We start from the raw sequence: 60948 nt of genomic DNA, 5'->3' as shown, positions 1-60948 counted from the left end.
ATCAGGACAAGATTAGAAGAGACTGAAAGGCAACATGCCACCAATCATATGCTACAAACATCTGATTAATCAATTGTTTTGGCCATTTGAGTATGGATTATAGCCTATATTTTTTCACTTTTGACCATGCATTTAGCTGTATTATATGTATCAGAATCAAACTGCAGGTCAAAGACTCCTGCCCACCTTTTGGATTTGATCCATAGCCATAGAACAGTGGCCACATTATATCCCCCAATTAACCATACAAATGGCACTGGAAAAAATAAGAAAAGGTAATGCCATCCAAATTTTAGATTGAATAAATATTGATGTCCTCAAAGAGAGGCATGCTGCATCTGGAACCAATCCATGAAAATGCACTCATTGAGTCACAAAACCAAAATGTACTGTAGTTGGTGATATTTGAAAAAAATAATAATTAGTTAGGTTGGAAAATAACATGATAGATGATGAACAAGAACTTATTTTCCAACAAAATATACAGCCATCGTGGTTCATATAATAAGAAATCACCTACAGAAATACAAACTAGTTACTACTTTGCCCATGATGATGGTAAAATGGAAATTACTGAATGAGACTGGCATTCTCCACTGAAATTGTTGTAAGATAGATCCCTGAAAAGATATTTAATCAATGAATTTGGGTCAAATTCAATGGGTAAGTTCTGATTCTAAGAAAAATGAGTACTAAACATCAAAACAAAACAACAAGAACAACAAAAGAAAAGAAAAGAAAAGCAGCATCTGGAAAAACATTTCTGTAATCGTATGAGTTGCGAAATGTTTACATAAAAAGTTAAATCTCAACAAGTAGAAAGTAGTTTGAATTCAAGGGTTCTAGGTTGAACTCTAGTTTGAATCTCGGCCCATTTAGTAAATGGGCTGGGCATAGGTTTCACTTCTTTGCTTGCTTAGTGAACTGGTCAAACCCAAGCTGATCCAACTCAACCAAAACCCAACCCATTGCCAACCCAAGATTAAATGAAAATCTTACCAGAAAAAAAGTGGACTGCAAGATATGTGATGGAAATTACAAGTAGATTTGACGAAGAAATTAGTTTGGTAAGAAACATATGTTGATCGAGAGTTGGTATCAAGTCAAGAAAAGGGGTATTGTACCTTATGGAGAGGGTGGATTTCATGCACGTAAAGATGGTCTTTTAGCTTTTACAGCTACCACTTTGTTGCATGGTTCATATACATGAGTAACTAGACTAGATCACAACATTTTTGGAAACAATATGAAAAAAGTATCCCTTCCAAAATTATTACATCTGAAAGATTGACCTGCCAAACAATTTATAAGGATCCTCCCACTGATTAATACACAACATAATTAGCAAACAGGTGCCAGAATTTTGACTCAAAATACCACTACAACATGACATGCATATTTTAGATATTCTACATGAATATTTGTTTCTCCAACTTTAGGAAAAGGTAGACATTACCAGGATAGTCAAAATTATATTCATGAACTCACATCAGTTCCTCCTTGGAAAAATTGTGATATAAGGAATCCTGTAATATCATAGGCACAATAGACTTAAATGCAAGCACTTTTTCACAAAATAGAAGCCATTTGTTACAAGATTAACATGAATCAAGGCAACCACAAATACTTTATGGTCAGTAAGATCAAGTTAAAGAAACGTAAACAATGTTTAAATATCTAGGTCTAGAGCTCAGACCATGGTAGATCTACAGTAGTGTTTAAATATCAAATAGCATGTAGCGTAGTGTTCACCTATCTAAAGAAGAATAGCTTCTTTATTAGTCCGTAATTAAAGAATTAGATGTGTGCTGGTAGATTTGCTGAAAATAAAAATTAAAAAAAAAAAAACTAAACATGTTAAAGCAAAAGATTTGCTAAAAAGGAACCCATTCGTAGGTAAGCATACATTGTGGACTGATAGTCTAAACATGTATTGTGATCATCGACAGACTGTCAGAGGTTTCAATATACAATATATAAATTAATATATATGCATTTGTGTGCATGTCTGTGGAAGGGGAAAAAAAAGGATACTCACCACAGTAAACATGGCAGGGTGATTGGATGATTTCAAACTACACTTAGATTGGATACCCATCTGCTCCGTGGCCTTCAGAGCAAGGTTATAAAGCAAATAAGCAGTCAACATTCGGTGTAGGAAAGTGAAGAAAAATGATGGCTAGGAATGTCTAATGTGTGTGATTTTTGAAACACAGAACATTCGTGACATGACCCACAAGAGAGACGGATCTTATTGATACGTTACCCTGCAATGTGCACTATGGAGAGATGGCTCCACCATATTCTAGTTCTACCAGCTCTACCTTACCATCTGGCTTGAAGAAGCACTACAACACCGATAAAATCAGGATGTGATTTCAGAGCTTATTTCACATTTCTAACAAATTGCCATAGAACATAAAGTTTTCAGACAGAATTTTTACTCTATGCTAAAAACCCATTATTTTTACAATCTAATACCGAATCCAACCACCTTCAATACTCACATAAAATACTTCTGGTGCTTGTGCATAACCTATATAAACAGTAGAGAATGGTCACCAGATTGATAGAATCCTATACACCAGAAAAGTACATCCAAAAGGTAATTTGAATTGGTAGCAGAATCACAAGATTGAAAAAGAAAACCAAAAAACACAAGATCTAAAACATGAACACGATCACTATTCTATAATGGACAAACTGGTCCAATAGAAAATAGATGCATTATCATTTATTTTGTTTTATTGATGTATCAAATATTTCATAAATGTGAAGCCGGGTAAAGTATCAAATAAATGAAACCAAATATCTTGGTCACCACACAATTTTGTGTTCATGCACAAAAAACTATGCAAACCTGGAACAAGTGCAATTCCTGAGAAACAAATCCTAATATATTCAAAGAGAAATAGATCCTAATATCCCAGAAGATATCCCACCATATCTTGTTTCCTAACACCATGGTTGTAGTCATCATCATCATGTAATGCGTGCATGATATTAAACCGTAGAGGAAGAACAATTTTGATAACATTCAACATCGTAGGGTGAAGGTCCCACTACCTGTTTTGGTCCTACTTGAGCCAACATGTACTCGTCACCCAAAAAAGGTTTTACACTAACTTGATGTGTGCATGCCTTTCGGTTCTCCAAATTAGCCTAAAGAATCAACTTCTTAAAGAAGTGAAAATGCTAATAGAAGTAACCTGCCCTGACATAAGATGCAAAATATTTCCACAGCATTATCAATGAAAGAGCTTTTAAGCTTTCCAAAAGTATGTAGCTGAGTAGAAATTTTCAAATTTTAGCATTATGTACAAAATTCAAAATCAAATTACAATAGTGCGATAGAAGTAGTGAAGGATTATCAAGCTGAAAGGATAAACAGTCTTCATTTTGTCTTTTGTTTGCCAATGGGTTGGATTTTAAATTCTAAGCTATGTTTGTGATATTTTATTTCGCAAATATTAGCTTTTTCATAAACTATTTTCACTTTTGTTCCAAGCATTTTGTCAAACCCATTGTATTCAGGGATCAGACCAGCCACGTGATAGTTTCACAGCTAGTCCAGTTTTTTAAACATGGCTAACACCAACCTTAACTAACAATAAGTGACAGAAATTATAGTTCTTGTATTCCTAATCATCATCATCATAGCCTTGTCCCAGCGAGTTGGAGTAAGGGTGTGAGAATGAAGCCTAAGAGTCACATGTCAACTTGGTGACAATAACCACAAACATAAATAATCAGTCAATTAAAACAGACAATTTGTAAGTTGTAACTAGTAACGGATGTAAAAGATTTTAAAGAAAAGCCTTTCCTCAACAAGGTAGTGGCAACAGGAAACAACAAGAAGTCGATAAGGTAGTGGCAACAAGAAACAACAACAAGTAGCAAAATACAGCCTAGGAATCTAAGGTCTGTTGCAATCTATAATTTTCACATATTTTGGTTCCTATTAGACCTTTACTGGCCCAAGTTTGGGAATATTGGTTAGTGCTAAAGTATTAGTGCTTTGGGTCAATCCTAAACTTACATGCTGGCTACTCTCTAAAGCATCTTTCATTGCTCTCATACCTCAAATACTTTATCAAGGATTCAGTCAAATATTAATGCCGATAAGTAATCAACCCACTTCAGTTCCAGTCTGATTGCAAGAAACAATCCTGTAATGTCAAAATAAAGGGTATCTAGAAAATCAATCCTTAGGCTTTATGAAGCAAGAACTAGTGTGTTCCTTTTATCAATGCAAAATCTCATTGAGGAGAAAGCTGACAAAATTTTGCAGTAGAAACTATCACAATATGATGGAACCAAAAACAGAAACACAAAATATGAGGAATATATCAAATTCCTTTTCGCATAAATCAAATTATAGACAAATTGGGGAATATCCTTTGAATTCATAGGAGCACACTTGATTGAATGTTTCACCAGGCCTACAATCGGCAGCCATGTCCATACGAGCAACAAAGAAGTGTTGATGGACTGGTGCGTATAACACAGGAGCAATAATTGTACCATATTTTCTGGATTCCCTAGGTTGCAATGCTCCTAAGCTGAGAATCTAGTGAGTTTAACTTCAGCTTCAATTTTGCCATCTGTGAGCAAAAAGTATCTAAGCATCCTCCTAAAAAATCTCTCGTGGCCAAAGAGGAGTAAATGTAGTTGCTTGTAATTAGGCTTTGGTAGGAAGGAACGTGCAAAAGAGATGAAATCCGTACTGCAGTAAACAAACAGGTTGAAATCCAGCGAGACTCTCCCCTGCTTAGCTATATCAAATGAATTAAATAGATTCCTGCAAAACATCATGCATACAATATTTCTTCAATATATCTACAAGCTGGATTAGCATTCTGATTCTCTAAACATCTCAACTCTGACAAACAAGAAGCCCACGAATTTTTGTACATGACATGTCCACATAAACAAACTAATGTATATATAGTAGCTTAAAGATTATTTATTTTCATACTCTCCAGCTTGTATAGTGGGAATCCATGGGTAGCTACAAGTGATTACTGACACAAGCTAAGAATTTCATACTCTCCAAGTTAAGACCATCCTAAACTGCCTGCACTTTCAGCCACTGTGTTACAGATCCTGCCATAGATATAGAGGGAATCCATGGGTAGCTACAAGTGATTACTGACACAATCTCTTCCTTCTTGTGATCCTAACAGAAGAATTCGGATGAACTAGACCTTGTTGTATCACAAAACTCAACACGCTTGAGAGCGACACTGCCATTGATAGTAATTCTTAACCTAAGTTTCATAATTCAATAGAAAGAGAGAAATTACAAGCCCCAAAAGTACAGTTCCTTACCACATCATCTTAAACTAAAAATAAACAGAAAAAAAAAATCCACACAGAGGTGCAAAGCATGCAATTCACATCAAATTCACAGAAGATAGATCTAGTCTAGCTATAATAGAAATAAAAAATAAAAAATAAAAAGTCTGCCTCCAAAATCCCCGGCATCCTAATAGGTTGGCAAGTGAGGGCTTCAGAGGCAATGGATCATTCATATTACTTACAAGGTGAATGTTGGGGCATTGAACATTAGGAAGGGGCCCCATCAGACCGAATGGCCACACCCATTAGCTCCACTTTCAAAATCCAAGGAAGAAGGGAAAAAATAAAAATAAAAAATCCAATGATGAAATGCATGGATATGATCAAGCGGCTGAGATTTGGCCATCACCACCAGAAATCGCAGCCATCCTCACAGCCACTCCACAATTTGATGACGGAGTGGGGTATGGAGCGTTCCGGTAGGTTTTATGACGATCGATGGCCTCTATGGGGAACTTGTTGTTGCAATTGGGGCATTCAACCTTCCTTTGTATGATCTCGATCTAACACCATTTCGGATAGAAATTGAAATTTTGGGCTTTCTTTTATATGAATCACAGGGTCTGCGATCTCTATTACTCATGTATGGATTTGAGCATGTTTCCCAGCAAATTGAACTGCCTCTGTATTCCTACAAATCATAATAAAAGTCAGGTGCCAGATTGCCGACTAATGGAAGTTGACTCACATTCACAGAAAATCTCCTTCTAGAAGATGAAGGCCTGGTGCAGGTAGAGAGAATCCAAGGCGAGAAAGGAAATGACGACCAGTTGAGGTCCTTGAAGGCTTTGGGGATGGTGAGGTTTTGAGAAGAGAATGGCTTTGGATGAAGAAAAGGAAGAGACACCGCGGGGAAGAGTGAGATGGTATGGTTTCATTTCGGAGGTCTATGCTCGGGAGAAAAGGACAGATGGAATTGGATTTCGTTTTGGGGGAGGGGCGCGTGACAGACGGCCCTTTAAGACTTGGGTTTTAGGACCATGGGGCCCACCGTGATATATGTTATTTATCCACTCCGTCCATTAATTTTTAAGTATTATTTTAAGGGTTGATGCAAAAAATGAGTCAGATCAAAGATGTAAGAAGACCACACAAAAATTAACAATAGAAATTTAATTTTTATTATTTCTTATGGTGTGGTCTACTTGGACCTTTAATTTATATAATTTTTGAGTTCATCCACTAAAATTATAAATAAGAATTGATGGGCGGCTTAGATCAAACACATATACTCCAATGGGCCCCATGGAGCCCCTTAAGCACCATCAATCTCTAACGAGGTTCCGATGAGGATGTAGGTTTTTGTTACAGATCATTAGGTTTTAGCTACGGATTAAATCCGTAGTATAATTGCTACAAATTTAATCCGTAGCTAAAAACTTTCAAAGTCGTAGCCTTTGCTTGATTTTTTAGTAGTGGAGGTCCATTAGTGGTGGGACCTTCCACCAATGGCCAATTGCTTCTTCCTTCTCCCTTTCTCTCTATTTTTCTCTTGTGTATTCTAATGAGGTGTAGCCCACCAAGGAGAGGTCAGCAACATCTCAGACCCTTAGCTAGATGGGAAGTCCAAGCCCACCATACATGCATGGTTTGGGTGGCCTCCAAAATGTCTTTTTCATGGAGGTCTGAGTGATCTCATGGGTCTGGAATTTTGTTAACCCATCAAGGTGGATCCAATATGTTGAATCAAGGCCATAAACCCTTTGATTAATTTATATGGGCTGAAATATGAACAACATATGTTGCTATCCAGATTTCAGGCCCAGTTTGAGCATGACTTTTGAGCTAATGTTTGGATCTGTTTGCATGCCCTTTTCTCCCAAATTTCTTTGGGGATTTTTTGAGGTGTAGACCCGACCTTGATGTAGGATGGGCCCTACAACATTTAACCCTTAATTGAGGCCTATGGGATGGGCCAAAGCAGGCTGGACATCCAGAAATTTCTGGACAGTCCAGCAATGTTGCATGTTGGAGAGGAGCCTATTATACCTTGAATTTGGGGGGAAGTGGGCCACTCCAGTGGACCCCACTTGTTGTCCATATATGAGAGTACCAAACCCACCTATTTTCCCAGTGAATTGAGAGGCCTATGCCCACCCCATGAGGTGCCAATCATGGGGATAGCAACATTGTGCAGTAACAGATTTGTTTTTGAAAAACATTGCTCTCCAGAATTTATATCAATTAAATAAAATACTTCTACCTTTTAAAAAATTCTAAAATTTTTCAGGGGGATGGCCCATCTATATTAGGACATATCTAAAAAATTTCAGGTCTAATGGATACCTGTACTCACCATGGCCATAGCTAAACCGGCCGACTATACTGTGGTGTCCAGATCAGGCAGAATCTCAGGATAGATTATATTCTTAAAATAAATTAAAATATTTCTAGTTGTCCAAAAATTTTAAAATTGTAAAAATATGTGGCCCACTTATGTTAAGAACCACCTACAAATTTTTAGGGCCAATGGACCCTTGTGCACATCGTGCCAAGGGCTGGACCGGCCCACCACATTGGGACGTCCAGGTTAGTCCAATTTTTAGGATAGACTGATTTCTATAAATTAATTAAAATACTTCTAGTTATCTAAAAATTATGCAATTTTGTGGAGGTGTGTCTCACCCATAAAAGTATTGCCTTGTAAAATCCCAAACCGAACAGGCATTTGAGCTGACTGTGGTGTGGTTGGGAGTGGCACACCAGGTAAGGACGCCTAGGCTGGGGCGTCCAGCCTGCTTCGTGGGCCTACCTTGATGTGTTGTATATCCCACCATCCATATATGTGGGGTCCTTAGGGGATTGATCATCCTCCAATTTTTTTGAGTATTCAAATGGGGCCTATTGGGTAGATTTTTGGGCCAGATACCCTGGGTCCATAGAGCTGTCTACACATGTGACATACCTTCTTTAGGCTACTACTGGGCTGCATTCCAATGGCCTGGCCCACTCGATATATGTGTTGCATATCTCCTCTCATATGGTGGTACCCACAGTGATGAGTGTGGACCATCAAGGATTAAATACACTAAGAAATACTTTTATTGTTAGACTCCAACCAACCCAAAAATTTGCGTGGGCTGGAATTTGGAAATGAGCTCAATAATTGTTGCCTATAAATGTTTGTTTTAGGGCAATATGGCCCACTAGATTTGAGGAGGATTTAAGTTAGTTATCTTACCATTTTACTTTTATTTTGGGCTTAATTAGTGCATGATTAAAGGCCCATTCCAATTGGAGTCTTATTGGGCTAGTCTTCTAGTTATTTGATGGGCCTTATAGCCTTGGTTGGGCTAGAACTTTTGATAGGCCCGCTGGGCCCTTGAGTCCTATATTTATCATGCCATTGTGACGGGTCTTATGGGCCAAATACTCAAGTAGTTGGGCTCTTGCTTGCTCCCTATAATAAATCTATACTTGGGCCGAGATGTGAGGCCCAACTTACTTGTGTTAAATATAAGGATTTCCCATATGTTGGGATAATGGGCTGCCCATTAGGCCCACCACAATAAGTAAACCCATGACCTTTATGGTTGGGCCCTAACCTTGCTTAAGGGCCCACTAGGTTGCCTAGGTATTGGGCTTAGTGTATTGTACACTAGGCCATAAATTGATTGGGCCTTGGACTTTTCTTTAGATACGTAGCAAGCTACCTTTTTAGGACCCAGTTGTGATTAGATGTCATCCTTAGTGGCCCTAAGGTAGGCCCATATGGCCCTTATTGGTGGTTGAAGGCCCACCTTGGACCTTGTTAGGACCGTTTTCTCCTTGAGGCTTTATGACTCTCTTAGCTTGTGTGCCATCCCAGAGTACTGGGGCCCACTAGAGGACTTCACTTCTCCTTAGAGTACCGTCTATGGATCTAAACCTTGTCCTAAATTGAGAAGGAGGAATATATTTTATAAGTAGCACACTTACGTCATTGTGACCCATATGCATCATCTGTGTGTATTGATTGCATTGTATCGTGGTCATAGAGGGATGGAGTTTCTCCCCTCATGCACATTATGCGATTGTGGCTAGTACATGATCTGTATGTATGACTCATGCATTGACATCACATTTCATGATGATATCGCCCTTGCTTCATCGGGGCCTTGCCTCCATAGGGACATTCGTGGATGGTTGTATGTGTAGACACCGAAAATGTTACTTGAGCATACCGGGTACATAGGATACCCATGGGTGAAAATTTTAAAACTTCCATGGTACCAAGGATCTGCTTTAACGCCGTGACCGAGTGAAAATTATGAGTGCGTGAGGGCCTTATACTGTTAGGCCATGACTCCCACTATCGTGTAGCCGGTTGGATAAGGGTGTGGCCATACCTGCCTAGTGTGAGGAGGCATTGCTAGGCTGAATCTGACCAGCTCGTAAATGGGTCCACTACCATTAGGCCTTACTGGTGATTGGCTGACCACAGGCGGGTAGTGAGGTCTCTTATGCTCTTTTGACTGTGCGGGGTTTGTAGAGCGGCAGTCATTCAATAGTGTAATAGACCCCAGTGATTTCCTTGTGATTGGAAATATACTTGATATGTGGATTGGTTATGTGCACTGGCATTATTTTGCATCTCATTCGCATCGGTTGCATAAGCCCCTTCATGCATTGCCTTAGTATGACACCCAGTATTCATTACATTGTATTCATGATAAGCTTTGGTAAGGCTAGCGACATTATCATTGAGCATATTTCTCTTCCTATACCTCATATTCGTCTGTGCACTATTGTCATACACTTTCACCACCCTCTAAGCATCCATAAGCTTATGCACGATTGATGTGTGCAGGTGATCCTAGGCGGGTGTCGTAGGGACAGGGCTTGGAGTAGAATTGAACTTGAGGACTCCAATGTTGCTGACTTTTCTCTCTTCTTCTATTGTCTTATGTATGTCCTTCTAGACCTTTTGGATATTTGTAAAAGTTTAAATTCTTAGTGGATTTTGTGATGTTACCTTGTTATTCTCAGATATACTTGCAGTGATCTTGGGTATGCTCGCATTGGAAATGATTATATTGTTATAGAAATCCTCCTTGTAGGATCCCAGGATCGGAACCTGCCTCAGGAGCCGAGAATGGGGTACTACGGAGGCTGTTGCGGCCAAAACCGGCCTTCGGGTTCCTTGTGAGTCCGGTTACCGAGTCTGGGGCGTGACAAGAATTATCTGTAAAAATTGATGGACAATGTGGATCTAACACAATAGTCATCGTGGGATCTTCAAGCCACGAGGGTGCTCAAGCTACAGAGTATGTTAAACAACATTATCTTATGCCACACATGCATGAAAGTGGTGGTATGGATACAGAGAATAGCACTTTACCAAGCATGATTTTTCTCAAGCAAGGTAGGAGTAGCCGCCACGTGGACCAGTCGCTCCATCGTCTCTCAAGTTCGAGGTTGAAGCAGCAAGGTGCACCACCTTCTCCAACATGTATTTATGGTCCAATCCATGAATTTTCAGGTCACCCTCATGCTGAAGTTGTGTTGATATGTTTCATTGAATTGAACTGCAATAATACTAATTTATTAAGATAGCCCCAGTCAGCTTTGTTCATGATGAGGGACTAGCCCCCAAATTGCAACTACTATCGAGTCCAACATGAAACGCACAAAATTGAAATTTTGATTGTCATTGCAGGTTAAAACAGGCACTAGCCCACTTCAATAATTTCCTCTGATAATGAATTGAATGAATTATAATTCAATTCAATCAAGCATCCAAAACACTTTTGAGTGAAACCATCCTATTATACGGTTGGCATTAACGCCTGATCTTGATAAACAAAGTGCATGAGATCAGTGTACAAAACTTCATGGAACAAATATGATAAGAAAATGGAAAAAAGAAAAGAACAGAAAGGGCCAAATGATACCAATTCGCTTGTATGTTTACCGGAAATTCAAAGTTGTGATGCATATGTTTTCACAGTCCAGTCACTCAACTGGTGGTCACTAATCACTGTTTTTGTCATTCCTAAATATGATAAAATCATCTCTGATATAGTCAATATACTGTGAACCAAATAGCAGGGAAACAAACTTTAGATATCCACAAGGATATCTTGCCTTAAAGATGAAAAGGAAGGCATCAACAGCTCATATTGGTTGAAATAATTGCACCCAGCCAACGGATGCATTACACAGGTTCCCAACTAAAAATGGGTGAAAACCTGTGCAGCACGCTAGCACCTGATTCAGTGCAGGCCCATGAAGTACCAAACCAAATCAGACCTCCAACATGAATATCAAGAGTCTTGGATTACCAGAGCGACCAGAAATTCACCATCACCACCTACACTTCCACTTGAGTTGTAAGCTCTCTCTCTCTCTCTCTCTTTCATTATGGAATTTGTACGGGTGGGACCCGTGGTTTTGTGATCCCTTTCTAATTCAGGAAGTATTGAGTTTTATTAAGTCTGGATATCTACTGAAGCTCATTTGGGTTTGAATGGTATCTTCTGTGATGCCTTAGATTGGTTGATGGTGTTATTGGATTTTGCTCCAGCTTTTTACAACGATTACGGTCAATGAACCTGCGCCTGGGCTCAAGACAATTCTTAGCTTCACTGTTCCTGATCAAAAGTCCGGCAAGGTAAGGGACTTTCTTTGCACTTTTCCTTTCATTTGTAAGTTCTAATTTCAGTGTGGTAAACTTGTAAGGAGTTATTGGTTTTTGTTGTTTTTATGAACCAGAAGAACGCCTCATTTTATTTTATTTTGAAGGTTTAGCTTATGTAAGGTTGTTAATTGTTAATTTGAATAAAAGTCTCCATTCATATATGTGGCTGATATGAACATCCCTAAGAAGTCAAATTTTTTTTTCCATAAATTGCAGTGTAATGTGGCTAGTCTGGTCCTTTGCAACCTTCTATTTACACTTATTTAGTATGTTTGCTTATTTTTGGGTTACTAGAATGATATGCTTTTATATTTTTGTTATTGCATGGTTAACGTTTTCCCATTTACTATACTGGAAAAAGCAGAGCAGATCACATTTTCTCCTCGTGTTGCTCGTCAAATGTGAAATGATTCACAATTTCTTTCTTGGAGGGTTGCAATATCTATCATATTATTTATTGTGCATTTGCTGGTACTTTTTCTTTCAGTTGCTTCAGATGCATTTTTGTTTTTGTTGCTCAGATGACTTTCCCATGTTCATGTCTACTTCATACTCTCTCAATTCCAAGAATGGTTACCATCTCCAAATGACATTCTTATAAAATGTCAGTTTTTTTTAGCATTCATGCTCAGTATTCCTCAAACTAAGTTGAATGTTTTGATTTGTTATGGTTGCAAACGGACACCTTTATGCTCATAGACTTGTCACACTTCATCATGTGTGCATCTAGCTTCATATTGATCTGCTTGTATCTTCCATGTCAAACCAGATCTTGGACTTATACTGCACTTTGCACTCTGACTAATGCATCCATCTTTCTCCTTTGTAGAAGCCCTCTACGTGATTTCATATGCATTCCACAATGTTTCTGTCGAAGATATCAACATTATGGGAGTGTGCATGACTGCATGGGTGTGGGCGACATGTTGTTTCAATTATATTCCATTATATTAGATTTGCTGTTTCTGAAGTAACAGTGATTAAATAAGTAAAAAAGAAAAGGTGGCCATGGGGCAAGCCTATTGCGAGTGACCCACTAGCCATTTCCTCAGCCACTTCCTCAAACAAGTCTGTCACCATCGTGAATCCACATGCAACAACACAAACAAACGGAATGGTCTCCATTCGAGCACGATGTCCTCACAAGAGCACCACTGAATATCAAGCATAGAGAGCTATTAGCATGCAATAGTTAAGGTATGCATGCCTGAGCTTGTTTTTGGCCTAGAAGAAAAAGAAAAAAGTAAAGTAAAAAACTCTCTTATATGCTGAGGTTTGCTAATTCCGCATGCCTGTGGATTCATGCATATTCACACGTGGACACAAGTGCAAATATGCATCGCATGTGTGAGATTTACACTTTTGATAAGATTGGAAATAATGCTTAGATCTTCTGCCTTAAAAAAATAAGAGAATTTTACTTCTAGATGGGCTAAAATGTAAAAAGTTATTTTTTATTTTTATTTTTATTTTTATAATTCTCTTGCAATTCATTTGTTTTGATATGCTGTGGTACAAATGAGGTATGAAATAGCTAAAATGTAAAAAATTCACGTGGATGATGAAACATGTAATGCATGTATGTGAGTAATTAATAATGTTCATCTTTGAATGCAAGTGTGGATGCGTGTTAAAAGGCACATCGGTTGGCTCACCCTACTCCATGTCTCACTGAATCTTGGACTGTTCACTGGATGTGGAGTTTGTAGAAGTCATCCATTCTGCCGTAAGACATTGCGGTGCATGACGGTTCCAGTAGGTTAAATTGCAAATTATTATTAAGAGTTGGTTGGATATCTTTTATTTTTTATAAATGTTGTTAATAGTTGGATGGATGATGAATGTATTTGTGAATGTAAATAAAAATAAAGAACTTATAATATATATATGTGTGTGTGTGTGTGTGTGTGTGTGTGTGTGTGTGTGTGTGTTATCAATGGAGGATACCTTGTTTAGGGGGACATGAAATTTTGTAGCTTATGGTATGGTGCCCCAATATTGGTTGTATGTTACTAGTATGTAGTAGATAATACTAGGTTCATCTTGGTGTGAAGACTCCTTTGAATGAATTAGATATAAACGTAACTTCATCCTATCAGGTTTCATTATCTACTCCAAATATACATATAGTCATCTCACCATATATAATGATTATTTAACTTTTTCTTTTTCTATGCAATTACATAGGTGATCCATCAATTCTTGCATGCATTGTGAACAAACATGGATTCTTGCAAGTACATAAAAAAAATAAAAAAATAATTAAAAAAAAAAAGAGGGAAGAAAGCAAAATAAAGAAACAAATATGGATTCTAGCAAGTAAAAAAAAAAAAAAGCCAATGCCGCTTCTTTGGGGCAAGCGTGAATTGTTATGTTTTTATTAGTGGATTAGGTACAAGTAGTTTAGATTTTAAAAAGTAAAACAAGAAATACTAATTGCTGCATCTCATATTTGTGCAAACTTACAATGAATGGGTATATTCACACCCAAACAATCACCTAGACAAAGTTTCTCATGCAATTCTCATTCTAGTGGGCATAAAGGAAAATACTAATCGCTGAATTTCATAGGGGAACTCTTCTTCTTCTTCTTTATAATAATTATTAAAGGAATTCTGTTTTGAAAATGTAATTCCTGCTTTCATCATCATCATCTAAGCCTTAACCCAACACTCTTAGATTAGGCATGAATTGAAAATGACAAATCCAACAATCTTAGATTAGGCATGAATTGAAAAAAATTCATTGTTGATCTTTGCCAAAGGCTGATTCCACTTAAAAATGAGTTCGTCTCACTTCATTTAATAAAGATTGCTGGCTATTGAAATTATAGAAACACATGATTTCTGATACACAATTACGGTTAATCAAAATGAGATGAACTCATTTGTAAGTGACACCCAAACAGGCCTTAAGATTTAGAACCAAGAGAACAAACAGTATGCCGATGAACTGGCACATTTCTTTCCCTTTCCCTTGCAGATACAAGATTCAAATGGAGACAAGCAGGTTTTATGGGGAAAAAAAAAAAACAAGCCCATTCAATCCACTATGCACATGGTGGCAGCAGATTTTTCGAATTCATCATCTTAATGCTTTGAAAAGAGGAAGCAAATTAGACTTGGTTCCATCTTCTTCCCACTCCAAGCCATCCCACCATTCTTTCTCACCTATGATCTCCTTTAGAGGATTAATGGCTCTTTGGAGACTAAGTGGGAGCTTCTTTAGCTTTGGGCATCTTACCACCAGTAAGTTCTTCAAGGAAGGGAAAGCCAATACATGATTACAAATGCTTGTTAATTCAGGTAGGTCAATTAGAATCAAGACTTTTGAACAATCTTAGGCATGCCTCCCTAACTGGAATCCTGATATCACTTGTACCTATTACTTTTAGTCTTCTGCTGTCCTATATCACAATTTCTTCTAGATTTTGAAGCTGTAGAATCCATTTAACACTCTTCAGTTTGTGGCAAGAATAACATTTCTTTTACTATAGCTTGGTTTTGAGTTGAGTACAAAATGCCATGACTGCATTAGGTCCATCCTTTCTTATGACCTTCATTTCACCAACCCATCAATTGCCAAACCAAGCATACAATGAAGCTAAGGAGTAGTTTGCAAGCATGAGAATTCTTTGGTTATTGTGGTTTTATTATTTAAGTTACCTCATGAATGTCATAGGCTTGTAGCCGAAGCATGTGAGAGCTCAGAAACAAGATTTAATGCACACATAACCTCGAAAAAAATTGATGCATGTTGTTTGGGAAGTGAGATTGTTTCCAAAACAACAAGATCAGAAATCTACTGTAGCAAATTCCCTTCTAAGTTCTTGGTGGGCAAGGGACTTCAATTAGGTTCCTATCATGTAGGATGAGATTCTTGTCCCTCATAGAGCTATGTATTCTCCAAGTGCTACATTCTATGCACTATTTGGGTTTTCTAGTTTGTAAATCTTTTGCCGGATCTGTGCACATTCTTCTAATCGCATGGGAGGTGCATTCAGTCTCTCAAAATGTTTATATCGATTTGACCATGGTAGATTCCTTCTTCTACATTTTAGTCACTAAATCTTAGTACTAATGTGTGGACAATTGCCATTGATGGCTGCAGGTATCAGGATATTGCATCTAGGCTCATAGATCTCTCCATTATCACTTGCATGTAACTTGCAGATAAGCTCTGGAATTAGAACTAATAGACTATAGTTGCATTTTGCAACTTTCAGGTATCGAATCTGTTTATTTGCGGGAGGGTGAGGTAAGAATACCATGCATACTGAGTTATATCATTAACTGATATTTTATGACCAATTCAACCGTTAGATTAATGCGAATGAGCCTCAATGACATATCATGTGTGCATCAGAATAGATTAATTGCACATATGGTATGCTATAAAGCTCGTTAATCTGGCTATCAAGTTTGTTTTTCCTTCTTTTTTTATGTTTAACTTCTCTTTTATATAGATTTTTTATTTTAAAAAGCTCTGATTTTTCATTGTCTTTATATGAAGGATGAGTTGTTGTGGGGAGCTGCTTAGCTGCACAAAGCCACCAAAAACCCAGCTTATCTGAACTACATTCAAGCAAATGGTCAGACACTTGGAGCTGATGAGACTAACAATACCTTTGGTTGGGATAACAAACATGTTGGGGCAAGAATCTTAATTTCCAAGATCTGATTTTTTACTTTTTCTTTCTAATTTCTATTCGTTTTTTTCTATACACACACACACACACACACACACACACACACACACACACACATATATATATATATATATATATATATATATATATATATATATATATTCATACAAAACTTCACTCTTTAACTTCTTAGTAGCTACTAGCTACCATTAAAAAAATAATAATAAATAAATTTAGAATCTGACTTCATAGTACACTAAAAGCGGTTGCACTGATCTGAATTTATTTTTCTTGTATAGTTGTATGTGCCAAGGTAAAGTTCAAAATGTGAATATACAACTCATTTCTAAGGTTTCAATGGTTGATATTTTTATAAACATTTGTTGCACGGACGGTTATGCCAAACTGTGCTTTGAAAATAAGGCTGATTCAAGTTTGGGTCACTGAGTTTTGCTTGATTGATTTATGCATCAAGGCTACCAAGAAGTCAATTCTCAGTCACTATCTGCATCTAGTGTTGCAGACTCAAGAGGTAATAGTGAAGCTGGAGGATTTGCATTTCTCAGGCAAACACATCATCATTCCAAACCATCTTCATGTCCCTGAAGCTGAGAGAAGTGAATTGAGTTTTGAAAGCTTTGATGCTAGTTTTGGGCTTAATGCAATCTTCACAAATGGCCCAGATACTGACAAGAGCTATACACCTTTGTCTGAGTCATCTTAGGTGATCGAAGAGTCAGCTAAGGAGCCTTCTTCAAGGTCTGAAACTTTTTCCCGCCTGTTATCACTTTTCCTATCATGTGTAGAAGAGTAGTTTTGAGCTCTTTTGGCTCATTGTATTACCAGGGATGTTTGTTCATCTTACATGGACAGTTGCAAATGCATCCCTTATCTACATATTTCAGTGATAAATGATCTTACTACTGGTGACTTTCAAGAAGTAGTAATCTAAAAGACAAAACGTCCTGAGAATTGTAGGTTGATCATGGGTTTTGAAAGACCTGCTCAATGTCAATGTAGATGTAAGTGTATAACATAGGTCTTGTCACAATTCCAATGCAAAGTATGACTATTTTCCTCTGTTTCTTAAGTACAATAGTTAAACTCACATTCATTTAATCTTGCTTGTTCAGGTTACCGCCAACCATTCCACATAAGAGGTCAAATGACACTCCTTCGAGGGTTGTAAGGTCAATCATTCTCATGACAGATAACTTTTTTGCTGGTATTGTGCTTTTATGAATGGATTAAAATAAATGAGTGTATTTGATTGAATGAATGAATGATTATGCACAAGTTTATGAATGGATTAAATTGAATGATTTAGTCTCAATTGTTGAGAACTGAGGTTAAAAATTGAATTTAGCTTTAGTTGATGCTAACAGAGGCTAAATCCATCCTTACCTCGGTTACCCAAATCGAGGCTGCAACTCCTATGGCTGAAGGCTTTAACCTCAGTTGTTGAGAACTGAGGTTAAAAATAAATAGGATTCTTATTAAATAATCATGTGAATTATTTTTTGAATGACTATCAAGTGTAATATTCAAAATAAATAAATAAATAATCTGACGATATTTTTTTTTATTCATAGATATTTTAGCGACGGACCAAATCCGTCGCTAATTTATGAACAAGACATTGGACGGCGAATTTGAGGTCCGTCACTCTCCTCATATTAGCGACGGACCATATCCATCACCAATATTATTATTGACGAATAATTCGGGTGGTTTTTTCTAAATATCAGCAACGATTTTTTTTATTTTTACGACGGATCTTATCCATCAGTAATATGTGACGGACCTTACTTGTCACAGATTAAATGACAGTTTTTATCCATTGGAAAAAAAAATGACCCAGTAAATAGTGACGGACCAAGCGACGGATGAAATCCGTCGTTTATTTGGTTTTACGATGGATTTGGTCCGTCGCAAATCCGCGATTTTGGCGTAGTGTCCATGCATTTAATAAGATTGCATCGTGTATTATTTCATATGCCTTTTATGCTTTCATAACTATACTTACCTAATGCGACAGTGTGTAATATTGAGGGGAATTCACATTGAGTTGGCTACTCATCCATCAAATATATAACTGTACAGGTAGCACAGGTGGCCTAAATGATATTCACATTCTTATTGTTAAGGAGCAGACTATAATTGACAAGGGCGCATGATTGTAATTGCTAAGGATTGCCCTAGGATTCTACATCCTAACATTATTTTAATTTATTTTGTTTCACATGTAATATTATTTCATTCAAAATTGTTAATTTCTAAGACATTGGTTGTATAAGTCATTATGGGCAGCTTCTTGTATATTTAAATGAAAATGTAACTTTCCTTTACGTTTGATTTGTCCATACTACATTAACTGCTAACTCTGAATGAAGAATGAAAAAAATATATATATACATGGAATTTGGATCTTTATAGGTTAACAGTCGGGTTTTTCGGAAACGGGTCGTATACTCGGGTCCTGAAAACACGGGGCGTTACACTTTATCAGGCCGATTCCTACTGGTATGAACTGAAAACCAAAAAAATTAGCCTGATCCAAAAATTTTGTAGCCCCATGGATGTTTGATGGAAATTCAATCCCAATTGTTTCCTGTCTTTTGCCCCACTTAAGTTTTAAATATGTTTATCCCCATTATTGTCATTCCTTATAAGAACAAATTAGGGGGAGTTACATGGATCCGCATTGTGTATTCAAAGATCTGCAGATATGTAGGAAGAAAATTTATCGATATTAGTAGCTAGAATGTATCAAATGGTTTTGTGTCATTATTTGAGCGACCGATGAAGAAGCAATCGTGTGGAAGCAGTTACTGAAAAGATGACAAAGAAGAAACAAAGGAAGCTAATTAGTGATTAATGGTGATAGTAACTGTAAGAACGTGAGAAGAATCCAGATGGCTTGATCAAGGCTATAAATAGTAAAGTAATTTAGTAAGAAAATTCATCTCATATCAACCCAATCATACCAAACATTATCTTTTAAATTATCCTTTTAGATTATCAGTCACTTTACACAATTTAAATTCGATAGTGTAATCATTTCCTTTCCTTGTTAAGCAATTTACATTTCTTAGTGTAATTCTTTACCTTCAACCTGTTATTTACATTATGTAGTGTAATCCATAGCGTCAATCAAGTAGCTAGTAATCTTAACTGTAATTTGAGTTTACGCTTACACACTAGATTTAGTTCTTCACTCAGAAAGGTGTTTTATAGCTGTTCCTTGTGACCGACTGTAAGAATCAATTTCTGATTTTGTTTTATGTTTATTAAAAAGTCCTTTCGTACGGTAAGCAAATGTGTAACCCATCATCGGAGGATGAACTCCACCCTCTGAATATCATTTGATCTTGTTTACATGTTGAGCAAGTGGCTGAATAGGAGACTGATCTTCTCGGATCCTGGCCATACACTATGATACACTATGTTTTTTTTTAATTATTATAAATGTATATAAAAACCACTCATTCACAGCCAAGCATTTTATTTTATTTTTTTAATAATTTGATTTCATTCCATTGAAGAAGACTTTACAAGACTGGACCAAATTTGGGCTTCTTGAGAGAGCATCTCGAGCAGCCTATCATAACGGCTACAACAACCTATACACATGTATCGCCCAAAGGGGCCTTCCTAACTACCCTAAGAGATCCCAACCCCACTTTGTCCAGGAAACATAGGCCCCTAACCCTAGCCAGGAGGTCAGAGTACTTCCTAAAGAGAGAATAGGACTGGTTCTCTCTATCAAGACAGGCTAGCCCATCAGACGGAGAGTTACTTTCTCTAAAGGTATGACAAATAGAAAAACTCCATCTAGCTCTTAAGATTTTCGATCTTCTTAACCCAAGGCTTCCAACGCCAAGACGGTAGCAAAGTCCAACTAAGGAGGCCCACCACTAGCCTGGAATCGGATTCCACCTCCACCTTCGACAACCCATGAGCCAGACAGAAAGAGAGCCCATCTCATACTACTCGAAGTTCTGCACGGTTATTAGATCCCTGCCCATAACCCATCGAAAATGCAAAGAAGAAGCTGCCATAACAACCTCTACAAATACCCCCATCCCACGATAGGCCCAGGTTCCCACGAGCTGACCCATCAATGTTTAATTTGGCCTAGCCCTAAGGCGGATTCATCCATTTCATGAACTCAAAGTAGGGCATGACTGGAGGGGAGGACGACAGGGTGAGATCAGAAGACATACTTTTGTTTCTAGTCGACTTCAAACCTCTTATATAGCACCTTGATCCACCAAGGAACGCGAGAGATTGCAGGTGTAACATACCTTGGTCTCCCATCCAACTTGATAGAGTTCCTGGACTGCCAGATTTCCCAGACCACCAAGTTGGGAACAAGTTTATGAAGGAGAGCAACAGACCCATGAGGAGACCCAACGAGCCACCATTGGTTCATCTTGGCCTCTACTAATAGGGCTGACAATGGCGGGATGCCAAATATGGCCCCAAATCTTTTCAACCAACCCTCCAAACAGAAAGAAATGTTCTAACGATTCAGCAGCCAACGAGTGGGAGTCATCGATGCAACATATGCGTCTCGAGGCGAGGCTAATGCCTTTAAGTTGAACTCTATCATCCACTACAATGGCCCCATGAAGTAGCCTCCGCACAAAGGTGGAGATCTTGGGCGGTAATTTCCCATGCCGCACTAATGCAGCCCAACTCTTATGAGGAGAGACCGACCTGCAGAAATCCCAAGCTAATTTCAACGTAAACTTCCTTGACGGTTCAAAGGGCCAGAAACACTCGTCTCTATCAAAAGAAGTGGTGAAGCCCCCTTGGAATATGAAGTCAATCACACCTTGAGGTAAGAAGGAGAACATCGAGGAAGCGGGGAGAGGCCTAACATTTCCCAGGAAGTCTTTCACTAGCAACGAGTGGAGGGCATTTGGAATGGGCCTAGAAGCACGATGATGAAGAGGGCCCAAGTTAGTCTAGTTATCCCTCCAAAGGTTAAAAGAACCCTGCCCAATGCCCCATTGGGATTTCTGCTCCTGCAAAGGGAAGAAGGATTTGACACTTTTCCAAAGGGGGGGGGGGAAGGAAGGGGAGATGCACGGGCCGATGAGGAGGAGCCGAAGCAAGAAGGGTGCAAGGATCTCATGATTGATGGCCATTGGTTTGCCCCATTGCCGAATTTTGCCGACCAAGCTAGCTTTAACCGAAGATTTTTCAAGACCTCTCTAAGAGATTTGATGCCCCAGCCCACCTTCACTATATGGCTTGAGCACTTTCTTCCAGCTGATCCAGTGGATCTTCTTTTTACCATCCACCCACCCCCAGAAGAAGTTGGCAAACATCTTCTCCAGATCATCAAGCACCTTGAGTAGAACCTGGGTCTCTGCCAAGACATGGATAGGGATGCTCCCTAGGACATGCCAAATCAAGGTGGCTCTCCCTGCTTGTGAAAGTAATCTCGCGTTCTAATTGTTGATCTTAGCTTGGATTTTATCCAACAGGAATTGAAAATCTAATTTCTTAACTCTTCCTCTAGTGATCAACACTCCCAGATAGTGGGATCCTGCTGAGGACCTAGGGATTCTCATGGTGCGTTCAATGCTTCTAACTTTCCCAGGGGATAATTTGGAGGAGCAGAAGAATGAACTCTTGTGATAGTTTATCTTTTGGCCCGACGCTTCCTGAAAAGACAGAAGGAAATTCAAGATAGCCTGGAGTGACACTTGGCCCCATTCAGAAATAGGAGGGTGTCATCCACGAAAAGAAGATGGGAGATAAGTTGTAATGCCCCATACCTTTCAGTACACGGGTGTCACCGTGGAAGTCTAAATCTGTTTACACGTGTGTGAAAACACACGTGGTTATCCTTGTACATCAACACTCGACAATTCTCGATCTATTCATCTCAACCGTCTTGTATAACATTCATCCATATAACAAGTCATCTATCCGATTGATTTCAAATTAGTCCATCATATCTTCAGATCATGAACCAACAAATCCACATGTTAGGAGTTGTCTTCATCCACAGAATAAGCTAATCAAACCATCCATCCTATGCCCTAAGACCCAGATCAACAAATCCACCATTCATCTACTTTAAAAACTCCCACAGATGTACATCACTTGATCATTATGATTAGGCCACTTAATTACTAACCTTTCCAATTATTTTCACCTAGACCAGGCCGAGAACCCTAGGAATCATTATTGATCATAATTTGTAATGATCTGACCATTAAATCTTCATAGGTCGAAAAGTAACCTATGTGTTTAGGAAGTGTGGCTCACTTAGGCTTTGGATATGCTTGATATATGGCCAGGGGTCCCACTTGGACTTATGGGAACTGAATAGATAAGAATGGATTGAAATAAGAGGAGATCAAACCGTTAGTTCATTAAGGAATACTATTCATCACGCAAATCGAGTGGAGAGGCCCACCCGAGTTATGAATCCGTCGCAGCTTTGATCAAACAGTGCAAGCATGGCTTAAGTTTACATTCACATTCATTTTATCCTAGATCCAATCGTTGAAAACAATCCTCGCCGTATACCAAGCTATCCATCAGTTGTCATTCAAGATGGGTCATCACGTCGCTAGAGTGACCTATTTTTAGAATTCAAATTTCGATGGTGGACAAATCTAGCTGACTTAAGCAAAGCAACCTTAATGTTAGGGTATGTAGCTAAATAACGCACATTGAGTAGTCCCACATCCTACATACATATATAATAAATAAATAAATAAATAAATATAGATAAATAAATAAATAAATGGCAATGTATAGGTAATAATAATAAATAATATTATTAAAAGTAGAGTAACATGATATGTAGTGTTATAAAAACATAACAGGTCATATATCCATAATCTAACTAGTGATCTCTAGCTTAAGTGGTCCCTTAGACCCTTTTAACCGTTGATGATCGATTGCGGGATGACCCGATCATCGAATTGGCATGAATCCATGAATAGGACCTAAACCAAGCTGTGGGGCTCACCTGAACTTTAGACCTGCCTAATTTTCTAGTATGGGGCCTTGATAAGCCCTCCCAAACTGAATGGATGGGGTGGATTTGTCAAGACCACCTCTACGGGCCCCACCCTTGGTGCGTGTGCACTCGACATTCGTGCACTCGCTGTGCATCAGTTAGGGGAGCCTGGTCAGAGAGGGCTGACCCAAGCTTCCTTTAAAAGGGAAAACTCCCTCTCCCTCTCTCTCTCTCTCTCTCTCTCTCTCTCTCTCTCTCTTCTCTTCGACAGAGGATGGACGAACGTCCGTTTGGAACGTCCATGACCCACCATGATCACCCAACTGGGAGATCCGAACCGTCCATCTTATGCATAGTAAGGTCCTGACTAAAGCTCAACCTCTCCCTCACGGGGAAACACAGGTGCATGCACACGGTTCTTGACACAAGTAGGCCCTACAAACACATTGTTTCCAAAAATGGAAACTGTTTTGGCAGGTCAGCTGGCACGATCCGCTTGAGCTGCTCTTTCTCCATCCCAAACGTCCATCCTAGAGTAATTTAGCCCTTTAAGGCTAGGTTTTTAGAAAAGAAAGGGAAAGAAAGAGGGAGAGCAGCCGCAACCTCCTTTGCTCGAACCCACCATGAGAGATGCATGAAGCTTGGATTCCTTGCACTCGCAAGCTCCGTATGACCCACCTGAACATGCCACAACAATCATTAGAGGGATGATGGCCCACATCCAAATCCGCCATTGACGCCAAGGCTTCTTCTTCGTTGGAGCTAAGATGCACCACACCTTCTGCTGTCCAAGTCTAGGTCCGTTCAGACTCTCTTCAGCTCCCAAACAAGAAGGAAGAAGGTGAGGAAGAGAGAAGTCAGAGAGAGAGGGTGCTGTTGACGTGTGTGTGCACTAGTTTGACTCGGTTGAGTCATAATTCGAGTCGGGTTTGGTTCAGTGCCATGCTGAATTTCCAACAAAGGAAAAAAGAAAAGAAAGAAATGGAAGGAGAGAAATAAGCAGTGGAAGAGTGGTGCTGTTGTTGCACCTAGCCAGTGCTCACATTGCAACGTTGCACCCTCACTCGAGTCAGGCCGAGTCGTGTGTGTCTGGGCCACACTTAACATCTGTTGCTGGACGTCTAGCTGAAAGAAAAGGCGGAAGAAGAAAGAAAGAGGAAGAATGGAGAGAGAGAGAGAGAGGAGAACAAAAAGGGAGAGGATGAGGGCCCCATCTCGAGTCGACTCAACTCGACTGGCTCACTGAGTTGAGTTGTGTGGGGCAGACTGGGTCTGGTTTATCCCAGTTGCTTGCGGGCACATGGTCTAAGTGAATAAGAGAATGAGAGAAAAAAAAGGAAAGGAAGGAGTGAGCATGTGTTGCCGAGTCAACTCGCCTAAGTCACGATTAGGGACTGTTGGAAACAAGTCGGGTTTGAAAGCCCGACACGCTATTGAATCGACTATTGTGGGTAAGCTCTCTCTTCCAAAACAATTCGTTTGATTAGTATTATGATTGTTGTTACCATAATTATTGTAATTATTAAATATAATTAGCTATTTGTAGATTATGCATGTTAAAACAAAACCACGACTATTAGACATAATATTTTACTTACCGATCTTAAATATTATCATTGACAATGAGTTTCACTAATTAATGCCATCATAACGATTATTATAACCATGTTAGCTAATTTTAATTATATCTTTAATGATAATGATTATGTTGTTATAATTGTTTGTACACCAACTAGGATTCAAACCTTAAAATTTGTCATAGACCTAAATTTAAGGATGAAACCTTAAAACCTAGGTAATCTAAATCCTAAGTTAAGACCTTAACCCTAAGTAGTGTGTTAGGATTGGATCTAACTGTAGAATTTCATAATTCATAGTAGATCTTAGTATCCATTATCATGACTGGGATTGATAGTTATGATTTAAAATCATTAGAAAATATTATCATTTTCCTTATGAGATTAGTCAAATACTTATTAATATAATTATTAGTATTAGTCCTTATTGTATTATCATTAGAAAATATCCTATTATTATTACTTATATTATCTAAGAGATTATTAGTCATTACAAAAATGTTAGATAATGTTGGTACACACAAAAATGAACTTATGAACCATCATTATTAATATTGATGGATTAATACCCCTATTATGGATATTATTTAATCCATTGTATAATAATAATATTAATAACAATATTAATAATAATTTAGAATTCAAATCCTAGAATCTAAGTTTAAGACTAAACCCTAGGATGGAAACCCTAATTTTACATCAAAACCCTATGATAAGCAGCTTGAGCCCTAGGATATTGATCTTAAACCTAGGTAGTGCGTGGAACTTGAATGTAATGATATAAGCTTAAGGTTTGTGGTAGGATTCAAATCTTAGGGCATAAGCACTTAGCGACACTAGTGGCGATTCGATCGTGAGGAGATGATTCTTCCTCTTGAGCTTTCCATTTTCCCATTAGTTTAAGTTATAGTTTTTATTTTAATTTGTAATTGATATCTCTATTTTATAATTACATGTGTTAGTTGTTGGAATTGAATTGCTATATTACATACTTTATGTTTATCCTGCATATTTATTGCATGCTTGTGGATAATTTGTGTAGTGTTTATGGGACTTAAACTGGAACATTAGTGGGAAACCCCCACCTATGAATATACACCCATACTTAGGATGTAACTCGACTGGTTGCGATTGTAATGCACCCTCAACTTAGTGGTTATTGAGTAGTGGTTTAAATTGATCATTGATGTAGGCCTACCATCTAGGGTTGTTGTGTCCAATAGTTTTTAAGGGCGGTTTTTTATCGTATGGTTTTGATATTGGCCCCATGTTGCTTAGTTTTAATAATTGTCCTATATGGCTTAGTTTTGATATTCGCCCTACATGGCTTTGTTTTAGTATTTTCCTTAGATGTGTTCGACATTTTATTTTGTGCAATCATACGATGGTAAGCCCCATATACTAAATATGATTGGCCACTAGTCGATTGGGTTCCATTAAACATCTTAAGGTGGTAGCCTTATGAGCCAGGGATGGTGGAATGGGACATTATACCTGATTTATTGGCCTACGCTGGTTACGAGCCCTCGTAGTGATCTTGAACTTATTTAAATCGGCTGATTGTAACTAGAATAATAATGGTTTGGCTAATCATGCAATTATAGCATATTGGCAATAAAGGGTGGCTAATTCTGGATGTTTTAGCATATGCCCTATTTTTATTAAGGTATCGTTTTGTTAACTCCTAGACCACCGACTATCGGCCTATTTTCGGGTGATGAGCTCAAGTCTGACTGGATGAACATTCTCAGGTCGATGATTTCATGGGTGACGAGCCCAATGTCCATAAGGATGAGCATCCCCGGGGCGATGTGCATTCATACATCTATACATTTTAATAAAACTGCATCTTGCCTATTTTAGATTATTTTCTTATTTTTCTATGCTTACCTAATGCGACAGTGTGTAATCTTGACAAGAATTCACACTAAGTTGGCTACTCATCCATCAAATATACAACCATATAAGTAGCACAGGTGGCATAAATGATATGCACATTCAGATTTTGTAGGGAGCAGGTACAAGTACCAAGGATGCATAGCTGTGTTTGCTAAGAGAAGCTGCGCGATCTTGCGACTCCAAATTATATGCATTTTATTATTTCTCTTGCATAAGTTTTGTAATTTTTGTATCGTATTTGTGGAGACATTGGTTTGTATAAGTTATTATGGGCAACCTCTTGTATATTCTAAATGTAAATAAATTTTTTGTTATGCTAACTTGTTCATTCTACGTTTATCTGCTAACTCTGATAAAAGAAGAAGATCATATAGGGGATTTGACTCTTTTTAGGTTAACACTCGGGTTTTTGGGAAACGGGTCATATACTCGGGTCCTGAAAATACAGGGCGTTTCAGTTGGTATCAGAGCATAGTTTGGACAAACTAGGCCTTGGGAAAATGATCTTATACAAACTTTAAATGTCTCGAGTAGGATGTTGGAATTTAGAAATTTGAACTTAGGTGAATTTCCCTTAGAACTAGAAAAATGGTTGAGAACATAGAGACCCAAACTAAAGTCCCTTTAAAAATTATTAGAGTAACCATCTGAATTTATGTGAATTTTTTTTCCCGTGGCTAGGAGAGATTGAACATATAGGAACTAAAAAAAAAAACTTAGGGCCCTTGAAACGCTTAAGTTAGACCTTTGGACTTTCACTCATATAGGAACCCCTTAGAATTGGGAGGAAATGAAAACCTAGAAACTCAAATATTAGGATCCCTTAGAAGTGACTTGGATGGCAATCCAAACTTATATGAAATTCCATCCAAGCTAAGGACAAGTTGAGAACATAGATATCCAAAACTTTAGTCTTTTTTTTAAAAAAAAAATTAAATTTTTTTTTTTTAAATTTTTTAGGATGAGTTATTTAAACTCCAGGATGAGGACCTTGGTTCCCATGAAAATTGTCAAAACGATCATTTGAACTTAGAAACAAGAACTTTAATTCCCTTGTAAACTGCAACATGGTTGTTTGAACTTAGAAATTAACTATGTAAACACCCACTGTGATGTACGTAAGACTCCCCTAAAAATTTTAAGTTAGACCCTGGACCTTAAACCTATGTAGAGTCCCCTTAGAAATGATTAGGATGGCCATTTGAAATTAGGAGCATTTCCCCTAGAATTTAAGAAAGTTGGAAATATAGATACCCATATTTTAGGTTCATTAGAGAGTGGTTTGGATAAATCTTGAACTTACAAACCAAACTTAAGTCCTTCAAAAATTTCAGGTTCAGTCATTTGAACCCCTTGAAAACTACTTGAATTATTGTTTGAACTTAGGAGTTAAACTCATGAACCATGGGGAATCATACCCACCATGATGTATTTGAAATCAAATGAGAACATTAATTGAAATTGAATCTCAATAAATAATCCTTAGAAATCCATAACGTGAACTTTTCCAAAAATTTCTTAATTAGAAATAACATCGTTGTAACATTCAACCAATAAAACAAACTTAGAATTGTAGGAATTTTTCTCACCCCCCATATTCTACACATCAGATTAACCATGCACACTTCCTAAACCTAAGGAATCCTCCCAAGAAACTGAAATTTGAATTTCCTAATGCATCTCTTTGCTTAGAAATAATATTCCCCACAAATTCCAACACATAAAATAATTAGAGGAAGAGTTGTATAATTTCTGGGTAAGATTTCAACCTTAGGTTGAGCATATCGAGACTAGATTTAAAATCTTAGATAAATTAACAAAATTTTAAACCCAGGTTTCACATAGAAAGTCTTAGTCATGGAATTTTTAAGTAGTGCATTTGATGACCAGAGTGCGCAGTGGAAGTGTGATGGTTGTTTGCGCCCCCTCACGTAAACTTTGGGCACTCCAGTTATGAAGATAGAAAGATTGCATGATACTTCCCAAGAGTCTAGAATAGTCGGGATCACAAGTTGATGGAACCATATTTAAACTAAGTTACATGGTTTGGCTCAAATTCTAAGTCCTAGCAAATCTTAATGATTCCAATACCCTGATCAAGCAAAGGATCGAGATCTAATGGGATTATGAATTGATACCAATAAATCCTCTGTTCTGTGCAGATAAGGGATCGATGTATCAGGCTCAAACCTACTACAACCATCCGTTCATGTTAACCCGAACACTAGCAATGAAAATTTGTATTATGCTTTAGCAGGGAACTATCACCCAAAGTAAAAGAAAATAAGCAGAAAGATAAAATAACATTATTAGCCACCTAAACAAGCTTGAAATTTTAGAAAATCTTAAAATAAATTCTAATGTTGATAGGCATTAGAATAATTTCCTAGTTTTGGTTGGTACTGGAACAGTTTCTGACTTTTAGTAAAATCCATTCTCATCGCTTGACTTGCTAGACCATAGACTTGAGGATTGTGGCAATTTTAGTTATAACCCATTGCGATTTCACACATAGGCGTATGTGAGACAATGTACACCCCTAGGAAAATCCTCCTACTTGTAACAATAATAACTAGAATGAGCGTAAACAAATCTCGATGGTAAAACATTCTTTAAGGGGAGTAGATTGTGATGACCCTGTTCTTATAGTTGGACGGGAGCACTTGTGCACACAAGTAACCCTAGTGGGAGAAATAGTGAATATGCAGAAGCACCATAAATTAAATGGTCATTCCCATTCATAATAGAAATGATAAATTTCGGGGACAAAATTCTCCTTGAGGGGGGGGGGGGGGTACATTGTAATGTCCCGTACCTTTTAGTACACGGGTGTCACCAGGGAAGTCTAAATCTATTTATACATGTGTGGAAATACACGTGGTTATCCTTGCACATCAACACCCGACAATTCTCGATCTATATATCTCAACCGTCATGTATAACATTCATTCGTATAACAAACCATCTATCTGATTGATTTCAAATTAGTCCAACATATCTTCAGAACATGAGCTAACGAATCCACACATTTGGAGCTATCTTCGTCCACAGAATAATCCAATTAAACCATCTATCCTACGTCCTAAGGCTTGGATCAACAAATCCGCCATTCATCTACTTTAAAATCTCCCACAGATGTATATCACTTGATCATTACAATTAAGCCACTTGATTACTAGCCTTTCCAATGATTTTCACCTAGACTAGGCCGAGAACCCTAGGAATCATTATTGATCATAATTGGTAATGATCTGACCATCAGATCTTCATAGGTCGAAAAGTAACCTATGTGTTTAGGAAGTGTGGCTCACCTAGGCTTTGGATATGCTTGATATATGGCTAGGGGTCCCACTTGGACATATGGGAACTGAATAGATAAGAATGGATTGAAATAAGAGGAGATCTAACCGTTAGTTCATTAGGGAATACTGTTCATCACACAAATCGAGTGGAGAGGCCCACCTAAGTTATGAATCCATTGCAGCTTTGATCAAACAATGCAAGCATGGCTTAAGTGAACATTCACATTCATTCTAGCCTAAATCCAATCGTTGAAAACAATCCTCACCCGTATACCAAGCTATCCATTTGTTGTTGTTCAAGATGGGCCATCACGTCGCTAGAGAGACCTATTTTTAGAATTCAAATTTCGATGGTGGACAAATCTAGCTGACTTAAGCAAAGCAACCCTAATGTTAGGGTATGTAGCTAAATAACGTACATCGAGTAGTCCCACATCCTACATACATATCTAATAAATAAATAAATAAAGATAGATAAATAAATAAATGGCAATGTATAGGTAATAATAATAAATAATATTATTAAAAGTAGAGTAACATGATATGTAGTGTTATAAAAACATAACAAGTCATATATCCATAATCTAACCAGTGATTTCTAGCTTAAGTGGCCCCTTAGACCCTTATAACTGTTGATGCTCAATTGTGGGATGACGTGATCGTCGAATTAACATGAATCCATGAATAGGACCTGAACCAAGCTATGAACTTTAGACCTACCTGATTTTCTAGTATGGGGCCTTGATAAGCCCTCTCAAATTGAATGGACGGGGTGGATTTGTCAAGACCACCTCTACGGGCCCCACCCTTGGTGCGTGTGCACTCGCTGTGCATCAGTTCGGGGAGCCTGGTCAGAGAGGGCTGACCCGAGCTTCCTTTAAAAAGGTAAACTCCCCCTCTCTCTCTTCTCTTCGACAGAGGATGGACGAACGTCCGTTTGGAACGTCCATCGCCCACCATGATCACCCAACTGGGAGATCCGAACCGTCCATCTTGTGCGCAGTAAGGTCCTGACCAAAGCCTAACCTCTCCCACACATAGAAACATGGGTCATGCACATGGTTCTTGACACAAATAGGCCCTACAAACCCATTGTTTCCAAAAATGAAAACAATTTTGGCAAGTCAGCTGGCACAATCCATGTTAGTTGATCTTTCTCCATCCCGACCATCCATCTAAGAGTAATCCTAGCCCTTCAAGGCTGGGTCTTTAGAAAAGAAAGGGTAAGAAATAGGGAGAGCAGTTGCAGCCTCCTTTGCTCGAACCCACCATGAGAGACGCATGAAGCTTGGATTCCTTACACTCGCAAGCTCCGTATGACCCACCTGAACATGACACAACAATCATTAAAGGGATGATGGCCCACATCTAAATCCGCCATTGACGTTGAGGCTTCTTGCTCGTTGGAGCTAAGACGCACCACACCTTCCATTGTCGAGTCTAGGTCCGTTCAGACCCTCTTGAGCTCTCAAATAAGAAGGAAGAAGGTGAGGAAGAGAGGTTCTTGTTGACGTGTGTGTGCACCAGTTTGACTTGGTCGAGTCACGATTCGAGTTAGGTCTGGTTTAGAGCCATGCTGAATTTCCAGTAAAGGAAAAAAACAGAAAGAAATGGAAGGAGAGAAAGAAGCAGTGGAAGAGTGGTGTTGTTGCACCTAGTCGGTGCTCACATAGCAACGTCGCACCCTCGCTCGAGTTAGGCTGAGGCTCAGCTTGAGTTGGGTGAGTATGGGCCGCACCTAACATCTGTTGCTGGTCGTCCAGCTGAAAGAAAAGGTGGAAGAAGAAAGAAAGAGGAAGAATGGAGAGAGAGAGAGAGGAGAACAAAAAGAGAGAGGTGAGGGCCCCATCTCGAGTTGACTCAACTCGATTAGCTCATCGAGTTAAGTTGTGTGGGGCAAACCGAGTCTGGTTTATCCTAGCCGCTTGCTGGCATATGGTCTAAGTGGAGAAGAGAATGAGGGAAAAAAAGGTAAAGGAAGAAGGAGTGAGCATGTGTTGCCAAGTCAACTCGCCTGAGTCGGGATTATGGACTGTTGGAAACATGTCAAGTTTAAAAGCCCGACACGCTATTGAGTTGACTAATGTGGGTAAGCTCTCTCTCCCAAAACAAATCGTTTGACTAGTATTATGATTGATGTTACCATAATTATCATAATTATTAAATATGATTACCTATTTGCAGATTGTGCATGTTTGTATTAGTTATTGTAAACAAAACCACGACTATTAGACATAATATTTCACTTACCGATCTTCAATATCATCATTGGCAATGGGTTTCACTAATTAATGCCATCATAATGTTTATTATAACCATGTTAGCTAATGCTAATTATATCTTTAATGATAATGATTATGTTGTTGTAATTATTTGTACACCAACTAGGATTCAAACCTTAAAATTTGTCCTAGACCTAAACTTAAGGATGAAACCCTAAAACCTAGGTAATCTAAATCTTAGGTTAAGACCTTAACCCTAAGTAGTGTGTTAGATTGGATCTAACTGTAGAATTTCATAATTCGTGGTAGATCATAATATCCATTATCATGACTGGGATTGATAGTTATGATTTAAAATCATTAGAAAATATCCTATTATTATTATTTGTATTATCTAAGAGATTATTAGTCATTACAAAAATGTTAGATAATGTCAGTACATACAAATATGAACTTATGAACCATCCTTATTAATATTGATGGATTAATACCCCTATTATGGATATTATTCGATCCATTGTACAATAATAATAATAATAATAATAACAATATTAATAATAATTTAGGATTCAAATCATAGAATCTAAGTTTAGGACTAAACCTAGGATGAAAACCCTAATTTTACATCAAAACCCTATGATAAGTAGCTCGAGCCCTAGGCTATGATCTTAAACCTAGGTAGTGCATGGAACTTGAATATAATGATATAAGCTCACGGTTTATGGTAAGATTCAATTCTAAGGGCGCAAGCACTTTGCGACACTAGTGGCTATTCGATCGTGGGGTGATGATTCGTCCCCTTGAGCTTCCCATTTTCCCATTAGCTTAAGTTATAGTTTTTATTTTTATTTATAATTGATATCTCTATTTTATAATCACATGTGTTAGTTGTTGGAATTGAATTGCTATATTACATGCTTTATGTTTATCCTGCATATTTATTGCATGCTTGTGGATTATTTGTGTAGTGCTTATGGGACTTAAACTGGAACATCAGTGGGAAACCCCCACCTATGAATGTACACCCATACTTGGGATGTAACTCGACTGGTTGTGATCGTAATGGGCCCTCGACTTAGTGGTTATTGAGTGGTGGTTTAAATTGATCATTGATGTGGGCCTACCATCCAGGGTTGTTGTGTCCAATGGTTTTTAAGGGCAGTTTCTCATCGCATGGTTTTGATATTTACCCTACGTGGTTTAGTTTTAATAATTGCCATATGTCACTTAGTTTTGATATTTGCCCTACGTGGCTTTGTTTTAGTATTTTTCCTAGATGGGTTCGACGTTTTATTTTATGCAACCATGCGATGGTAAGTCCCATATACTAAATATGATTGGCTAGTAGTTGATTACGTTCCATTAAACATTTTAAGGTGGTAGCCTCATGAGCTAGGGATGGTGGAATGGGACACTATGCCTGAGTTGTCGGCCTACGCTGGCGACAAGCCCCAGTAGTGACCTTGAGCTTATTTAAACTAGCTGACTATAACTGAACTAATAATGGTTTAGCTAATCATGCATTCATAGCATATTGGCGATGACGGGTGGCTAATTCTGGATGCTGTAGCACGTGCACTAGGCTTATCGGGGTATTGTTTCGCTAACTCCCAAACTACTAACTATTGGCCTATTTTCAGGTGATGAGACCAAGTCTGACTGGATGAGAATTCCTAGGTCGATGATTGCATGGGTGACGAGCCCAATGTCTGCATGGATGAGCATCCCCAGGGCGATATGCATTCACACATCCATACATTTTAATAAAATTGTATCTTACCTATTTTGGATTATTTTCTTGTTTTTCTATGCTTACCTAATGCGGGGGTATGTAATCATGAGGGGAATTCACACTGAGTTAGCCACTCATCGATCAAATATACAACCGTATAGGTAGTGCAGGTGGCGTAAATGATATGCACATTCAGATTTGGTGGGGAGCAGGTACAAGTGCCAGGGATGCATGGCTGTGTTTGCTAAGAGAAGCTGCGTGATCTTGCGGCTCCAAATTATATGCATTTTATTATTTCTCTTGTATAAATATTGTAATTTTTATATTCGTATTTGTGGAGACATTGGTTTGTATAAGTCATTATGGGCAACCTCCTGTATATTTTAAATGTAAATAAAATTTTTGTTATGCTGACTTGTCCATTCTATGCTTATCTGTTAACTCTGATAAAAGAAGAAGATCATATAGGGGATTTGGCTCTTTTTAGGTTAACACTCAGGTTTTTGGGAAACGGGTCATATACTCGGGTCCTAAAAACATGGGGCATTACATAAGTGGACACCCTCGCTTGAGCTTAAGGGCTAACTATGCCGCCGTTCCACCAGGATTTTGAATCCCCTACTTAAGGCCTCCACCTCAAGGATGAATAGACCAAGGGAGAGAGGATCTCCTTAGTGCAATCTCTTGGAGGACTAAAGAAACCTGCTGATTCGCCATTGATGAGGACCGAAAACCAACAATTATTCCAACGGGACTCCACTGAGTTGATCCACCTATTACTAAACCCGAATATGCTAAGCACGTACTTAAGAAAATGCTAGTCGACTTTGTCATAGGACTTCTCCATATCCAATTTGAGAACCACATTCCCTCCCTACACCTTCCTATTAATTTTCCTCAACATTTCTTATGCAAGAGCTATGTTTTCCACAATAGAGAGATCTTCGATGAAGGCTCCTTGCCCGGCCGATATAATCTTAAGCAGTAGCGAGCTCAGCCTAATCGCCAAGATCTTGGTAAACACCTTATAGATACAATTGCAGAGACTGATAGGGTGGTAGTTAGGAAATAATGAAGTGAACACTGATTTAAGAACTAGACAAATGAGGGAAGATGTGAACGCTCTAGGGAAAACACCTCCTTCAAACAGGAGCAACACTGCCTTATGAAGATCCAAGCCAATAATGGTCCAATAGAAAATGAAGAAACCCCCTGAAAACCCATCTAGGCCCGTTGCCCCATCCTTAGGAAGCCTACTGACCACCTAAAACACCTTAGAGAGAGAGGGGGAGGGTCCATCAACTCGTCGTTGTCCTGGGATGAGAGAAGATGAGGGATTGCAAAGGAGAGGTTTGTCTCTTGAATAGATTCATCTGCCTTGAAGGATTCTAAAAAGAACTTGATCGCTTCAGATTTGATAGTGTCTTGGCTTGACACGGATTGACTAGCTCTGACTTCTATGGAAGAAATAATAGACCTTCTGATTTTCTTATTGGCTACAAAGTGGAGGACCTTCTGCTTCCAATAAACTTCTTCCATGAGCTCTACCTGACCCAGGTGCTACCTAGCAGCAACTAGATCTTCTTGAAGGTTCTCATCTGATGAGTTCTACATACGATCTTCCAGGACTTCAAGGGCCTTTTCTGCAATTAACTTCGAGAAAGATATTGCCAAATACCTCCTTGTTCCATACTTTCAGAGCTTACTTGGTTCTCCTCAATTTCAGTTGAAGGTTGATCATAGGCTGCTGAGATAGTTCTTCCTTCCAAGCATTTGTGACAACCTGGTGGAAGGTGCTATGGAGGGCCCACATTCTTTGATACCTGAACGATTTGGCAACTGAGAGAGCTAGCCTAGGGAAGACTAAAAGAAGCGGGCAATGATTAGAGGAGACTTTAGGGAGGTGATCCACTATTAATCTAAGAAAGATGTTTGCTCACGCTTAATTTATAAGCGCCCTGTTCAGCCTGGCCCAACAATGAGCATTGCTTAACTGATTGTTGCTCCAGTTAAATCTATTCCCTGAAAACCTCACATCCTAAAGATCGGTGTTATTAATTGCTTCAACAAATTCTGAAGCGCTAATGAGATTTGGACTTCAACTGCCCCTCCTTTCTGATATATGAGTTACCACATTGAAATCACCAATGACTGCGCATGGACTACTATTAGAGCTACCGATAATAGCCATGTCGTTCCACAATGCCCTCCAGCAGCTCTGTCACACCTGGCGTATATAATAGACAGATGTATGGGAACCTGGGAATTTTGTAGAAGAATGTTCAGAGACAACAATTGGTTAGAGATAGAGAGGACAAAGACTTGCAGGTTACTCCCATAGAAAACTCAAACCTTCCCTCCCGCCGCTCCATTGGATACAGAGGAATGGAATCCTAGTTTGAGCCCAATGCTAACTCTCTTTTCATCTCTCAACATTGGCTCAAAGATGGCCACATTCTAAGGATTATGGTTGTTGATCAATCTGACAGCCATCCTGATAGTTCCTGCATTACCAACTCCATGGGCGTTCCACACAAGGACCTTATCCATCCATGAAACATCCCGAATTCAAAGCCCTCTTCTTTAATCTGCGCAACTTCCAATGCTAGTCTCCATGCTCAGCCATGTCTCTAGCTTTTCTGCTTGCTTTTTTCTTCTTTCTCCCTGAATTCTCAAGGATGGGATTTACCACTAGGTCGATCGAGTAAAATCCTCCCGAAGATACATGGCCTTGAGAGGCCAAATAGCAGGGAGGATTGAGAAGGATCTCATCGTGACTAGCTGATAATAGAGAGCTTCCTGAACTCCCCCGAGCTACATTTTCTTCCTATTAAGGAGTAGCTTCCTAGATGTTGTTAGGCGACTTATAAACAAAGTACGGAGAGAGATTGACTGCAATATCCAGGCAATCTGTTCTTTCCTTGCTTAACTTAGAGGAGGGCAAGGGAGGATATCATCTGAACCCCGAAGGAGGGAAGGAGTGCCTGATTGGAGACCCCTCCATGCCTATGGCAGTGAGCGCCTGACCTTGAGGACACCAACCCTCCAATTTGGATCTTCAGTGATTTGCATTACCACTAATAATATGCATCAATGGAAGGTTCCCAAGGGGAGGCAATCCAATGAACCTGACATTAGTTTCTGCTGGACCCAATATCCCTAGGATGGGACCCCAAGGAGATGCCTCACTTGAAGTAGACTCTCTCTCTCTGACGAGGAGGGAATGAGGAGCAAATTGCTAAAGTTTGGGGGAGTATAAGGATTGGAATATTCTTCAACTAGGAACTAGTTGTTGATGGCCTGGAAGTATCAGGAGGGTGGAAGGGATTGACATACATTCTAGGATCAACCGGTCTCTCTGTTCCAACATATTTACAAGCAGAACCATTGATATCCTTCCCCTGATCAGAGATTGGTCCAAACCTTCTTGCCACCCAATCTCTCGTGCTGATTGAAGTACCCCCCCCCCCCCCCCCCACAAGAGGGTGTGCCCTGGTATGATGTGGATCACTCGAGCTCTCCATTCCGTCATTTTCACAAATAGGCGATGAGCATTCCTTGCCCTGGTCTTTTGGTAGGTGAGGACTATTAACTACTACTACTTCCCTGTTATTGTTCTCATTTAGAGCATACTCCTGTGGAGGAAGGGCCGAAGCTGTAGGTCCCTGCACCTGAGGTGTTTCTATCTCCACAAAGACGGGAAACGAATGACCTGCAACTAGCAGCTTCAACACCTGCCCCATGTTAACTCCCTTTCACAGCTGAATCTTTACTCCGGAAAACATCTGGAAGAGGCCAAATCTACTACATGAGTCAATCTGGATTACTTTGCCGAAGTAGTTATCCAGGTCTAGGATGACCCCCTCCATCCATGCATGGCATGGAATTCTAAAAAGGTGCACCCAGGTTCCTTCCTGGTATAGATTTTCACTATGGGACCACGGGTAGACTATATTGAGGCCCATACGTTGGTGTAGGGATGCATCTTCCTTGAAACCCCTAAACTCCTCTTCAGACTTGAGAATTATAAGGAACTTCTCCGAAGAGATCTGCACTATGTCGATTGTAGAAGCCAAGTAGGAGTCCTTGATTACTAACTAAAGCCCTAAGATCGAAGTTGACTTGTATGTTGTTACGCCCACAAGGCCCCATTTCAGTGCCTCCAGCGGGGAAGCAACCACATCTAGATCTGCTGTTGTGGTAAGGTCTCCTTCAATAAGCTTAGTATTAAGGGCATTTCCCTCATTTTGAACCACCCCCACATAAGATGAGGAATCTACCCTCTGGATGTGGGCCAGTGACTCGACACTAAGGGTCGGCCTTATAACGACCTTAACCTTTGGTTTTGCCTCTCAAACAGAGATGAACCCGCCATCTATCTTGTTCCCATCTAGAACCCCTTTTGCCGCTCTACTCTCTGATTTATAATGGAACCTGACGAAACCATATCCCTTAGGGCGTCTGGAATCAGGAAAAGTAAGGATGAATGTGTCGATTACCTTGCCATATTTCTGGAATATAGTTTGTAAATCCTGATGGGTACAGTCGAATGGGAGATTACCCATGAAGAGACTGAATCCCAAATCAGCACCAACGTCTCCAGCCCCAACCCTCATTTTTCTACGCGACCTTCCTCTTCTCACCCCTCGAATACGATTTAGAGAAACCCCTCCACTGGAGGGGGCCCTACCTCTAGTCCACATTCAAACTGCATTCATGTCAGCATTCAATTCGTTAACTGTCACACCCCAGACTTGGTAATCGGACTCACAAGGAACCCGATGGTCATTTCTAACTGCAACAGCCTTCGTAGTACCCCATTCTTAGCTCCTGAGGCAGGTTCCGATCCTAGGATCCTACAAGGAGGATTTTCATAACAGTTTAATCATTCCAATATGAGCATACCTAAGATTACGGCAAGTATTTTTGAGAATAACAAAGGGCACATATCACAAAATCTACTAAGAATTTAAACTTTTACAAGTTTACATCAGGCCCAAAAGGACATACATCAGATAATAGGAAAAGAGAGAGAAATCAGCAATACTGGAGTCCTCAAGCTCAGCTTTACTCCACACTTTGCCTTTATGATGCCTGTCTAGGATCACCTACACGCATCAATCGTGCATAAGCTTATAGAAGCTTAAAGGGTGGTGAAAGTGCGTGTCAATGGTGTATAAAAGAATAGCAGGAAGTACAAGGAAAGAACATGCTCAATTAGAATATCACTAGCCTTACCAAGGCTTATCATGAATGTCATGCAATGAGTACTGGACACCATACCAAGGCAATGCATGAAGGGGCTTACACATCCAATACTAATGCGATGCAAGTAATGCCAATGCTCATATCCAAACCACATATTAAGTACATTTCCAATCATAAGGAATCACTGGGTTCCAATACACTACTGAATGACTGCCGCTCTACAGATCCTGTATAGTCAAATGAGCATAAGAGACCTCACTACCCGCCTATAGACAGCCAATCACCAGTAAGGCCCGATGGTAGCGGACCCATTTATGAGCTGGTCAGACTCAGCTTAGTAATGCCTCCTCACACTAGGCAGGTAAGGCCACACCCCTATCCAACCAACTATATGACAGTGGGAGTCACAGACTAATGGTATAAGGCCCTCGTATGCTCATATATTCCACCCAGTCATGGTGTTGGAGAAGGTCCTTGGTATCATGGAAGTTTTGAGAATTTCACTCCTGGGCATCCTATGCACCCGGTATGCTCAATAATATTTTCGGTGTCCATACATACGGCCATCTACGATCGTCCCTATGGTGGCAAGGCCCTGATGAAGCAAGGGCAGTATCATCATGAAATGCGATGACAATGCATGAGTCACACATAAAAATCATGCACTAGCCACAGGCACACAATGTGCACGAGGGGAGAAACTCCATCCCTAAATGACCACCACATAATGTAATCAATTCATACAGATGATGCATATGGGTCACGAAATGTAAGTGGGCTACCTGTGAAAATTATGTAATCCTCCATCCTAAGGAGGGTCAAGGTCTAGGCACGTAGACAGGTATTCTAAGAAGAAGAGAAATCCTCTACTGGGGGCCCAGTAATTTGTGATGGCCCACATGCTAAGAGAGAGTCATGTCCCTAAAGAGGGATGGTCCTAGCCAACCCAAGGTGGGCCTTTAACCACCTATAAAGGCCTCTATGGGCCTACCTTAGGGCCACCAAGGAGGACAACCAACCTCAACTGGGTCCTAAAAAGGTAGCCCGCTACGCATATGATAAGAGATCTAAAGTCTAAGCAATGTATAGTCTAGTAGGCCATACCCCAAGTCCAAATCATAGGCCATGAAGTGGGCCCTCGAGTGAAGTTTGGGCCCAACCATAAGGATCATGGGTTCACTCATTATGGTGGGCCCAATGGACAGCCCATTTTCCTAACACATGGGAAATCCTTATATTTAACACAAGTAAGTTGGGCCTCACATCTCGGCCCAAGTATGGATTTATTATAATGGGCAAGCAAGGGCCTAACTACTTGACTATTTGGCCCATAAGACCCATCACAATGATGAGGTAAATATAGGACTCAAGGGCCCAATGGGCCTGTCAAAAGTTCCAGCCCAACCAAGGCTATAAGGCCCATTAACTAGAAGACTAGCCCGGGAAGAATCCAACTGGAATGGGCCTTTAATCATGCACTAATTAAGCTCAAAAATAAAATTAAAATTGTAAGATAATTGACTTAAATCTTTCCCAAATATAGTAGGCCATACTGTCCCAAAATAGACATTTATGGGGCAGCAACATTAGGCTCATTGCTGAATTTCCAGCCCACTCGCTTTCTGGATTTGTTAGAGTCCCGTAAATAAATTGATTTATAGTATTTATTTTCTAATGACCCACAGACATCATTGTGGGTCCCACCAAATGAGAGGGGAATGCATAACATACACTAGAAGTGGGCCATGTTTCTGGAATACAGGCCTAGCAACAGCCCAAGGTAGGGGCGTTCCATGGTGGTTAGACCTACGGGCCTGGGTATTTGGCTCAAAACTAACCTAAATTTCAAGCCGTACTATGGTTAGTACAAGGGCCCGTTGGCCCTAAAAATTTTCAAGGTGGTCTTTCCATGGGTGGGCCACACTTTTACAAAATTTTACTATTTTTAGATAACTAGAAGTATTTTAATTAATTTAAATAACATAGTCTGTCCAGAAAATTGGACAGACCTGGACGTCCCAATGTGGTGAGCCAGTCCAGCCCTTGACACGATGTGCATAAGAATCCATTAGCCCCAAAAATTAGTATGTAGGTCCCAACATGGTTATACCACCTCCCAGTAAATTTTTATGATTTTATTGTACCCAAAAGTATTTTAATTAATTTGAAGAATACAATTTGTCCAGGGTAGAATATTGCTAGAATATAACTGTGCTGAATTTGGGCGATCCAATGGGTGGGTTCTGGGCCCCCAAAATTCCTAAAATTTGTACCCAAGGTTGTTCATTAATCCTAAAACAATTTTAACCTATAAATATGGCTCACCTTCTTAGAAATTACTTTTAAAATTTTGTTTTTCATGAGACTATGCTGCCGGACTGCACAGCAGAAATTTCTGGTAGTCCAGTATGTTGGCCCACCCTTTTGGATGCCCAAATGGGGACCATTGGCTTTAAAATTTTGTAGGTAGGTCCTAACATGGATGGGACACTCCCCTGTAAAATTTTAGAATTTTTGGGATAGTAAAATATTTTATTTAACTCCTGAAATTTATGGATAGATAGGTATTCCTGAAGAAATCTACTGCAAAAAAAAAATGTTGTTGGAAATGTGACTGTCCCTATGTTTGGGACCACATGAGGTGGACCTGGACCCACCCAAACGCTTGGAATATTGGGGAAAAGGTGGCCCTACATCTGGACAACAAGTGAGGTCCACTGGGGTGGCCCACTTATTCCAAAAACTTAGGTAAAAATGCTTATTTCCAACTTATAGTGTTGCTGAACTGTCCAGAAATTTCTGGACAGTTTGCCCACTTTGGCCCATCCCATGGGTCTCAATCATGGGGGAAATAGTGTGGGCCCCATTCCACATCAAAGTGGGGTCCATGCACTGCAAAATACCCAAGAAAATTTGGGAGAAAAGGGCATGCAAACAGATCCAAACATTAGCTCAAAAGTCATGTTCCAACTAGGTCTGAATTATGGACAGCAACATATGCTGTCCATATTTCAACCCATATAAATAAATCCAAGGGTTTGATACCCTAGTCCATCGAGTGGGGTCCACCTTAATGGGTTAGTAAAATTTTAGATCCATTAGTGCTTTAAAATCTCCATGAAAAATCAAGTTTGGAGGCCACACAACTCATACATGCATGGTGGGCCTGGACGTCCAACAAGGTGGGCTTGGACGTCCCATCTCTCTGATGGATCTGAGATGTTGCTGACCTTCTTAGTGGGCCACACCACATCAGAAATAAATAGAAGAAAAAGGAGAGAAGAGGAGAGAGAAGGAGAAAGATCCCGCCATTGGTGGAAGGTCCCGCCACTAATGGACCTTCCATACTATAATCCATGCCATCCACATGTACATATGTTACATGCAAGCTATTATTCATCAAGAAAAGTTGCTGGAGGGTGGGGACACCTTTCCCTACTATGCATGCAAAGACCTAAATGGCCTATGAGATACTAGAATGAAGAGAAAGTACATCATGGTGGGTCCATGGAGAATGGCCCACCATGGAAGGAATGAGTAAGATCTAGGCCCATGGCCTCCATCCTAGGAGCCATGTAGGACCTCCACCATGGATTGGTGGGTCCTACATGCTTCCATGCATGTAGCAAAAGGAAAGGGAGAAAGGGAAGAAGAAGAAGCACCCACCTTAATGGATCCTACTCCAAAGTTACATCAATCTACTCTTCATGCTCCAAGGGACATGTTTCAATGGGTGAGATGGATTGTTGAAGGTTAGATGAGAGGAGATTAGAGGGAGAAGGGGCTGGATAGAAGTAGAAGGTAGGGACATGTGGAGGTGTTGCTAGGAGAAGAGAGAGAAGAGAGTGATGAGAAATGAGAGGGAGAGAAGAGAAATTGCTAGAAGAGAGAGAGAAAGTCATCATGAGTTCTCTCTCCTATGATAGGAAAAGCCATCATGAAACTAGGGTGATATAAACAATGCTTATAGACTCATAGACTTGGGGTAGGGATGGGTAGTGTGTGGGTAGTGGGTGGTGTAGAGGATGGGGTTTAGGTAGTGTGTGGGTGGTGTGTGTTGGAATTTGCATAAAAGTGGGTGGCCATCTTGAAAAATGTGCCCTCCACACTAGGTGGGCCACATGATCATGATCAAGGGCTAGAAATGAAAAGCCTATACTGTTATGAAAATTCTCCTTGTAGGATTTCATGATTGAAACCTGCCTCAGGAGCCGAGAATGGGGTACTACGAAGGCTGTTGCAGCCAGAACCGGCCATTAGGTTCCTTGTGAGTCCGGTTACCGAGTCTGGGGTATGACAGGAGTTGGTATCAGAGCATAGAAAGTAATTCTAGAATGACTCGGGATAACATCGCATGTCTGCTAAGAACAAAGGACAAGTAGTGTTCCGAGATTCTTCACTTCGCTCCGTATTGAGCCTATAATTTTCCTGATTCCTTGCATTGTCATTATTTTGTAGACGATAACGCATGGGCATGGCGCCCATGGTCGTGGCACCCGTGGTCGTAGTAATGCCCGTGGATGAGGCACCTGAGGTACCCATCCTACTTGAGCACATCCTACTCCCGTTGTTGAGGATCCGATTCTAGAGGTCCCGATCCAGCCTGTTCCTCTAGTTGCTCCGGTTCCCCCACCTATTCCTCTGCCTTAGCCTGCTGTTCCGGTTACAGAGGCTCCAGTTGCTCCGGTTCCCCCAACTATTTCCCCTCTTCAGCCTGGTGTTCCAGTTACTAGGGCTCCTGCTCCGCCAGTCGTACTTGTGCCTCCCCCTAAGGCAGTGCCGCCCCTGCCTTTCCAATAGTACCTATAGGAGCCGAGTATTTCCAGCAGTTGATGTAGTTTGTTGTCACCACATTGCAAACCTGTCAACCTGATACTACTGAGGTTTCTGGGCAGTTTGACTTACCGCTTGTTAGTGCTATAGCCTAAGAATTCTGGCAGCATGATCCCCTAAGGTTTAGTGGTGACCCTGACCCTTCTGCCGCCAAGGCTTGGCGCACTGAGGTTGCGAGAATTTTTGACACTATACAGTGTTGTGCGGGCCAGAGAGTATCCCTTGCAACCTATCTCTTTTAGGGTAAGGCCCGTCATTGGTAGTCATCCGTTTCTAGGATGGTTGGACCTCAGTTCGTTTGGACATGGGAGGAGTTCGTGACCCGTTTCGACCAGAAGTTCTTCCTCGAGCACATTCAGATCCAGCGGGCTATCGAGTTTGAGACCCTAGTGCAGGGTGATATGACTGTATCTCAGTATGAGGTCCATTTCTTGGCTTTGTCTAGATTTGCTCCTCATCTCACCAGCGATGAGAAGATAAGGGCTCGTCGTTTTATGACTGGTTTGCACCCTGCCCTTCGTAGCCGTGTGGTAGGGCATTGCTTGGAGACATTTAACCAAGTCGTTCATCGGGCACTAGTTTATGAGGAGGACTAGGCTATGACCCAGAGATCGAGAGAGCAGAGTTCAGGTGGAGACCAGAAGAGGAGAGCACCAACCGATAGTTCCATGCAGCTCTGTCAGCAGAGAGGGAGGGGTAGATCAGGGTTTCGGCAGCCCGTGGTCCAGACAGTAGCTACTTCCTCATCATCAGTATCGCCAGCCGCTTCATCTCTTGGCCCCTTTTCTAGTGTATGCTTTAGCTGTGGACAGGCCGGGCATCGGAGGCTTGAGTGCTCTCTCCCCATTCAGTAGCAGAGGCCACCACAGTTGCCCCCTCCTCATCCTTCCTAGCAGCAGTAGAGAGTGCAGCTTCCACCCGTCACTCCTAGGGCTCCTTCCCAGTGGCAGAGGCAGCCAGGAAGACCTCCTCAACGGAGATAGCAGTAGCTGCAACACCAGCAGAGGGGATATCCTTATGTCCAGTCCCTATGTCCAGTATATATCGCAGCCCAGCAGGCATAGACTCAGGACCCTCAGTCTTCTGGTTTGCTTCCCCTACCAGCTCAGGGCCGTTTTTATTCTGCGCAGCAGGCACTTGGGCAAGACCCGCAGTCATCGCCCGGTGGAGTCGTTGAGGGTCTTCTTATTGTTTCTGCTTGCATTGCTCATGTTTTGTTTAATTCTGGTGCTTCACATTCTTTTGTGGTCGAGTAGTTTTGCCAATCGACCAATATTACATCAGAGTCCATGTTGAGGCCTTGGCCGTTTCGACTCCTATGGGGAAGTCTGTGGTATTAAGCCGTCACTGCCCTTCTTACCCAGTGTTGGTGGGCAAGATGTTTCTTCCTACCGATTTAGTCGTGATGCAGATGACAGGATTCGATTTATTCTGGGTATGGACTGGCTTGCAGAGTATGGTGTCATCGTAGACTGTGCTGCGAGGATAGTTACATTTCATATTCCGGGCTTGCCAGTATTTCAATTTGTTGCCGAGCTTAGAGTGGAGCCGTTATCTAGTCTATTGGCTTTGGTCGTTGAAGATTCTGTAGTAGACAGTATCGAGCAGCTTCCAGTTATTTGTGAGTACCCGGATGTGTTTCAGGAGATCCTGGGTTTGCCACCATGTCAGCAGGTGGAGTTCCAAATTGATTTGGTGCCCGATACTGCACCCGTGGCCCCCTATCGGATGGCACCATTGGAGTTGAGGGAACTACAGGAGTAGTTGGATAAGCTCCAGGAGTTAGGTTTTATTCGTCCTAGTAGTTCGCCTTGGGGAGCCCCAGTATTGTTTGTGAAGAAGAAGGATGGTTCGTTGTGGCTCTATGTGGACTATCGCGAGCTCAATAGAGTCACCATCAAGAACCAATACCCGCTTCCCTGTATTGATGATTTGTTCGATCAGTTGCAGGGTGCAAAGTATTTTTTCAAGATAGACTTACGTTCCGGTTACCATCAGATTGGGGACTGAGAGGAGGACATTCCGAAGACGGCTTTCTAGACACACTATGGTCACTTTCAGTTTCTGGTCATGTCGTTCGGACTATCCAATGCACCCGCCGTATTCATGTACCTGATGAACGAGGTTTTTCGGCCGTTCCTCGATCATTTCGTGGTGGTATTCATTGATGATATTCTTGTATATTTAAGGACCTGAGAGGACCATGCTGAGCACCTGCAGATTGTGCTTGAGACCCTCCGTGCCCACCAACTGTATGCGAAGCTAGAGAAGTGCGAGTTTTGGCAGGAGGAGATGAAGTTCCTCAGTCACGTGGTGATGAGGGAGAGTGTCATTATGGAACCCTTGAAAGTTGATGCAGTACATCAGTAGGGCCAGCCCATGAATGCATCCGAGATTCGCAGCTTCCTTGGTCTAGCGGGATATTATCGATGATTTATCGAGGGTTTCTCCCGTATTGCAGCACCGTTGACCCAGTTGACGTGGAAGGGCATCGAGTTCGTCTGGAGTGACGCCTATGAGAAGGCATTTATGAAGTTGAAGGACCGCCTCATGTCTACTCCTGTTCTCACTCTTCCTGACAGGAGTGAGGGTTTTGTTGTTTTCACCGATACCTCCAAAGTTGGCTTGGGTAGTGTACTGATGCAGCACGGGAAGTCAGTGGTGTATGCCTTACGCTAGCTCAAGGTCCATGAGCTAAACTACCCCACCCATGATTTGGAACTCGCAGCAATCGTCTTTGCACTGAAGGTGTGGAGGCATTATCTATATGAGGTCAAGTTCGAGCTATTCTCAGATCATAAGAGCTTGAAGTATCTATTTTTGCAGTCTGAGTTGAACTTGCGATAAAGACGATGGATAGAGCTGCTGAAAGACTATGATTTTGACCTTCAATACCACCCGGGTAAAGCGAACGTGGTGGCAGATGCGCTCAGCTATCAACCACGAGGCCTAGTGGCATAGATGATGGTGCATGAGTGGCAGATGCTTGAGGATGTTTCAAAGTATGACTTTGAGTTCGGTCTGCAGTCTTCCATTGTATAGCTTTCGAGCTTGTCGATTCAACCCTCTTTGATGGCTAGAGTGATCGAAGCTCAACAGACGGATGAGTCACTTCAGGAGTACCGAGCAGAGGCTACATCTGTGGAGCAGTCAAATTGGCAGATTGGTTCCGATGGTGGGTTATGCTTCAGAGGCCGATTGTGTTTCCTGGACGTGTTAGAGTTACGTCGTGATCTGATGACCGAGGCACACTGATCGAGACTTACTATTCACCTGGGCTCTACGAAGATGTATTGGGATATGAGGAGGTAGTACTTCTAGCAGGGGATGAAGCGTCAGATTGTGAGTTTTGTATCCAAGTGTGACACATGCCAGCATGTCAAGGCTGATCATCAGAGAGCCCATGGTCCCTTGTAGCCGTTGAGCGTTCCAGAGTGGAAGTGGGAGCATAGATTCCATCGTAGGTTTGTCGAAGACTCAATGCGGTCATGACACCATCTAGGTTATCATTGATCGTCTGATGAAGTCTGCTCATTTCATTCCAAGGCGTGCTTCCTGGTCGATGGGCCAGCTTACAAAGGTGTTCATTAAGGAGATTGTGAGACTATACGGCGTTCCAGTTTCGATACTTTCAGACCAAGACTCCATATTTACGTATCAGTTTTGGATGAGTTTACAGTAGGTGCTGGGGGTCACCTTGCGTCTCAACACCGCTTATCATCAACAGATAGATGGGCAAACCGAAAGGGTCAACCAGATCCTTGAGGATATGCTCAGGGCTTGTGTGATCGACTTTACGGGTAGTTGGGATGAGCATATGCACCTCTCCGAGTTCGCGTACAACAATAGCTATCAGGAAACTATCAGCATGTCTCCTTTTGAGGCACTTCATGGTAGACCGTGCATATCTCCTAGTTATTGGACCAAGGTAGGAGAGCGTCATCTCTTAGGTCCCGAGCTTGTGCAGCAAACATTAGAGGCTATTGATGTTATCAGGCAAAGGATGTGCACAGCTCAGAACCGACAGAAGAGTTTTACAGATTGTCGGCGTCGACCCCTCAAGTTCATAGTCGGGGACATGGTTCATTTTGGTGTGAATGGCAAGCTTGCCCCAAGATTTATTGGACCTTTTGAGATTACAGAGCGCGTAGGCACTGTGGCCTATAGGCTTACCTTACCTCCTGAGTTATCCGCGATCCACGACGTGTTCCATATTTATATGTTGCGGAAGAGTGGGTCGAACACTATTCCTGTGATTGATTGGCAGCCACTTGAGGTTCGTGGGGATGCTTCCTACATTGAGCAGCCGATTCGTATTCTTGATCGGAAGGAGCAGGTCCTCAGGACCATGGTCATTCCCTTGGTGAAGGTTCAATGGAGTCATCATTCAGAGGCTGAGGCGTCTTGGGAACGTGAGGCTGAGATTAGAGAGCGTTATCCCCATTTGTTTGTTGATTGATATATGCAGATTGTATTACCTTCTCTTGTGATTGATGATGATTGAGATATATATATATATATATATATATATATATATGATGTTTATGCATTATTGATTACTCCAATTTTATCAATTTTGAGGATGAAATTTCTTTGTTGGAGGGGAGAATTGTAAGACCTAACCCGAGTTCGCATATGTGCATATGTGTGTGTGTGAGTGTGCATTTCATTTCTTGTGGTCCCGTGGTCCTACCGGTCGAATTCCGGCACCTGCGACCCTCGGATTGTGCTTGTAGTCATCCTTGATTCTAGTCATGTAGACCCGACTTGAATCGAGCAGAGACCTATGCCATCTTGTTCACTTCGTCATTGCGGTTCCAACGCCGTATCTCGTGCGTTCATCCGACGTGTAGATCATAATATGTGGGCTTTTCATTTATAGCCTTTGATCATGATCATGTGGCCCACCTAGTGTGCAGGGCACGTTTTTCAAGATGGCCACACACTTTTATGCAAATTCCAACACACACCACCCACACACTACCTAAACCCCATCCTCTACACTAACTTTTGACAGAGACCTTATAGCTGCAATACAATTAACTCAAACAAACAACGAATGGATAACGCAAACCATTTGTGTTGCAATGCAACGAACTATAGTTTCTTAATAAATTCAGCCAAGCATTTGAACAATACAAGTGTGGACCACTATGATGCACTACGTGTCTACTTATCTTGGCACTTGGGGTCAATAACTGTTTGGTTTGAATTGAGGCACAATTTCAATTCTGGCACATCCGCACACATGTATTGTCAAAAACTCAAAAACAACGTAGCAATAAAATCTACCTCATTTTTTTTGGGTCCATGTTTTAATTTAATCTGAAAAAAAAGGTTGAACAGGGTGTATTTCTCACAAACATCATGGTGGCCTCACATAGCATATTGTGTGGAAAAATTATGCAATCCGCATTTGTTTTCTACGGGATGGGATGTACATCAGTGCAAAACAACAGGTCAAGGGCCCCACCATGGATGAAGCAGAACCCAGTTGCCATTCAAATTGTAGGCCCCACCATTGGTCCCAACAAATTTAATGGTTCAGTGTGCAAAATCAGACAGTTCAGATTGGTATGATTTATAAGCCGCGTCCTCGTGAAATGAATTTATGACATGGATGGATTGTATTTAATTACATGTATGCCACGCGTACAGAACATGAGTTACCAACCTTTGATCAATAGTACCAAACCATGTAAGGTTGTGGGTGCAACGACTAGGAATCATTGGGAAGAACAATTCAAAACCTCCTGAAATCCAATTTTGGCTCTCACCATTTATAAAGTTACATCCCAAGTGTGCATGTACATCACCCACCACTCACATATATATATATATATATATATATATATATATATATATATATATATATATATATATATGGAGCTTTGAAGGTATATTCATGTGTGGGAAGTACAAGTAATTTGGGTGGGCCTCACAAAAGTGGGTGAAGACCTCACCTATCCTTTCTAGAAAAAACCACAAAACAAATCCACAAATACTTACAAATAGGAAGAACTGAGGAGACAACTAACCACCACGACACAAGATAACGGCTCTTATTCCCTCTTTATCAAGAAGATAAGGGCCCCGAGCTAGGGGCAGGAGACCAACTACTAAATGAAAATCAGTCCAACCCAGGATAGCACTATCAAATTTTGCCAGCCCATCCGCCACTCCATTAGCCTCTCTCGGTGTAAAGTAGATCTTGATGGTGGCTCACTTTTTTAGGCTGGAAATTTTGGCCCATTGATACCAATGGGCCTAGCCAGGGGTACCATCATTGTTCAACAGATCCACCAGGCTACCCGTTTCCCAAAAACCCAAGTGTTAACCTACAAAGAGCCAAATTCCATATATATATATATCATTTAGAGTTAGCAGTTAGCGTAGTATGAACAAATCAAATGTAAAGGAAAGTTGCATGATCATTCAATATACAAGAAGCTGCCCATAATGACTTATACAACCAATGTCTCTGAAATAAACAATTTTGAAATGAAATAATATTACATGTGAAACAAAATAAATTACAACAATCTTGGGATGTAAATTCTTAGAGCAATCCTTAGCAAATACAATCATGCGCCCTTGTCAATTATAGCCTATTTCTCATCAATAAGAACGTGAATATCATCTGGGCTACCTGTGCTACCTGTACGGTTGTACATTTAATGGATGAGTGGCCAACTCAGTATAAATTCCCTTCAAGATTACACACCGCTGCATTAAGTAAGCATAGTTGTAAAAATAAGGTATACAAAATAGTACATGATGTAGTCTTATTAGACGCATGAATACAAGAATGCAATCATTGCCCCGGGGATGCTCATCTATGTGGACATTGGGCTCGTCACTCATGCAATCATCGACCTGGGAATGCTCATCCAGTCCGACAAAATACGTACATCACATACGATAATGATAAACGCTGGTCTATGCCATGTATGCATGATTAGCCAAACTATTATTAATCCAGTTATAATCCACCAATTTAAATAATCTCAAGGTTACTACGTGGACTCGTCGCCAGCATAGGCCGACACCTCGGGCATAGGTCCCATACCACCATCCCCGGCTCATGAGACTACCACCTTAGGATGTTTAATAGAAACCTGTTAGCTAGGGCCAATCATATTTCAGTATATGGGGCTTACCATCGCATGATTGAATAAAATAAAACGTCAAACCCATATACGGCAAATACAGAAACAATCCACATAGGGCAAATATCAAAACTAAGCTTTATAGAGTAGATATAAAAAATATGTGATAAAAGACCGTCCTTAAAAGCCATATATACCTATCAACCCATGGATGGTAGGCCCACATCAAGATTCAGTTTAACTCATCATTCAAATAACCCTAGATCGAAAGCCCATTATAAACACTATCAGTCCAGTTACATCCCAAGTGTGGGAGTACATTTATAGGTGGGGGTTTCCCATGGATGTACTAGTTTAAGTTCTATAAGCAATCCACAAATAATCCACTAGTAAGAAATAAATATGCATGATCAATAATAAGCATGTAATATAGCAATTCAATTCCAACAATTAACGTATGTGATTATAACATGAAGATATCAATTTTCAATCGAAATTAAAATGAAAACTATCGCTTAAGCTAATGGGAAAATGGAAAGCTCAAGGGGAAGAATCATCACCTGATGTTTTGACCGCCTATGTCACCGCTAAGAGGTGTGTTCTCTTAGAATCAAATCCTATCATGAATTGCAAAGTTGTACGGTTAGATCCAACTTACACACTATTTGGGGTTAAGGTCTTAACCTAGGGTTTGAATTGATTATTCTTAGGGTTTTATCCTAGGGTTTAGTTCTAGGAGTTGTACTATGATGTATGTGTGGTTTAAACACAATGTACTAATATGGTTGATTAAAATGTAACGTTAATGATGTATTTTAATTTTTGCGACCCTGGTAATAATAAGTGTTACAGTTGTAATAAAATAGTAAAATCTATTTTTAAGGATAATATTTTCAGGTGATGGATACCATGCTAATAATATTAATAATTTCACGGTATTATTAATATTAGTTAATAGGACACAAATAATCATTGTAATGGGAGCAAATAGTGTGCTTTACTATTAAGAATGATTTTTAGGAATGAGGAATAAAACATTTTTATTTAACCATTGAAACCTATATGTAATAACCGAGATTAGTATAGGTAACTCACTAATGGCTATTAATAGTCCTAATAAATGCTAATTTAACAGTTATAAGATATTTATTAACATTAATGTTATGATTAATGTTAGCTAATGTAGCAATAATAATCATCATGATTAGTACAATCTACTATCCAAAATAAATGTTTAGGATGATAAATAAAATACTACCATTTAATAATTGCAATTTGTTTATAATAACTAGTTCTAACATAATGATCTACTAATGGATAATCCTTGCTAATATTAATAATCCTACTAATAACAATGGTAGCAAATGATAACAGTACATCGAAACAAGACTAGAATGGGGAGGAAAGGTTGACTCACCTTGTTGACTCGGTTCGAGCCGAGTTGACTCGACTCAACACAACCGCCCATCTACTCTCTCTCTCTTCTTTCCCTTTTCTTCTTCTTTCCTCCTCACCCAAGACCCTACATCAGCAAGTCTCTGGACTAACTAGGACCGGCCCACTACAATAGTTGGCCCACTATATAGTTTCAACGGCTGGGCCCAATGCCTATGTGATGCGGCCCACTGAGGTTTGGCTCAGGTGCGGCCCATCCACAAGGTGGCGTGGCCCACTGTGATGTGTGTAATGCATTGATCTAAGAATTTCTGACTGAGATGGACCAACCATCATTGCAGACAGGGGGAAAGAGGCCTTGGTTTTGGTAACCAGAGGGTCCCAACTCATCAAGAAATGCCCTGAGTAGTAAAGAGTCGACCACTGAGTCGACTCAGCCCGTCAGGGCTCAGTAGGAGGTGACTAGCTAAGGAAATGATCATATGGATGGTTTGGGTGGTTCGTCATCCCCGAAGAAGTCCCAGCAGCCATAGCAGGTCCGCCAGACAACTTTGAACGCTGAGCTTGACCTAGCGACTTGGTTCGAGTTGGACTAACATGGTGCAGTAGCTCCTGATGTGAGTGCAACACCACGTTCACACTCCCCCTGTCTTTCTTGGTATTCTTCTTCTCCTTCTCTCTCTTTCCTTCTATTTCTCTGCTACTCCCAATAGCGACTGGACCAGACGCTCAGCCCGAGTCGAGCTGGTGTGGTAGCAGCAGTAGCTGCCGCATCATCTGTCTTTTTCTCTCTCATTTTTCTTCTTATTCTATTTCTTTCTTTCTTTCAATCTCTAGCCAGAGGGAACTCTGAATTTGACTAATAAACGCCTGATGGCCCAACCGGTGCGTGGAGAAGAAGACCGCCATTAACGGCATCTTCTCCCACACAGTGTCTTCCTTCATTTTCTTCCTTTCAGATGGTCCAAATGGACCGCATGAAGCTCGTGGTTAAGCTTTTTCAAAGCTTGGGAAAGGTTCGGGCGGTGGGTTCGAATGGAGGAGGGAACGGCTGATTTCTCTCTCTCATTCCCTTTCCTTTTCTAAAGACCTAGTTAGGACAGCTAGGATCTCTCCAGGACGAATGGCTGAGGTGGACAGATTTCACCTCACTCGGATTGCCAAGCTATCATACGGAGGAAAAATGAAAATTTTCCAATTTTAGAAAGTGGTGTGTTTGTGGGGTTGGTTTGCACCGAGGATCGTGTGTAATCTCATGTGATATCACATGCGGAGTCTACGTGGTTTTGGATGGGACAACCTGCCCAACACGATGGGTAGTTTATATCACATCAGTGGTCCTTGATGGTGGGCCACCAATCAACGAAACAGACTTCAGTCAGCTCATTGTCGAAAATCAAGGGAGAGAGAGGGACTTTCTCTTTTACCAGAAAGCTCAGTCAAAGGTGACTACTCTAGCTAATACGGTGCATAACGAGTGCATCCCCTGTGGTGCACATGCGACGCAAGTGTGGGGTCCACTGTGACGTTTGTGGAAAATCCACTGTCCATTCCATTTGGAAGTTCCCAAGCAGGGCCTAGGATTAAAGATCAGGCCGATGAATGCCCAGGTGGGGCCCATAACTTGATTTGTAGCCCTAATGGTGGTTTCCTATCAATCTAATGGTCGGATGATTACGAAGTTGGACGTCAACGGTTAAAAGGTCATAAAGGGGCCATTTGTAAGGCTTTCATAATTTATTATTAACCAATGCTACACTACCAGAAAACTGGACAAAGTCTACGGATAAAAGCCATAGCTAAAGACATACGGCTACGGTTATAATCCGTAGCAGGACCGTCGCCATAGGTCTTAAAGCTATGGCTATAGATTTAATCCGTAGCCATATCTTCCGTAGCTCTAAAGTATATACAGCTATGGATTATATCTGTAGGAAAAAGTCGAGCGAGAACCATAACAATAGGCTGAAATTAGCAACAGCTATGGTTTTTGGATAAAGGGCTATGGTTAATAGCTAAAGCTACTACCAATTTTTTAAACACAAATAATAATATTAATAATAATGGCATCTCTGACCATTGTAGTACATGCCCTGATAGATCAACTCATATAAGCTAATACATATAAATACATCATGGCTAAATCATTCATTCATTTAATCAAATACAATCATTCATTTCAATCCATTCACAAAAGTACAATGCCAACATAATAGTTACATGTTTATTTAAAGTTCTCATTGACAACAAGATCCAATGCCTTCTCGCAGCTAAATAACTTCTCAACAATCGCAAGTGAGAACTCCATGGATGTGCCTCTACTGGTTATTAATTTTCCATCAACTAACACCATATTCTCAGCTTTGCTTTGATCCGAAAGCTTACTGCACATGGTTGAAAGTCAATTTCATTATTCAAACAATGTAGTCATATGAAAAGCTATGCCTCTTCACCTTTATCCTGTTAAAAACAAATGCGATGATTATATGTGAATATTTTCCATAGAGCCTGTAGTTCAAGGAGAGTTTCTCAGGAGAAGCTTTGTTGTGTATGTTTCTTAAAGCATGTTCAGAAATATATATATATATATATATATATATATATATATATATATATATATATATATATATATATCACATTCATTTTTTTTCAGTGCCCTTTCATAGCAACATTTCCATATCTCATATGTCAAGCTTCATCAGATGGTATTTCCCATAGCCTTCATCAGATGCTAAACCAAAAGAGAGAATACAAGTAAGAGATTACTACCTGGCCAGGCATAACTTCTCCATTGATCCCACTAATGTTAATTCTAGCATAAAGGCATGCTTTGTAGTGAGAATCAACAATGTCTCATCCAAATGCCTTGTCAACTCCCGCACCACAATAGTATTGGCCCTTGCACAAACCGACACACACAGCCTCAGCTCTGGTAACATGAGAGATATCTAGATAGCAAAGATACACATTGGATGAGATCTTTTTCTTTAAACAATGGTTTGTGAAGTTAGTGACATTTGGAACCATTTATGCAGATCCTGTTTCTCATAAAACAAGAGACATGCTGCTATTAAAGAATAAAAAATGAACCACATCTAATTGAAATATGTTCTCCTATCTCCATTAAAATCCAATTAACAGAATAAGATGTAACTGTGTAGCCAAACCAGCAGATAAGACAAACATACCACCCAGGCTGGAAAAGCATGAGCCTATAAAAAGTAAAATGACAAATACACCTACCTGTACCTATTTTCCATGCAAAAGCGCTAATTGCTCTAGTACCTTATCACGTCATCTTCCACTAATTTTTCCATTGGGAAATAGTTTGTAACTTCCCGCACAACTTCACACATCTGTCAACAAGTTGCAACTAATTATGATGTGAAGAAAGCCTTTTAGCCCAACTTCAGCATAGAAAACTACCAAATGCAAGCTTTCTGAAAATGGCAGTCACAAATGTGTTAAAAGAAGAACAATAGCAAAATGTAGTTTAAGCAATATTCAAGTGTGGAATTCTTGTTGCACTATGAAGTGCACCATATTTAGAATGCCTAATTGCACATGAAAATTTGCAGCCAAGTTCCCAAGGGGACACATGGCAGACAAGCACACGATTTGGACTGCCCATCATGTGCACTCCACTATTTGTGTACAATAGCATTCCTCTATAATAAGATGTTTGTAAAGAGACCTGGCTGCAATTTTAACAATTTATTCTAACAAGCTAAAGGCATGGTGCTTGTGTTAAAGCACAAAAAGGAAAAGTACATACAGTTAAAGGATTACGGTCCAAAATCCTTTTGATTAGGTTTTTTGCACTGGTAGAGAACAATGAGGGACAAGCGAAATCTGCCTTAATGACCTGCAACAATTACAGTTATGTCAGCCACACATAAACATGTATGTATTTGTGAGTGTACATAAGGCTCATAGATCCAAACTCACCTTTTTATATAATGCCATAAGGTTCGTTTCTTTAAAAGCCAAGTAACTTTCCATAAGAACAAAAAGGATTACCCTGCATGACCAAAGATCTGCCTTAGCCCCATCATAGCATTTGTTGTTAATCACCTAATCATTGCCCTATTTCCAATGAGTCATATCTGTAAACAAGAAGAAGAAACAATATGTTTCACTACAAAACATGAGTATGATCCTACTAGTAAGCAATACCTGCAACTGCAAAAACATGTGGACTTAGCTCACAAAATCTTGCAACTTTGCATTGTTCCATCATGTGAGCATCATATAGATGAGGCAATCTTTGAAATGGGGCCTATGTTCAATAATCCAGACCAATGGATATCCCAATTAGCAGAGATAAGAAGCATTTGCCTACAACTGAAAACATCTAAATTTAAGGGCTGGAATGTTGGAAGGACTAAAATGCAATGTTGTTTAACCCATTTGAAATCCAAAACCAATGGGTCAAAATTGAAAACCATATCAGGTAGGAGAGCTAAAATGGTTGGTTATGATTTTGGAAGTCTAGATCATATTATGTGGAAGTAGGACTGTCAAAGGGCTGCATGAGACAAAGTAAAATCAAAACTTTGAATAGGTCCATCCTCAATAGTTCAAAATTAGGGCAGAAGCTGACCCCAGGGCTGGCCCATTGAAATCCATATGTGATTAGTTTTCCGACTTCAAATTTAGATTTCAGATTCAGACTTCAGATTCAAACTTTGGATTTCAGATTTAACAAACAGGCCATTAGTCTTCCATCCTTCTAGAGCCATGCAAATCCAATTCATGGAACAAGAGTACTCAAGGGATGACAATTTTACCTTGTTAATTTGGTATCTTTGATAGGAATTTCAACAGAATAAGGTCTGGTATTTCTTTTGGATTATTTCAAATAAGTTTTTAAAAGATGGTCCTATTTACCAATTGGGTGATTTTAATGCAAGGTGTGGAGGAATTTTCTTTCCCTGTGCACTGGATGATTTTTTTCCTTCACTGAAGGATTTTTCAATAAATGCATAGAAATATGTAGCTAAAACATTAGAAAAGAATATCATTCTTTAAGTCTCATTCCCCTTATTTTTCATATCTTTAAACAAAGAATATCACTACCCGAGTTGGATCTATGATGCCGTCACGCCCTCTAATCAAGACATGGCATTCAGTATTTGCCTCCACTCACTTGAGAGAGTTCCCTCTAAGACCACGGAGGCAGCCCACAGAGTTGTACTGCAAAGGTTATATGGTAGAAATAGCTAAATTATGATTTCATGTTATATAACATGTAGAGCTGTCAGGTGGTGCACATGGTCTAGAAAAAATCATAGAAGTGAATTGATGAAGCATTCATTAAGAACAAATAAGAAGCAGAACTTGACCTGCAAAGACAAATTCAATGGAGCCGAATTGGGAAATCCAGAGAGATTCAAGATCCGATGCAGCAATTAAAAAAGAAATGTTATGCACCTCCACATGCTCATGTAAACTCTTTTGAACATCCATTTGCAGATCTAATGCTTCTGAGATGTGCAGTCCTCTATCTCTAGATAATAAAAGAAAACAAACCCACAATTCAGAGGATAGGAGAGACGAAATGAAGGGCGAAAGGAGACATTTAATTGTTATATATGCATGGCAATGTAGAACTCATCCTTGCATACCTGCAAGACATGAAGTTGTATCTGTTTGCAATCAAAGCAATTGAAGAAAAGATAAATAAAAAAGAAAAGAAATTTTCTTTATATCAAATGCATTGGTGGCAATTAGATGCTTCCATGTCTGCCAAATGTCACATGATATGCTGACCATCCAGGTGGGACCCAACATGTAGATGCCCTAGCCCACAAGAATCAAGCCAGTCTACTCAATCTGCTGATGCACCTATATAGTTGAATGTGGACCATTTCCCAGTATAGTGTAACCTATCCAGTTGTTTTATAGGCTAAGGCCCGCTCAATAAGTTGTCTAGCTCTTTTCCTGGGTCAGGCATCTAGTAATCAGGGCCTGCTGCATGAATGGCTAAATGTAGAGGCATGTACATGGATGGGCTAAAAAAGAACACTATAATGGCATCTAACAAACTACAAATTACCTTCCCATAGGGGGAAATGAGCTCTTGTAGAGCTAATATTCGTTCTCCAACCTTGTCTATCCTTTCCTGTGCCATAGACAACCCAAATTCCTTCTCTCAATAACAAAATCAATAGATATTTCAAAGATCTGTTAAAGTCTTCTTTAGGTATGTAGGAAATGCAGAAAGAAACAAAGATCTGCATTTGCTGGCCTTAAAATTTATTTATTTTTTTACAAGGACTCACCTTCTGACGCCTTGTTTATACCATGAACTCACAAGCACAGTGTTGAATGGGGGCATGTTCAAGCAGCTAGAGGACTATGCTTTTGTCTAGAGGGCCACCAGGAACAATGACCCAGTGATCAAACACCGAACGGCAAAATGCCAGCCCTTGTGTATGGTATCACAAGTCCATCTTAGAACCAAACAATTCCATCACTAGTAAAATTGCCTAAAATTTCAAAGACAATTTTCAATAATTTGGATGATAAAAAAGAAAGAAAGAAAGAAAGAAAGATGTTATGTGCATCCCTCTGCATAGCCATATCTATAGCTTTTTTTAATAAGATGAATTTGAGAAACTGTGAAATTTTGTAACATTACGATCAATTACCAAAATACATGAGTAGATACAAAAGAACTCATCCAACCCAAATCAAATAGACAAATACCCAACAGTTCCTCATTCTCACCCCTTGAGCAGATTTTTAAGAAGCAATGGTGGAAATAGAAGCAGGGGAAGATCCCATTCCAGCCCAATGTTCTCTTCATTGCTTCAAATGTAACTTAATTCCATACCTGCCTCTATGATTTTATAATCCTATTTATTGAAAATCCCATGGAAGAATTGTTTAAGGCTAAAATTGAATGTAACTTGATTTATAAAAATTAAAAAAAAAAAGGAAGCAATATGATCCGCTAGAAAACAAAAGGCCACAGCATTACTGTATCAAATATGAAAGGCATTGTATCGCCATTCTTCCAAGAAGATACAAGAGCCTGCATTCAAATTCCAGAAACCAATTAACAACTGAAATTGACTATTTTATTAAGACATGATACTTGCTAAATAACTGTCTATTTTTATTTCTAGCTACTTTAAACGGAAGCACGAAAAATATAAGTAACACCACATAGTACTGATTATTTTTTTTTAAAGGTTGTGATTGCATGAAAAGAAAATCTCCTTATTCAACTAACACATGATAGTTGCAGATGATTACATACATCGCTGTATGTGGTTGTATTTCTGGCCCGTTCACCATGGTAGCAGGAATCAATGGCAACAACTATATATCCTCATGAAGCATGCGCCTGAGGAAATGAAATTGGCAGTTGAGAAGCCATGTTGTTGTGAATTCTGTATAATGCCAAATGAAGGTCCCCATTGTGGATGGATCATAGCCTGAAATCACACTGACCAGATGATTCTATTCAATCCAAACTAAGATCTTTCTATTCATCTGAACAACTATGATCTTTCTATTCAATCCAAACTAAGATCTTTCAAATGCAAATACTTTCCCAATAACTAAGATCTTTCAATTCATCCAAACAAAACTGATCAATCCAAGAACTTTCTTTTTCTTTTCTTTCCTTTTCTCTTTTTTGTTTTTTAATTTTTTGAGAGAGAGAATCAATCCAAGAATCTGATATTTAAAAAAAAGGATGACAAAACAGGGTTTTCTATTTAGCTCGGCAAGTGTACAGGTGGGCCCACCTTCCGGCAATCCAAACCATCCTCATAAACACATACATTTTTGGATGAAATCAATTCCACCGGACAACGATTTCAAGACTCCCAAACACATTCTCGATTTCAACACTTCCAAACACATGCAATATTGGTGCAGCCAAATGGGTATTAAAAAAAAGAGGGCAAAATAAATAAATAGAAGAAATTAAACAGGTTGTAGCATACCAAAATCCTCTCTAACGATGCAATCTAACGAATGTGCTGATGATGAGTTTTATGTTTGGAACAATGGTGCGGGAGATCAAGAGATCGAGAG

General features: G+C 39.9%; 2 long non-coding RNA genes across 4 annotated transcripts; one reads left to right on the top strand and one right to left on the bottom strand.

The window, feature by feature from the left end:
* Positions 1–1033: 1033 nt before the first annotated feature.
* Positions 1034–3068, bottom strand: LOC131253892 (uncharacterized). Of its 2 annotated transcripts, XR_009175335.1 has the most exons (4): positions 2508–3068; positions 2267–2348; positions 2039–2110; positions 1040–1820 (listed from the first exon to the last, which is right to left on the bottom strand). It is a non-coding gene; the product is annotated as an uncharacterized LOC131253892 (long non-coding RNA). The 2 variants fall into 2 exon arrangements; XR_009175336.1 differs by having other exon boundaries at positions 1034–1820; positions 2267–3068.
* A 7521-nt stretch (positions 3069–10589) lies between these two features.
* LOC131253038 (uncharacterized) lies at positions 10590–16646 on the top strand. Of its 2 annotated transcripts, none has more exons than XR_009174806.1 (4): positions 10590–10822; positions 11867–11953; positions 16091–16237; positions 16493–16646. It is a non-coding gene; the product is annotated as an uncharacterized LOC131253038 (long non-coding RNA). The 2 variants fall into 2 exon arrangements; XR_009174807.1 differs by lacking the exon at positions 10590–10822 and adding an exon at positions 11402–11672.
* Positions 16647–60948: the final 44302 nt, after the last annotated feature.

Source organism: Magnolia sinica, chromosome 8 (assembly GCF_029962835.1).
Source record: "Magnolia sinica isolate HGM2019 chromosome 8, MsV1, whole genome shotgun sequence".
In the NCBI taxonomy this organism is placed as follows: Eukaryota; Viridiplantae; Streptophyta; class Magnoliopsida; order Magnoliales; family Magnoliaceae; genus Magnolia; species Magnolia sinica.
The sequence above is the reverse complement of the archived record's forward strand: the minus strand, read 5'-3'. Positions and strand labels throughout refer to the sequence as shown.